The 60,948-nt window shown below is 36.8% G+C and overlaps 1 protein-coding gene and 1 long non-coding RNA gene across 2 annotated transcripts; one reads left to right on the plus strand and one right to left on the minus strand.

Moving 5' to 3' along the window:
* Positions 1-16,011: 16,011 nt before the first annotated feature.
* LOC121388241 lies at positions 16,012-16,603 on the plus strand. The gene is made up of 2 exons (XR_005959957.1): positions 16,012-16,081; positions 16,139-16,603. It is a non-coding gene; the product is annotated as an uncharacterized LOC121388241 (long non-coding RNA).
* Positions 16,604-22,168: 5,565 nt separating this feature from the next.
* Positions 22,169-60,206, minus strand: LOC121388829 (dTDP-glucose 4,6-dehydratase-like). The gene is made up of 2 exons (XM_041520343.1): positions 60,107-60,206; positions 22,169-24,317 (listed from the first exon to the last, which is right to left on the minus strand). The coding sequence occupies exon 2, from the start codon at positions 24,290-24,292 to the stop codon at positions 23,276-23,278; it is 1,017 nt and encodes a 338-aa protein (XP_041376277.1). The 5' UTR covers positions 24,293-24,317; positions 60,107-60,206; the 3' UTR covers positions 22,169-23,275.
* Positions 60,207-60,948: the final 742 nt, after the last annotated feature.

The following is a 60,948-nucleotide window of genomic DNA, read 5'->3' on the forward strand; positions in this document are numbered from 1 at the left end:
CTTGCGTGCACCTTACGCGCGAGTTTGTCGACAACCTTGCGGCGTCCTAAATTTCCGTTCCGCATGGAGGCAGGCGAATGAAGTATGAATCAACCTTTATATTTGATGAGCAAGTGTTCATTCGGAGAAACTCTATTTGTTGTACTATGATAGTAGTAAGAACTGTGTTTTAGTTGTAGAGTTACGTTTACGTGAAAAACTATGCTTACGATGTTTTGTGAAATTGGGCGCAGTAGCGTAACTGTCTTCAAAACCATTTTCCTCCTGCAGTTAAAATTAAAAGCTGGCTTATTTTCACACGCACGACAGTTTGTCACAGTTAGCCTTAACAAAATAACACAAATGGCTTTGCTCGGTGACACTTATTATTTGCATATAACAAAGTTCAAATTATGTTTTTCGTAATATTTCAAGAAATAGAACGAGCTATCTACAAAAATGAGTTTACGTGGTGACATCATTTGCATATGACGAAGTTCAAATTTTGTTTTCATATTTCAGTCAGTAGTGTGAGCCATCTAATTTACACATGCGCACTTACAGCAGTTCCCATGGAAGATTTACAGCAGGGCATGCATGTTAAAAATCATGCAAAGTGCGGATCTGTAGTTAGCATCATATCATGGAAGGGGTGTCGGCTACACCCCTCCAGTAAATTCCCAAACCTTTTTTTTCAAAATAATAATTAAATATTATTTTTATTTCAACACATTATGAAATGGTGTTTTAGGAGCATTAAACATAAAAAATGTTCCGGAAGATGGTATTTTATTTCTTAATTCCTCCATACTGTTCCCATCCCACGAAAATATAACAACGTCCCTGAGTTTTAATATATGCCGATACCAGTACAGCCCCCCCCCCCCCCCCCACACACACACACACACAAGATAAAACTGCATCAAATCACATGTGCACGTGCGACACAGAAATAGACCGTTTCAATACTTCATAACAAAATGTGAGGGTCACGACGTCTGGTCCACGTTATTTTCGTTTCATGTTTTATTACTTTCTAGTTATTGATCATATTTGCCATAGAACTGATATAATAATTTACTTGACCTTAAGTGCGATATAAGTCAGTTATACCCACACTTACTCGGTGTATCGGTGAATATCCCAACAGTTTGATCGTGAGAACCTCCTCTGCTTCGCCTCGGTGGCCCCCGACCAAAACTGTAGGAATATTAACCGATACACATCGTAAAGTGCAGGTATAACTATTACATATTATTGTGCGATTCATTCATTTTGACTTATTTGCGTGCTTATATCCAATTAAGGTTTAAGCAAGCTGTCCTGTGCACACACCTCAGCTATCTGGGCTGTCTGTCCAGGACTGTGGGTTAGTGGTTAGTTGGGTTAGTGGTTAGTGAGAGAGTCGGTGTGGTGGCCGTACACCTTCCCACGGAGTCGTTAAAACTCGCTCTGGGTGGGAGTCGGTATGCCTGGCTTCGAGATTAGTGTGGGTGGGAGTCGGTATGCCTGGCTTCGAGATTAGTGTGGCTATATTATAGCTATTGCATACATTGTGGGGAATTTTCGGTGTTTTTAGTGTGATCATTAAAGAAACTGTTTTGTGTTGTCGCCATTGTTAAGTGTTTTAAAATATTCCTTTTTACAACTAATATTACGTATTAAATTATCTTCTTACACACCCGTTGGTGAGAACACCATGTGTTATTTATGATTACATATAGTATTATACATGTACTTGTTAACACATGTACGCGTGTTAACAATTTCAAGACATACGACTAGCTGCTCCTAGGTGATGACCAGGGTCCCGTTCCACGAAGCGATCTTAGCGCTAAGATCGCCTTAAGTGTATAAGGTAGCTATGCACTTAAGGTGATCTTAGGGCTAAGGTCCTTTCGTGGAACGGGGCCCAGGTCACCAATGTCATACGTCCAATAAAAAAAACAGTTCTATGGAAATCGATTAGACTGTTACGTATAGTTGACCTGACAATCAGGGCCAGGCTGTTCGAAGCATAGTTAAATTAACCCTGGGTTAGTGTAATATTTGCCTTTTAATTATTATTGCACAAATACAAAATAAACTTTAGAATTGATTATGTATACATACCTTTGATTGTTCTAAATCAAGTTTTAACATTATGTCTTCAGTTATTATTTATATTCATTCAGTCCTTGGTTTTTAAACTGTTAACCAGTGGTTATTTTAACTGACGTTTGACCCACTGGGCCCATGGGTCTGTGACGCGTACGTCAACTACAAGTGCAACGGTTGTAAATAACTTTTAGTTGAAAAAGATGTTAGAATGTGCTTAAGACCTGGTTTTTGAGTATATGTAAGAAATAGAATAATACGTTTGTGTCCGTTAGATACCATTTATCTCACAACTTGTTGTTTAAAAACGTATCAAACTCGCTTTCGCTCGTTAGATACATTTTAAAACAACTCGTTGTGAGATAAATGGTATCTAACGGCCACTCATGTATTATCCTCTATATATAGATTGTCTTTGATATTCAGAATATCAGGGATGAATTTACAAAGCCTGTCCTTGTATTACATGCGTGTAACTATATGTATTTACAATGCTTAAACACAAACAATTTAGACTTTGTTTTGTTTAACGACACCACAAGAGCACCTTGATTAATTGATCATCGGCTATTGGGTGTCAAACATTTGGTAATTTTGATATATAGTCATCAGAGGAAACCCGATGCATTTTTCCAATTATAGGCAGGCGGATAACGACATAAAAAAGACGGGATAGTGCATTTTATGATAGAATTGTGACACTTTGCGTGCACATACTGCTTGGGTAACTGGTTGCGATTGCGGATAATTTTAACATGCTCATATACCACGAACGTCCCTGAATAGCCGGGGGCATGATCCGGGACAGAAATTATTACAGGGTCAATTTAGATTATTACGGCCTAAATATTAATTGTGGACTTTATATAATTTATGTGCGCATTTCATATATAATAATAAAAAATACTCAAAAATATTTGTCGCATTTTTGATCGGGCTATCTAAACTAAATATGTTCAGTAAAATCAAATCTACTTGATCCCTTATGGAGGGGGGAAAGAAGGTTGGTGAGGAAAGTTGGGCCCCAGCCACAGGAAGTTTATTATTGTTTGGGTATGGAGGAGTATCCAATGTATCGGGAACATTGGTGTGACCCGCCGGGGGGAGGAGGGGGAGGGAGGCATGTCCCCGGATAAACCCTAACACTTCTTACGGACGAAACCGCCTACGCCTAAGCGCCCTACCCCTAATTTTCGGTGGAATATTGCTCGTATTGGTCTCTACCGTTTTAAAGGATTACTGTCCAGGGCCCCCTTCCACAAAGCGATCTGAGTCCTAAGATTACCTATGCACTAAAGTTGATCTTAGGGCTAAGATCGCTTCGTGGGTAATATTTTTATATGTGTTTGATTGAGCAGGCGCTTGCACATTGTAGGTTTTTTCCTGTTTAATCTAAAGTTTTGCATCGAAATGGGAAACTCTTTGAGATTTAAAATAATGGCAGCTGAACAGGTTCGAGTGACTTATATTGACACAATTCGAGGCGGCAGGCATCTATATTATAAGATGTCACCTTCGGTTGCTTTCCTTCTTCATTTTTCATCATGTATAATTCTTTATTTATTTACTATTTTGGTTGTTTATTTATTTATTTATTTATTCTGTGTTTTGTTGTTCTCTCATGTTCTCTTTGAATATTTAATTTATTGTATATCTTGTAATAGTTGTAGTCGCCGTTATTGTCATATTGTCATTATTGCATGTTATTAGGAGAGGGCCTTGTAAGTTGGATAACTTGTGCCCAATCCACTTGTACATTATATGCAATAAGATATGTTTCAATTAATCAACGGAAAAATGTGTTGCGTTCAAAATGAATCGTGGAACTGAATTATGGAAACAATTAATGTATTACTGAAGTTTGAATAAAAATGTTATGCTACTTTTAAATTGGATAGTTTGTTGTATTAACATATAAAAATTAACAGACAGACATAGATACAGAGAGACAGACACACAGACAGAAGACTGACGGACAGACCGATTTACACCAGAGCTGTTAAAACTTAGGTATTGTTGTATGATCATTTTAAAATTTTATTTTATTTATTTGTAATACCAACAACATAACCACTGAAACGAATTCTTAGTGCTAATAACTTCACTGTGGTACAATATTAGTTCGTTGTTACCTTTTGACTGTACACACCGTCAACCAGGTAAAAGGGCAATTAACGAGTACCGGGACGTAGATAGATCCTAATTAGTACACATCAACAAGTCTCGCGACGTAGAATTCATTTTAGAACCATTTATACAAGTGTATCTACTTCCCGAGCCAATCTGTCCCGGGACAAGCCCCTGGCTATCCAGAGACAGGACCCGGGACGGACATGCTCGAAACTCTAGTGGTATATGAGCATGTAAAAAGTATTCGCACTCGCACACTCACGCGCAAGTAGTCTGCTGTTTGACTGTGATTATTTCATGGCAGACAGCTTTAAAGTGGCAACTATTTCACTGAAGTTGACAGGGAAGAGCATGTAGTTTGTAAACGTATAACTTGTTGACATTGAAGACTTGTTTGTGGTAATTCCGGCCCATGCAAAAGCAGTGCTTTTTGTGTAAAATGGGTGTACTTCGGCCAGGTTTTGTGGGTGTGTTTATTTAAACCAATATCCTGGGAGAAAGAGCTGGACAACAGGGGTTGTCCTTTTCAGGTTATATACAAAAATCCATGGGCATTAATCCATGATATTAATAAAAATGTTATAGCCACTAAGGCTATATAGAAATATATATAGCGAAATTAATTGTGGTCTGTGGCCTTCTGCAGAACGCCACCGTTGTCCGCGTTTGCTCTCTACTTTCCCTCAGCCTGTCCTAGCAGCATTGTACAATTGACTTCCCCACTCTAAGATGAAATATGAAGGTAGGTCGGTTGCTGCTACTCTTTTTAAGACTTCGTACCATCTCGTACCTTTTGGAGTTAAGTCCGTCCGCATTATACCCACCACGACGACTAGGTTATACCCTAGTCTGTTTCTCTCATGTTCAGATGGATCCAGCTTCTCCGCATAGCACTTCACCTTTCACATCAATGTCACTCTAGGCGCTTTCTTGACAGAATGCAACCCATCCGGTCTCTAACAGCTGTACATCTTAATGGCCTTAACAAGGCAACACACGTGAAAATGTAGACCAGACTATAAACCTTTAGACCTTCGTTTAAAATTTTATGTCAAACTTCTATCCCCCTCGGGACCTTGTTAAATAGTAGTTTCTCCCTTCTTTCTCTCTTTTTAAGTTTGGATTGTTCTTAAATACTTCAAATTACAGATATGTTCGGCGGAACAAGTCAGTTGTTTTTGGCTTGTTAATATTTTATTCAGGCATTCTTTTTCACTAAATGTCATTCCAAATTGTTCATAGTTCGCCATTAATGTCCCTTCCTAACCATTCTGGCTTTGTCAACCTTAATTGGATGTAAGCATCTAAAAGCAGTTCTATCTGCCTACCTACCTTAATAACTGGCCAAAGATAGGTACAAATGCAGGGTGACTATTAAATAAATGACTATTAAATATGTTATCGGTTTAGTAAAATAGTATTGTGCTTTTCTGTTCATCGATTAAATTTACATCTAGGTACATGTATAGGCTTTCACCCAGACTTTGTTTACCTTGATCATTTGAACTTATTGATTGCAAACATATTTTATTGTACAAAGACGAAAATGATTGGGCACAAGTTTGACAACTTATGAACACGTACATCAGACCTAAACGTAGATACCCACAAACATATCTTTATTTTCTACTAGTTCTGCTTCATGTATGTATCGTGTTTAAAACTTACCTTTGAATATAGGCTTCTTATAATATTATAAATCACACAGTATATCTGTTTCGATTTTAGGTTGTGGATTTGGTGAAACACACTGAATATTAAAAACTTGCGCTTTGTGGAATGTTAAGTTGTAGATTTTCAATTTGTGCAACATACTGAATATTAAAAAACCTGACAAATGGTTGAATGTATATATATATGTCCTAGTACATCTGTTATAATGTTAGGATGCAGATTTTGTGAAACTGCAGATATTAGAAACTGGAGATTGGTTAAATTGCAGCATACTTGTATATGTAGGATAAATGTGTACATGAATCTCACTATCTGTCGACACATGCATACAAACAACAAATCAGGGCCGTCTGATCCTGGAAGGTGGCCAAAGAGTATCCACGTTTGTCTACCTAAAATGGCAGCCACCAGATATTGGTGTCCTGCGCAGTAACGCTGACTGCGCATTGGTAAATAATTTTCAGTGTTACATTGAATCTAAGTCAACTGACGACACATACACATACAGACTGTACTAGACTGCACTGATGCCTCTACCTATTGACATGACAATAAAAACCATGCACATTCATGAGGATCCCATCAAGTCTGATTTCGAGAAAGGTCTTCATGGGTCTGATGAAACAGACTCTGTTTGCTTTAATTGATCCAGAAGTGCTGACCATCCAGGTGTGCACCAGCTGACCCTTTTATATACACGTGTACTTCAAAGTGTTCATGTCTTGACATGGGACAACCTTGCACAGCAGCATGCAAATGTATGGCAATTTATCCAAGTGATGCATCATTTGATTTTGTTACATGTGTAGATCCACCAACACAGGTTATGTTAGTGAAAGTGAATCTGAAGACAGTAATATGTACAACACACACACACACACACACAGAGAGAGAAAGAGAGAGAGAGAGAGAGAGAGAGAGAGAGAGAGAGAGAGAGAGAGAGAGAGGGGGGGGGGGGCACATTAATTAGAGAGATTTGTCAGAAATTGTCTACGCGTTTGCTTGCAAATATAAAGTGTTGAATAATTTTGAACATCTTAACATAGTTTTGATCGTCGAAATTTGAGTTTCTAAGTAAAAGATTTTTATAGTTTACATTGTAATAGGCAGATAGAAATTGTGTACATTGTTTGTCATAAGATCAAGAAATGTTCAGAATTGTAAAGAAGATGGCACAGACTAAACTGTCCGAGATAAACGTGTAAATTTATGTCCGTTTAGGTCGCTAATAGACGAAGACGACAGTGTAATATTATTTTCGAATCGCCTTTCACACGTGTAGAAATATGGAGGAATGTTATTTGTATTTGCATTTAAATGTTGTTGTTTTTTAAACCAACGTATTGATTGGTACTTTGTTCCATGATTTAACTCGTTAATGGAGTGGACTACCATCTTATCTTATCATCGGCTATTGGACGTCAAACATATGGTTATTTTGACACTGTTTTTAGAGGAAACCCGCTGTCGCCACATAGGCTACTCTTTTACGACAGGCAGCAAGGGATCTTTTATTTGCGCTTCTCACAGGCAGGATAGCACAAACCATGGCCTTTGTTGAACCAGTTATGGATCACTGGTCGGTGCAAGTGGTTTACACCTACCCATTGAGCCTTGCGGAGCACTCACTTAGGGTTTGGAGTCGGTATCTGGATTAAAAATCCCATGCCTCGACTGGGATCTGAACCCAGTACCTACCAGCCTGTAGACCGATGGCCTAACCACGATGCCAACGAGGCCGGTAGACCTATTACATGGCTTAACAAAGTATTACTTAAATATATATATATTTGATTTGTCTCTAAATGTACTTTATTCAACATCTACGTAACCACCATACTCCACTTATTAATGATATTTTGTAAAAATAATTGAATAGACTTCTTTCACATTCCACTGCGCATGTGCCCGTTGCGGAGTTACTCGAGGACGCAAATCGCGAGATTTCGCGAGATCTCGCCAAAATAGACCTATCTGCAAATTGGGGGGCAAAAGCAATGGGAGGCCACGACCATTGTTCAATTATTAACTGTTCCAACCGCATATGTCCGGGAAATTCGTTATCCTTCCATCGATATCCAGCCAATGGATATCGGAAACGATTGTGGGTAATCGTTTCACGTAGAAAACGATTTTAATGTTACTCTAAGTACGAGGGTTTGTTCGGCACATTTTGTAGGAGGGAAGCCAGTGAACGCACAAGGGACCAAAACCTTACCGGTTCTGTACAGGACGTTCCTACACAGGGCGGTCTAGTATACTTAGATATGGTGGAAAACACATTAACAGTAAAGAAAATAAATATATATTTTGTATATAAAGAAAATATATGTATATTTCGGATTATACTCAATAAAATATATAACGTGTGCGTGTGCGTCAGGACAGCTCTGTACAGAACGTTCCTATACAGGGCGGTTTAGTATTCTCTACTTCGATATGGTAGTAAACAGTAAATAAAATAAAATAAATATCTTATTTGTATATACAGAAAATATATGTATATTTCGGACAATACTCAACAGAATATATATATATATATATATATATATATATATATATATATATATATGAACTTTTAATGTTATTATTACTCAGTATGTTTCAAATTTAATTATAAGTATTGTCTGTTATTACTTTACGTTCATCTAGGTATGAACAAAAAAATCATCCGCAAACTTATGTGAGAACGGCTTCGCCGATTCACAAAATTTACGGATGATTTATTTTGTTCATACCCCGATGAACGTAAAAGAAATAACAGACACTCCTTAAATAATAATAATAATAATAATGATATATAAATATATATAGAGTGATGACGGCTCTGTACAGGACGTTCCTACACAGGTCCGTCTAGTATTTTATATACTTAGATATGGTGGAAAACACATTAACAGTAAAGAAAATAAATATATTTTGTATAATACTCAATGCGTTCATGTTGACACTGTATAAAAACGTGTGTATGGGTAAACAGAACGGCACCTACCTTCAACCCCCCCCCATCCCCCTTTTTTAAATTCCCACTTTATGGATATACATGTAACAGCATAAAAATCTTCTTTTTTTTTAATTTTTCCCAATTAGATAGACACTAAGAAAAATGCAACAAAACACCTTCTGATATATATATATATATATATATATATATATATACACACAGTCAAACCTGTCCTAGCGGCCACCTGTACTCAGCGGTCACCTGCCTTAAGCGGCCACTTTTTTCCTCCCAAACGATTTATAATGTAAATGCACCTGTAATAAGCGGTCACCTGACTTACGCGGCCAGCGGCCATCTAAATCTGATCCCAAATCGCTAAAATACCTGCATTAAGCGGCCACAGTAAAGTTTTACTCTTATATAAAAGGGATATTTTAACAACAGCGATAGGTGCAGCAAATAACCGATCTTCACACCTTCAGGAATAATAGTACCCATTCAGTCCCGACATCTCCACTGTGTATCAATTAAGGAAGTATGAATCTGACATGCATCTAATTGCCTCTGGGCAGGCTACGCTTGACATTTGTAGATTCACTTACTATAACAATACATCGCATAGCTAAATATTCACACGCAAACACATTTACATAACCAGATACACATACAGACACGCATGAACACACAAACATACACGCTTGCATCCATCCATCCGAGACAGGACGTAGCCCAGTGGTAAATAGTTCGCCTGATACGCGGTCTGTCTAGGATCGATCCCCGTCGGTGGACCCATTGGACTATTTATCGTTCCAGCCAGTGCGTCACGAGTTGTATATCAAAGACCGTGGTATGTGCTATCCAGTCTATGGGATAGTGCATACAAAAGATCCCTTGCTACTAATGTGGGGAAAATGTAGCTGGTTTCCTCTCTAAAACTCTAGCTAGCCGATGATTAATAAATCAATTAATATGTTCTTGTGGTGTCGTTAAACAAAACAAACTTTAAACCATCCATCGATCCATCCATACGTACGCACGTAACTACGTACCAACCACCCACCTACCTGTTTACATCCATTCTTTCATACATACATGCATATACATAGATAGTAGATACACGCACACACATACATGCACATACAAAGTATATACATATATACACAGCATATTTCATACTATTTCCTATGATATGCCATTCATGAATCACTGGTTGGAATAGGAAAACTCAATAGCTTCACCCAAATAATCGACCCTTCATTGTATACCATTTCAAACGAACAGATTGCAACTGAGCAAAAATCCCACTCGTTTGGGCAGGCACAGCGATCTGTTATGAACTGAAAAATGCGAAATAAAACACACGCGCGCGCGTGTATCAGTGTGTGTGTATGTGTGTGTGCGCGCGCGCAGTTTGTTTCTGTGTGTATGCATGTATGTATGTTTTTGTATGCATATATATGCGTGTATATATGCAATATATGGAGTTCCAGGGGCATGCCTATAACAAATTGTGATCGACATGACGTGTCAATTTCATTTACTTTAAACAAACTTTTAATTTAAAACTGCAAGTTAAGCAAGTATTTTGAATTGCAGTATAAATTATTAATTATGATCAGCATAGTTAGTCAATATAAATTCAATATAAGTACATTAAAAATTTACACAATCTTGCAAGCACTTAAAAGTGCTATATCATAGTTATATGTGAGCACCTATAGTTCCCCTCTGCTTGGAATGGTAGGGGACTAATAATGATTATTAAGGCAAACTAAAAAGAAAAACGTTCACAAATATTTAAGTGATACCTCTTTAATTCAAATTGACATTAAACCAATTCTGACCTTGCAATTGAAACTCTTAACACATTTCACATTAATAGCATCTTGTAGTGAGTTCAAGGTCTGGCCGTGGTTTCAGTTAATGGTGTTTATAGATATATATATAGTTAATCATTAAGAAAATCAACAAAATCATATAGAGATCTTTAAAAATGCAACAGCAGAGAATACAAAAATACATAGAAAACATATCAATTATCAAAAATAAAAGGAAACATTATTTGTAAACAGAAAATACAAAATAACAACTTGAATGTGCTTTATTCTCACAAAAAAGACAATATTATGGCTTGGAAAATTGAACTGTATAAATGTACATGTGTACCATTTAATATATATATAAAATAAGAATATTTTTACATGTTAAATCATACCAAATATGAAAAACAAATATAGTTAAAAAACTTGTTTTTTTTTTTTTTAAATACCCAGGTATGTGTGCTGTCTAGACTGGTGGGCAGTTTGTTGGGGGTTTGGGTCAGCCTCCCCAGATTTTTTTTTTTTTTTTTTTTTTTTTTTTTTAAAGAAATCTGCCTTGAGCAGGGTGGGTTGACCCCCAAACCTCTCTCTGCATACTGGTATCACACTCATCCCCCACACACCCCCCAAAAAAAAAACCTACAACAAAAAAAGCACCCAACCCCACCACCAAGTTAATTTATTATTTAACTTATATACCAGTCTTTACATTAAAGATGTAAGTTAAAAATTGGTTAGGTAATAACATTCATTCCAAAACTGTAAAATGAACCTTCAATTAAATCATACTAGGATGACATGTCCGTCTACAGAATTATGCCCTTCTAGTGTTGAAAAACCCCAAACCTAGACAACACCCAACCCACTCTAAACATAAATAAAACCATATGCTGGAACAATAAATATGATCACCTTATTATTAATTACTAATTAATTACTTAATAAACATTAAAATATCTTAATGATTATTTTCCACTGACATGGATTTGACTGACAAAATAAATAATTCATATGATATTCCACCACAAATTATATATTTGAATGTAGCACCTAGAAATATATGACAATGTAATGTAACCCGTCAAACTATTTTTAAAGGGCCCTGTAGCAGCACCACAGATAACAAAATTAAATTAAATTAAATTAAATTAAATTAAATATTGTAATGCATTGCATTACGTTATAGAATTTAATATAATAATTAATTTCTGATATAGCTTTTACAAAATTTGTCTACCAATAGTGAGGTAATTATGGATAAACAGTACTTGGTGACAAAATATAAATATTAATTTATCTTGTACATTTTTTCATTAATAAAAGTCTAAAAGCAGAAATATATATAATTAATTAAGTCAATATGTCATACACTAGTATTATGCAAGTATTAAAAAGCACACACAAAACTTAACAATTAAATATTAAATACTACATGTTGTTTATATAAAAAATATAATGTAAAACAAAGTAAATTTAAGCATCGTATCACTACAAAATGATTTTTCAATACCAGGCATATACAGTTATTAATTACATTTTCATGTTATTTCTGATTAAATAAATGCTTTACAAAAACAGGTGGTAAAGGACAGAAGACGGATTAAAGATGGGACAACATTTAATCAAAACAAAACCAATGCCAATCATTTGGGACCGGCTTCAGTGGTGTCGTGGTTAAGCCAATGGACATAAGGCTGGTAGGTACACGGTTCGCAGCCCGGTACCGGATCCAACCCAGAGCGAGTTTTAATGACTCAATGGGTAGGTGTAAGACCAATACACTTCTTTATGCTTTATTCGTATATATGTCTCACTAACCACTAACAACTAACCCACTATCCTGGACCGACAGCCCAGCTAACTGAGGTATGTGCCCAGGACAGTGTGCTTGAACCTCAATTGAACATAAGCATGAAGATAAGTTGAAATGAAATGAATGTATCATTTGGCTCAGTTTAAACATTCCACAGATTAGACTGACCAACGTTTACTGAAACTGACCCGTTTCCATTTTCTTTGTTCATGTGAAATATTTAATCAGGTTAATTGGTGAACTTTAACTGAAACATCTAATTATATTTCCTTTTGTTCAGGTGAAACCATTTCCTTCATTGTGTGATTGGACAGTTGTTAATGCATTGATTATTTTCAGTGCAAACAAAACCAAAGCAATAATATAACACACTGTTAAAAATAAACAGATTACAACAGATTATATTATACACATAAATATAGAGATTTCTAATTATAGCGTAGATTAGACAAACAATAGTTAAATTAATAAAACTATATAAAAGTATTTGTAAATATATTTTAGTTAATAACAGCTATTGACCTGGGACTCGTTTTACGAAGCGATCTTAGCACACTAAGATTGTCTGAAGTGCGTAACTACTTGAAGCACTTAAGATCATCTCAGCACTAAAACTGCTTCATGGAATGGAACCCTGGCTCATAAACAGAAAATAAATTTTAAAACTGTAAATAGCAACACACCAAAATGTAAATCTACATGTATTTACTGTAAATTTATGGTCTGTGCTTTATTGGTATACATGACATGAAAATATAACCTTGATTTATAATACGTTACCCCTTGCACCCTGCCATCAGAAGGCAAAATATTACAATACTGGCAACTCTAGTCACTAACATCTTTTGACATCTATACCCTGATATAAATAAATATACAGTCAAACCTGTCCTAGCAGCCACCTGTAATAAGCTGTCACCTGCCTTAAGCAGCCACTTTTTTCCCTCCCAAATGATTTATAATGTAAATGCACCTATAATAAGCAGTCACCTGTCTAAAACAGCTAGTGGCCACCTAAATTGGATCCCAAATCGCTAAAATACCTGTATTAAACGTCAACAGTAATGTTTTCTGTTATATAGAAGGGATATTTTAACAACAGTAATAAGGTGCAACAAATAACCGATCATCACATCTTCAGGAATACTAGTACCCAATCAGTTCCAACATCTGAACTGTGTATCAGTTAAAGTATGACATTGGAATGCATCTAATTGCCTCTGGGCAGGCTACGCTTGACATATGACTTACTATGACAATACATCGCATGAAGTAGGAATTAAATAATTAAATGAAAAAAGAAAACAAACTTGCTGAGAACGGTTAATTTAATACATTCCAGTTGCTTTTTTTCTGAAGGAGGTGGTATGTTCAAAGTTGATTTATAGTCAACTGTGAAGCACACATCCGTTAATTAGCAGTACAGATGGTAAAACAAGAAACAACAAATGTTTTAAAGACTATATGTGGCAACCTGTAATCAGTGGCCACCTGTCTAAGCGGCCACTTTTATCTACTACCTTGTGTGACTGCTTAAGACAGGTTTGACTGTATATATATTTGTTTTTTGTTTGTTTTGTTTGGGTTTTTTTTGTGGGGGTTGCAAATGTAGGTTTTTAAAATTCCATGAAAAGAAAATCCTGTGAAGTTAGGCTGTAATGGTAATTCATTTAAACAAAATGTCCCAAACATCAGCATTTTTATTACACTCTGGACAGTAGTGAAACGCAATGCTAGACCTGTTAGCCAGCACATTTATCGTAATCGATTTCTCAAATGTAAACACAAAACGGAACAGAATTTTAATACACTGGCCATTCTATAGGGGATATTTCACTAATGTTTACATAGAGTTTGGGATGGATGTTGGAATTAACTGAATTATTACATTATTGGTGGTGCATCAAGATGGATTCTCATAATGCCAATAATAATACATTATTTTATTTTATAAGTAATAGCTTCTCTTCTGGAAAAAACATTATGGTCTTCCCCTTACCCCCAGGGTTTTTCTACAACACCCCTAAAAGGAATTATAGGGTATTAAACAAGCTTCCATTTCATTTCATATCATGTTTATGTCCCAGGTGAAATAATTTTCATTTGTCATGAGCTTTAACATGAGTGACAATGAAAATGATTCCATGTAGGACATAAACATGATACAAAATTGTAGCAAGTTAAATATCTTATACTTGATTTTAATTTATATGACAACTCGTTTGCCTGACGTTCCAGTAAGGTCATATGATGCCATCATTCCAGTAAGGTCATATGATGTCATCGTTTGACGTTGAGGTGTTATGTCCCACTTGACATTCTGGTGGGGCGTAACACTTTGATAATATGAACCAAGACATTTTGAACCATATCGGTAATAAAATGAATAGCAGAATGAACATGTAATTATTCCTTCTTGAATTACTTCCATTTCATTTCTATAAAAATACTTTTAAACCCTTTGCAGACACATAAACTTATTTGGTTCAAACAATATTTATTGCCATTCAAAAACAGTAGTGGTCTGGGTATTGGCCAACAGGTGTTAGCCCAGGGTTCGAACTTAACGATCGCCCGATCGCCCCTGGCGACTGAAAATGACAATGGGCGACTGAAAACCCACAGTAAGGTTGCACACCTGCAGACCGATTTAAAAAAAAAAAAATTAACATCAATAATTAATAAATAAATAAAAGTACAGCTATGTAGCCTACTTTGCACCATGAAAAAGTGAAGGTCTGCTTTTACATATAAACATATGCCCAATATAAGAATAGGTGTAAGGAAAGTTAAGTGGCATGTAAAACTGGGCACAAATTCATGTCTTTTTTTTTTTTTTTTTTTTATTGTCGATAAGATTCAGCCATTGTTATGTGTACACGTCATAGATCATATCAACTGAACATTATATTTTAGGTGGGGTTTTTAATTATTATTATTTCATTGAGATGGGGTGGGGGGAGGAAGGGGTTGTGTCGGTTATCAGGCGCGGATCCACGATTTTTAAATAGGGGGGGCCCCGAGGGCATGCTCCCCGACGAAATTTTGAAATAAGTGCATTTTTGTGTAATTCCACTCTAGTGTATGCTATAGTTAAAAAATAATAATAACTTGACTCCAAAAATAGGGGGGGCCACTAAATCCGCGCCTGGTTATACTAGTGCTCAACGTTTGGTGAACGCAAGCATCTTTATTTGCTGGAAATTATATAATCAGGAATTATATAATCCTATTATCTAATTTAATATGAAACGCTAAGCGATTTCGCAAACGTAACACGTGCGTATATGTAGCTCGTGTCCTAACATGTGCGTAGCTCGTGTTCTAACTTCTAACACGTGCATAGTTCAAAATAAATGTTTTCTCTTATAATCTGTTGCAATATTGTTGTTTTTTTTAGAAAATATTATTCGGGCAAGTGAAAATAGATCCAGGCAAGTGAAAGTGCTGTCACCACTTGCCCAGAAGGCAAAAAAAAAAAAAAGTTAAGCGCAGACACTGTTAGCCTATATTAATGCCTCTCCCAACATTTTACAATATGAATATATTACAAGCAATAAAATAAAACATGATTATAACGTGTTCCAAATTTACTAACAAAAAGAGGAATAGAAAGAAGAAGAGGTAAAGGAAGAAAGGATAACGAGGATGAAGAGGTTTATTACCTTTAAAGAAGAAGAGGTAAAGGAAGAAAGGATAACGAGGATGAAGAGGTTTATTACCTTTAAAGAAGAAGAGGTAAAGGAAGAAAGGATAACGAGGATGAAGAGGTTTATTACCTTTAAAGATTTTACATCATTTACAATTAGATGTCAGAAGAGAGAGAACATATGTGACTGGTTAATTAATTTCAAAATGTTTTCTAAACTTATTTCATTGTAGATAGAATATACAACACAACTTTAGTACTCGTATACACACTAAACTTTATGGGCAACATTTACAGTCTTTTTTGTCTTACATGCATGTAACTACATACATAACTTTACAATGCTTAAACACCTGCTTATAAACACCTGCCTTTAAAAACATGCTTATAAACACCTGCCTTTAAACACCTGCTTATAAACACCTGCTTATAAACACCTGCCTTTAAACACATGCTTATAAACACCTGCCTTTAAACACCTGCTTATAAACACCTGCCTTTAAACACCTGCTTATAAAGACCTGCCTTTAAACACATGCTTATAAACACCTGCCTTTAAACACCTGCTTATAAACACCTGCCTTTAAACACCTGCTTATAAACACCTGCCTTTAAGAACTAACATAGGCTTCCTAAATTTGGCTCTATTGGTTTATTTCATTCAAACTATAGACAGGTTTTTCCGATTGTCGCCCAGCAGTTTATGACGTTGTCGATAGATGGCGTAACCATATGGCCGCCATTAAGGGAGTGAAATTCACGCAACAATAACATGTGATGGCATTGCAGCTGGGTGCAATTTCAGGTTTTATGACATTTTTGGAACGTTTTGCAAAAGCAAAACCAGTCTCTTGGATAATTCAACCTCATTTAAAGATTGTATATTCATATGAATATCGGTGGAAATCTGTGAATGATTAAAAACATATATAATAAAGCACCTATACACGCCAATACAAAAGCATAGCGAATAAATTAAACACACGCAAGTGTGAATAATTTTGATGGTTATGAAGTGAAACTTTCCTGAATGCATCCTAAAATATAGAAAAGTATTTCAATTATGTACGTTTGTAGAAAATGTGGTGTACCATTTTGAAAAAAGATAGACTGACCTTAGATCTAGAGTAGATGTCAACGTTTAGCTGTTACTATTATTAGCTCTGGGATATTCCAGATGTGATCACATGGGGTTGAAGTGGGGCGCAGTTTACACTGCCAAATATTTATCTCTTATTTATTTTTATTTTTTATATATATATTTTTATATATATATACATATGAGTTATTATGGTGTTAAATGTGTGCGATAACATGATAAATAATTTACTGACGTAACACGCATGCATGCCACACCGAAAATCGCACCCCACGCATTTCGTCGATTTTTTTTAATAATTATTTTTTATTTTATTTATTTATTTTATTATTTTTATTATTAATTAATTAATAAATAATAGTAAATAAAATAAAAAATTAATTAATTCATTTATTTATTATTTTATAATTATAATATATATTTTTAAAATTATCTTTTGTTTCTTGGAATTTAAAAAAAAAAAATAATCATACACAATATACAACACTAAATTACCCTGAAAACGCACTTCTGGTTAGTCATAAAATTTTCTATATACTAGTTAATTACAAAACAAACCCCTTTGACACTTACTGGTGATGACCAAGGCAAGTACAAACAAAACAGGAGCTTAGGCTGGTGGGGGGGGGGGGGGGGTATCTTATACCCTCGTCCGCTGAGGCTAAAATATTGTTTTAATGTTCAATACATTTGGCTATACAAGTGTCCAGGGAAATATATTTGCTAGCATAAGTTTAAATTATTCGTTATGCTTTCATATTCGCATGTATGGGCTATATACATGCTTTATTATTTACGTTTTTAATGATTAATACACTTCCACCAACTTTGATGTGAATCTACAATCTTTAAATGAGGTTGTATTATTCGACATACTGGTTTTGCTTTCACAAAAAGTACTAAAATGGTAATAAATACTGAAAATGCACCCAGATGCAATGCCTTCACATGTTATTATTGTGCGAATTTCACTCCCTTAATGGCGGACCGATCACGTGATTCTAAACATGGCCGCGCACAGTACTTTGACGTCACTGGCCAATAAACCCGTCTATAGAATAATTGCACCATTATACATTATTGTGTGATTCACATGGAATGAACTTCTGGACTTCCCTGTTACAAGCTGGTAATACTTTCACTTTAAACCAGTTTAAATCGAAGTGTGAACACAAACTGTTTTAGTTACACTAGTATAGGGAGGGTGTGACAGTGAAGTTAGCAATAGCTGAACAGCTGAACAGACTCATAGTCCATTGTTGTTTTGATGACTTAAGCAAAATGTGGATAACTACACTTCATTTTCAACCAAAAGTGTTTTAGCTCAACCAGTATAGTTAAATCAGTTTAAGTTGTGTGAGTGTTAACACCGCTATAGACAAGGAAATGAATATTTGTTTAACAACACCTAAATACATGTCTAAACTACAATTGTTTGGTGTCCAACCCAACGGACGGTTGTTTTAATGCCTGGTCTTCTAAAGTGTCTAATTATCTGTGGTTATTACCTAAGGGCTGAATTTAAAAAGCCTGTTTATGTCTTAAATGTGTGTAACTACATGCATCTACAATTGTTAAACACCTGTTTATGTCTTAAATGTGTGTAACTACATGCATCTACAATTGATAAACACCAGCATTTAAAAGAACCAGGCTTCGTAAACTCAGCCCCACATGTCTAATGCCATATAACGTAATTAAAATGAGGCTGAGTGCATTGTTAAATAAAGTATTGCTTTGATTTCTTGTAATAAAGTGAGAAAGGAAACACTATTTAGTGTCTAACTCATGCTTACTTCGATATTTGGGGCCTAATTCTCGAAACTCTCGTAACTTGATGGTCCAGCAGTGTAGTGCAAAAAGACTTGCAAGGACGATATTCATTAAAGGAGCTTAAGAGAGCCTTGTGAATTAGGCCCCTGGTTGACAGATAGAAAGAGATGAAACCCGCTTCCACCACATAATGTACTTGCAATTGTAAAGTTGCAAGGGATCTTTTATGTTCATTTTCCCCATAACCAGACTTTTAATAGGGCCTTGGTGCCTGGGTATTTAACAATTATGTTGGCCATACATTCATTATGGGGGTTTTCTGGAAATTGCCGAGAATTGTAACTGAACAAGTATATCTCATGGTTTGAGCAAAATGATGATTAATAATTTAACATGTAAACAAATAATTCATTGAACAAAACATGATTGGTAAAGAAACAAGAGCCATGGATTATTGGATTTAATGCTATGTTAATGTGAAAGTTTCCATGGTAATCAATAACTGGGACACTAGATATTTCACTGTTGAATAGGCCTATTATGCTAAACTGCATACCATAGCTTTAAAAAATTTCCAGTGTAGCAGTGTAAACATTTTGAAAATAATAATACATGTATTACTTCTTTTAAAAAAAAATAACATACAGATCAGGAAAGAAACAAAAGTACAAGTTAACAGGTACATGTATATACAAATTACAATGTAAATATATTAAAAACTAAACACTTACCAAACAAAATTGTTTTATCATTGTTAAATACTAACAATATATGGTAGTTGCTGTGCTTATTAACTGGTGTGGATTTGACAGTGTGACATCAGGGGTTAACTAAATCATTGAGGTCATTCATCACTGTGGTTTACGAGGGAACATTTCCTAATTAATATAATTATATACATGTGTGTTTTTGTGTGGTGTGTGTGAATTGGGGGGGGGGGGTGCATGTGTACATGCGTGCGTACATAGATGTGCGTGTGCATGTGTGTGTGGTGTATATGTTTAATAGCTTCATATAGCCAAGCTGATGGGGGTTTTGTGGGTTTTTCCACAAATATTAAGCAAAACAAGCATTTTGAGAGTACTGCTAAAGCAATACATGTCCCCTACCTGACCCAACAATATTTCGTATCTCCTAAATTCAAGAGCCAAACATCTGTGAAAAGTGGGTAAATCACCATGAAAGTTAAACTTTATCAGTAACAGTACATGATAAAGCTATATACAAAATTTCATCTCAATATTTTCAGGTATTGCAAAACAAAAGTTCTGAATTATTTTTATATCTCCTAAGTTAAAGGGACATAACTCTATCAAAAATGGATAAATTGCCATATAAGTTGAAGTTAATTGCCATATAAGTTAAACTTGATCTGTAACAGTACATGATAAAGCTACATACAAAATTTCAGTTCAATATCTCAAGGCCTTGTAAAAATGAAGTCCCGAAAACCAATTTTCACATTGTCTAAGTTTAAGGGCCATAACTCCATCAAAAATGGGTAAATTACCATGAAAGTCAAACTTAATCTGTAACAGTACATGATAAAGCTATACACAAAATTTCGGGTTAATATCTCAAGGCCTGGAAAAAAGTCCAGAAAACATGTGGGACAGACGGAAGGACGGAGATGAAAACCTATAGTCCCCTCCGGTTGGACCGGTAGGGGACTAGTAAATGACACAAAATAACATGGTAGGGTATATGATACATAATGGAACTCTTAAAAACTGTTAATATGCACCAATAAATTTCTGACAAACTTAAGATAAGTTAATATAGCTTGCATTCAGTATATCTAGTATAATTAAACATGCCCTAATGTATTTTGTTTTCATTGTTAATGATAGTCTTCAATAATACCATGAATATTAGTCTCATTTTTTAACATAACACAGTGTGTCTATTATAAAAACAATGTAAATAGTTTTATGTATATTTTTAATTAATATTAGATACCCGTATTCATTACATTATTAATTTTAAATTACATTTATTTATTCAGTCTTCTGATTTTGGATAGAGACAAAATAGTAAAAGTAAATGGCATTTTTAAATTTTATTTATATTATTATTATTTTAATTATATTTTTTTAATTATTATTTTATTTTTATTTTATTATTATTATTATTTTTATTTTGTTTTGGAGGGGAGCAATACAGTCAAAAGACTGGACAACAAAGAAAACTGTGCCTTAATATAACACAACAGCACATAGTCAAGATAAAGAATTGTGAGCGGCTTCATGTTTTCATAATAAAACAACTTTCAGCAGTCGCATTCGAATATGATGACCAATTACTAACATGCAAAATAAGGCATGGCCAGTTTGGCTGCGAGACTGGTTAATTTTCAGGGCAGTGGAGCCTATGACCAGGATATTGCAGAAGTACTAAATGCATGGCAAATATTTATCAGAAGATGTGATGGAATAATTTTGAGCAGTTTAAAAATATTCTCTGCTTATACACCAGTTAAAGACAGAGTATTCCACATTTCACTCACACTAATGGCTACAGAATCGTGCAAGGCCTCTAACACAAAAACAAATCGAGGTAACCCATTTCTTTTTTGCATAACCTGTTATGACCATATAAATGATGTCTTAAATTTAATATATGCAAACAAGAAATGGGGTTCCCGAACCTAGACTTGTATGAGTGAGGCACAAATTAAAAAAAATGTTTAACAATTTTCAGAGACCTGTCATGTGACTGTTAAGTAATTTGGCAAACATTATAAAGAACTAGGATTAACTAAATATTAACTAATCGACTTTTAATGATTTAAAGTTAAAGTTTGTTTTGTTTAACAAAAGTTTGTTTGTTTTCTTTAACGACACCACTAGAGCACATTGATTAATTAATCATCGGCTATTGGATGTCAAACATTTGATAATTCTAACACGTAGTCATCAGAGGAAACCAGCTACATTTTTCCTAATACAGCAAGGGATCTTTTATATGCACTTTCCCAGACAGGAAAGCACATACCACGGTCTTCGACCAGTAGTGGTGCACTGGTTGGAACAAGAAAAAACCCAATCAGTTGAATGGATCCACCGAGGTGGTTTGATCCTGCAACGCAAGCACCTCAAGCGAGTACTCAACCGACTGGGCTAACTCCCACCCGGGCCTTGTTTAACAACACCATTAGAACAGTGATTTTTTAATCATCGGCTATTGGATGTCAAACATTTGCTCATTGTAACATAGTCAGAGGAAACCTAGCTGCTATGTTTTTCCATTAGCACCAAGGAATGTTTTATATGCACTTTTGAAGAAACAGGAAAGCACATACACCCTTGATACAGCAGTCGTGGGCCACTGGTTGGGATGGGGGGGGGGGGGGGGGGGCCAATCAGAGCATAGGTTCACTGAGGGGGTTTGATCCTTTGACCCAAGCACCTCAGGAGAGTGTTCTAGTAATACAACTATTATGCCACTTTGCCTTCAACAAAACATTGTATGACCTGTTTATCACACAAACCTTACCATACACTTGGATCAACATGGATTAGTCTGCCAATTACAAAAAACAAACAGCAATGATCACACACACATATTAAGCTCTGGTTACTAAATAACTAAGGCCACATGTAAAGAATACTCCCTGTCATGGACAGAACTTTCTGGCAAAGTCAGAGGTTGTGCCCACGACAGGCATGCTTGAACAGTTCTCTGATGGAAGCATGCCAAAAATTACCCACACCCATAAAGAATAGTTGATTTCCTGTAATACAGACATCGTTCAAAGCATAAATCGTATAAAAATGGGCTATCTGTCCCACAAGCCCGTGGTTTTGTTGACTTCAAATTGTTCAAGTCGTTAACTGTGGTTTTCACGTGGTTGTCATAACTACATACATAAATAGGTGTTTTCTGCAGGTGGATATATGCAGGCCTTGCAAGTCAGAAAATTTGCTTCAGCAAAGACAAAGGTTGAGGCAAAAGTAGTTTGTTTCGGCTGAAATACACGTTTACTTAGCTTTGTATTTTTAATATCTATCCTGGTTTATCTTCATTGAAGATACACTAACAAAAAACAACACTATTTTACTTCAGCTGGTATTAATTTTGCTGAAGGCTGATATGAATTGCAAGGACTACATATATTTCTATACTTCATTTTGCACTATGGCCAAATACTACAAAGTGCTAAAATTAATGCTCTGTTATAACCTAACCTACCATTTGAAGTAGTCAATTGGTGGGTTTTTCTAAGAACATTAAAAAAATAAAATCAACAAAAACTGTCAGTACGACCTTTTCGTAAAATTAGACCAAACAGTTTCGGTTAAATGTTCTTGCATCTGGCCACCTCAGAGTCTAGAAGATTGGGCAGAACTTTAAGCAGATCACAGATACCTTGTTTCACACTTATAGTTGAGCGAAAGCCTAGCTTGCGGATCTTTTCGTATGAGACCTCGTAGTCTCTTTTGTCGAGGTCTTTTCCAGTCAGGTTCTCCTCTATCTTGCAGTCTTCCACCTGCAGCTGTATCTCCTGGGCGACCTCCATCTTTGTCAGGTTCATCCGCTCATCGCCCACATTGTACGCCTGGCCCTGCATCGTTTTGTAGTTCTCTAGCGCAAAGATGAAGGCGCGTGCTGCGTCTTTTATATGAAGGAATGTGCGGCGAAAGTGACCCTCGTACAGGTCGAAATGTTTCAACGTTAAGGCCTTGTAGGTTAGGTCGTTGATGAGCAGATCGAGGCGGAGTCTTGGTGCGATGCCAAACACGGTGGCCAATCGTAGAGCAATGCCTCCAGCAGACAGCACAATTTTTTCACCGCCCGCTTTCGTGCTGCCATACAGGGAGAGTGGACTGATGCTGGTCTCCTCCGTACAGACGCCGTCCACAGCTCCGTAACACGATCCCGTGCTGGCGTAAATCAGCGCCTGACCCGGCGCCAGTGAATCGGCAATGTTCTGGGTTCCACCGATATTCACTGTTGCTGCCAAGTCCGGTTCTTTGCTGCAGGCCGGGTAGCCTACTATAGCAGCAAGGTGGATGATTCCGATTTTCCCGCGAATCACCTTTTCCAGTGCCTGTTTGTCACAGATATCTCCATTGACAATGTGCAGCAAGGGGTGCTCTGCGACTGGAAGTAGAGGGGACACCCCCCACCGGAAGCTGTCGTAGACTGTGACTTCGTACCCGCTTTCGAGCAGGAGCGGCACGAGCGTGCTCCCCACATAGCCTGCGCCGCCGGTGACCAGCACGTGACCCTTGTTGGGTTTAATGCCATGGCCATTGTCAAAGCCGTTGATGAGATCACCGTTGGTGGAGTTCATGCTGGAAATTTGTTCCATCGTCAGGGAGTTGTCGTACCAAATTCTGAAAGATATAACAATCATGAATGAATAAGTAATGACAAACAGCAATCATTGAGGGTATTTATTGTCGGAGTTGTTGTACCAAATTCTAAAAGATACAACAATCATGAATGAATAAGTAATGACAAACAGCAATCGTCGAGGGTATTTATTGTCGGAGTTGTTGTATCAAATTCTGAAAGATACAACAATCATGAATGAATAAGTAATGACAAACAGCAATCGTTGAGGGTATTTATTGTCAGGGAGTTGTCGTATCAAATTCTGAAAGATACAACAATCATGAATGAATAAGTAATGGCAAAAAGCAATCGTCGAGGGTATTTATTGTAAGGGAGTTGTCGTACCAAATTCTGAAAGATACAACAATCATGAATGAATAAGTAATGACAAACAGCAATCGTCGAGGGTATTTATTGTCAGGGAGTTGTCGTATCAAATTCTGAAAGATACAACAATCATGAATGAATAAGTAATGACAAAAAGCAATCGTCGAGGGTATTTATTGTAAGGGAGTTGTCGTACTAAATTCTGAAAGATACAACAATCATGAATGAATAAATGAATAAGTAATGACAAAAGCAATCGTCAACAACCGGTTTGATCTTGACAACATAATATTGACAATCGTACCTTCCTAGGGGCGGGACATAGCCCAGTGATACAACGCTCGCTCGATGCATGGTCGGTCTGGGATCGATCCCCATCAGTGGACCCATTGGGCTATTTCTCATTCCAGCCAGTGCACCACGACTGGTATATCAAAGGCCGTGGTATGTGCTACCCTGTCTGTGGAATGGAAGGGGATCTAACAGGCACCCTATTGGTCGAAACCGCCTTCACCCTATCGCCCCCTACCATGGCATCCCTCCCCCATTCCGCCCGCCCTCAAGTTATCCATACCAGTTGTTATGGGGGCACGTAAAATTTAGGATCATGAAGAAGGATGGTACGGTGACTGGGTATGATAGGGAAGGATATGATATGAGTATGATAAGGCCACCATTGGCCGTGTGTTATGACGAGGTTGAGGAGTGAAGATCAAGGAGTGAAGGTCATTGCTATATAAAACTCAGACGGCACCCCAAGAACCACTGATTCGTTCAACAGGTGCCACTGGGTACTAGCCAGGCTCTCCGTAGTTTTTATTGTTGGGTGGCTAGTTTAATTAACTGCCTGCTAAAATGTTTTAAAATCAGGATGAAAAGAGGTATTATAAAATAAAACACACACATATATATACATATATATACATATATATATCTATATACAGTTGAATCTCGTTGGCTAGAACCCCGTCGGTGCTCGAGAAACTGTTCGACCCATCAGTTAGTTCGACCGAACCATTCGGTCAACATCGGATATTTCCGTAACATAAGATAGAAAGTTGAATTAGATAGGTGTCAGGACGTTTCGGCCCCAGTACATGTTCGGCCCCTAATACAATATACAGCGATCTAGTGTTCGTGTATACAGATATATGCTGTAATTGGTATAGTAACACCGGTAATAATATAAATAAAATACAAATTTGTAACATTAATTTGTTGAATAACATTCATTGCGCGCGCACACACACGCGCGCGCATACATACAACAGGCCTACATACATATTATACACCGTGACACGCATACACATAAACCATGTACGTCATCGCGTTCATGTAGAATATCACTGATAAATGATATGGTGATAAAATAAGGAAGCGAAACTTACGTTTAGTATGTTCAGACTTTCATGTTTGTATATTATGTTTTAACATTGTTTCACCAACGATTCAAGTGGTAGAGAGTGATACAAGACAGAACTTACCTGACAACTCGGTTAGAGTTACGAATCAACCCTGTTCAAAATGACTCGGGTGAACTAGTAATAAGGGCGAAACGACTTGTTACCATATTATTTTAGTAACTGCAAACTTACAAAATTCATCAATATGTTATATAACAAAATATCAGAGTGAAAGGATTTATTAGAAATTACTCCAGTGATGCAAAAGCCCTTGCCGAAGTGATGATAGCGGAGTACCTTGACCATGGTTTCATTGAAAACTGGTTTGGTAGACATGTTCAGAGATTATAGCTTCCCGCCGAGGCCAATTGTTTCACTGGTATCACACTTCATTGAAAAGGCACCGTGACACTAGCTGTACTTGAAAGACTTTTACCGATAGCTGCTGGCTGAACATACAACATGACAGGTCGAGCCAACAAGATTCTACTGTATATATATATATATATATATATATATATATACACACACACACACACACATACATTAAAATACATTAATAGCATGGATCCACTGACAAGGTTCAGTGATATGGCCCAAAGTACTTCAGGTGAGCAGTCTAGTGAGGATTCAATGAGAATTGTATTGTTCATAAGATACACAAAAGTATTGTTTTTCCAAGCATGAAGTTGGCAATATTTGATTTTTTACAGTGAGCGACTATTGATTGTTATTCTCTCTTGTTAAAATACCAACGTCTGCTCCCTTGTTGCCATGGCTAAGATGAGGTTCACTGATTACAGTGATCACAGGGAATACGGGTCGTTTCACCCTTATTCCTATTCGACCCCAAGTCGTTTTGCCTTTATTCCCGTTCGCCCCGAGTCATTTCGCCCTTAGAATGAGTCGTTTTGTCCTCCATTATGAGTCGTTTCACCCCTATGTATTGGGGTGGTACTAGTATGCAAAATTTGGTATATAAAAATAATTTTACCCATAATTTTGTCATAATAGTCACCTAACAAGGTTGTAGACTTAAATGTAAAGTCTGAAACAAAATGTTGACAACTACAATAAATTGCTTCTACCTTTATTTTTCGTTACATTTTACCCACATTTTGTCCAGATAGAAATCTTAAAAAAACTATTACAATGACACGGATTCCACATACTAGATGATAACCATGTCACCTGTATCGACTTCGCTGAGATCGCATAGAGCAAAAAGCATGTAATAATTTTGTGCCGGCTGCCATTTTGACTTTTTATGGAATTACAAGAGGGGTGAAAGGATATGTATGTGAAAAATAAATTAAACAATTACAGCACAAGAAACCTGGATCATTTTTAATGAGATTAATTAATTTATTTATTTATTAATAAACAATCAATTTCATTAGAAACAAAGGCCGTCAACCAAACAATGTGGTAGTATTCATAACTTTCTTAATAGATGAACTATTTTGGCTAGATTTGCAGTGGAGATAGCTCATACCCAAAACGAGTATATTCTCACAAAATCTTTTTTAAACCCCCCCACAAAACACGCATTATTTTAAAACATTTTAATAACAAAATACGCATAAAATGCCATATATAGCATACAACAGACATTTTTTTAAATGACTTTTTTAATGTAAACTGAAGCAAATGGACCTAATTAGAAGAAAAACACACAAAATGTAATAATATTTCAGACTCGCTCTATGATTACATCTGTATGTGATTTTTTAACAGGAACTCTTAGTTAAAATCTGTTTTAAAAAGCACAAAACAGGGGTCAATTTTGCAAATTTGCAAAAAAGTGTCGCGCCCCCCCCCCCCCCCCCCCCCACACACACACACACCAAAGCACTTTATAACTAATGTCCTATCGACAATATCATTGTGTAGACTAGTCTTTGTACTTATGAATATAAAATACATTAGGCCCGTAGGAACTGGGATGGTGTGAGGGGAGGGGTTCTTTAAAATATTGCACATAATAACCTATACATATAAATGGTGTTTATGGTTGATAAAGGGTTACAAATTGATAATCTATATCTGATTTGCAACTAGAGTCATGTAAACAAATTTATTCATCATTCACAAACATAAACATGAGGGCAAAACGACCCGGTTATGGGGGAGAAACGACACGGGGCGATCGGGAATAAGGGGCGAAACAACCTGATACCATCACAGGAGATCTGATACGTTGTATAGCCTGGTTTTGGGCAAAAGGGAACTAATGAATTGGCCTGCAGCTCTGTAATGAATAAAGCTAAAATTCAAATAAAAACATATTATTAAGTTTTAAACACATACCAGGGGGGCAGGACGTAACTCAGTGGTACAGCGTTCGCCTGATGTGCGATCGATCCCTAAATCAATTCCCATCGGTGGGCCCATTGTGCTATTTCTCGTTCAGCCAGTGCTCCACAACTAGTGTAACAAAGACCGTGGTATGTACTACCATGTCTGTGGGATGGTGCATATAAAAGATCCCTTGCTGCTAATTGAAAAAAAGTAGTCCATGAAATGGCGACAGCAGGTGTCCTTTCTCAACACCTGTATGGTCCTTAACCATATGTCCGACGGCATATAACCATAAATAAAATGTGTTGAGTGAGTCGTCAAATAAAAGGAAAAAAAAAAAACCCCAAAAAACCCATGCCAACTCAAATAACATTTTTATTTTTATACAAATTACCATCAAATTGCATAAGTTAAATTTTCGCTTTTTTTTTAAACTGGTATGATGGCAACCACTGGAATTCCAAGATAAACCATGCACAGTTCTACCTTTAGTTTCTGGTTACTGCATTATTTGCAGGTGAAGCTGCATACCTTAGCTGTTCTAATTATTTTGCCTCCACCCCTGTATTAAAAATGAGATTTAATCTATTTAATTTGATGGTAATTTGTTAAAAAAAAACCTTTTCATTTATACTTAACTTTTTTCAAAAGATATTATTTAAGTTGGTATGCATGGGTCTGAAACTTAATAATGTTTTCATATGAATTTTATATCTTTATTCATTATAGAGCTATTATAGAGCTATTATATGTGACAATTAATCGGTTTCTTTTTGACGCAAACAGATTATAGGAATGATTTTCCTCTGTGGACCCATTAGGCAATTTTGTAACCAGTGCTTTCTGATTGATATGCATGTACCAAAGGCCACGGGATATGCTTTATGGACAAAGGGAAAGTAGACAGAAAGGGCATACTATATGTAATTCCACAGGTAGGTAGAGTGGTGTAGCGAGGGGAGGGGTGCCACGGCCACCCCCAATCAAACCTCTTTTTTTACAGTATTAAAGTTTATAAAATCATACATACATACATATGTACGTACCTACCTACCTACCTACCTACCTACATACATACAACAGCACGGGACAATTTGTGAGGCCAGAAAGGATTTAATTATCCCCTGCACCAGTGCGTTAATATCTATGTATGTAACAGTCAACCTTGACATACATACAATATATAGATATTCATACATCAATACATAGATACATACATACATACACACATAGTGTTGGTTGCCTCCCCTCCCCTGCCAGTGAGTAGGTATAATTAAAAAGGCTGGAATAAATAAGCCATACAAGAGTATTAATATAATAATAATAATAATAATAATAATAATAATAATAAATAAATAACATAAATTAAAATACTCCATGCCCCCCCCCCCCCCCCCACCAAACAAACCCATCACTTTCTATGATGTATACAGTATGTGCCTCTGTATATATATATATACCTATTCATAACTGCACATTAAAAAACAAGCATTCTGACTACTGCTAAAATTAATAGCCCAATCAGGCCCAACACATTTTGTATCTCTTACATTCATGAGCCATAACTCTGTGAATCACCATAAATGTCAAACTTAAAATGTAACAGTATATGGTAAAGTTATATACACAAAACTTCACCTCAATATCTAGAGTCACTGCGAACAAAAACGTCCGGCCTTCTTACTAATTATAACAATAATAATAATACTAATAATACTACTACTACTACTACTACTGCTAATAATAATAATTTTTTAAAAACCTAACAAAATCATACATGTATGTACAATATATACAAGTTGACTAATCATGTTTTTTAGAAGTGTGTGAAACATTTTTTTTTAAATATATTTAAACTAGTAAATTTTTAAACATCATTCTTGGAATGCTTTGCTTTTATTAAATTTGTCAAGATCCCGATACCAGTACTGTTATTATAGTTACATGTATTCATCTTTTATTAAATTTGTCAAGATCCCGATACCAGTACTGTTATTATAGTTACATGTATTCATCTTTTATGTAGGCTGAAAGTGTTTCTCTTTATGGTTCCAGTCCCTTTATTTACAGATCAAATAGTAACCACAGTAACTATATACCTCTCAGAGAAAAGGACTTTCCACCCTGGCTGTAAATTTAGCTCAGAACTACTGAGAGAAAGGGCAATAGTGGTGTGTTGACATTCAATTAGATTTCTTCCATTGACTATATACACGCGGATACACCTCAAGGCCACTGGTTTACAACATTTATTAATAGAATATAGTCTAGGCCATCTTACCAGTTTACATCAGTGTATTACAAGGGATAACAGGATGTACTGGTAACAAAATTAAAAGTTTCTTTTTGTTCAATGACACCACTAGAGCACACTGATTTATTAATCATATTTACTGGATGTCAAACATTTGGTAATTTTGAGATATAGTCTTAGAGAGGAAACCTGCTACATGTTTTCATTATTAGCAAGGGATTTTTATATGCACTTTCCCAGACAGGACAGCACATACCACAGCCTTGCTCATACTAGTTACGGTGCACTGTCTAGAACGAAAAATAGCCCAAATGTGGATCAATCGTAGTCCAACATAAACCACAAAAGGATTGGGCACAAGTTTGCCAACTTACTAGGTACTCTCCTAGTTACTGTTTATCAAAGACAAAACATTTGAATTTTCTTTCATTACTGTTAAACATATGCGTGCACCTTGTGTAGATGAAGCTTTTCCCATGAGTATATAATTATCAATAACTTCATTTTTACCTGATAACATGGTGCATTCAGGGCTCGAACGTAAGAGTTTGACTACCACAGCAATTTTAAAAATAATATTAGCATGGGTGAAACAGCCCACTAACATCAATTTTGAGCCTATGGCAATTTTTTTAAAGCGACATTTGCAGCAAATAAACATGACTGAAAGGTTAATTTGCTGTATGGAGACATATTTCAAATGTGCAATGTTAAATATTGGTAGATAATGTACACCAGGTGTATATATTTTGTCATTGTTGAGGAGCTTTACCAATGGCACAAAAAAGAAAGAAAGAAATGTTTTATTTAACGACGCACTCAACACATTTTATTTACAGTTATATGGCGTCAGACATATGGTTAAGGACCACACAGATTTTGAGAGGAAACCCGCTGTCGCCACTACATGGGCTACTCTTTCAGATTAGTAGCAAGGGATCTATTATTTGTGCTTCCCACAGGCAGGATAGCACAAACCATGGCCTTTGATGAACCAGTTATGGATCACTGGTTGGTGCAATGGCACAAAAGTGCGGCAATTTATATCTCAGAGATCGAAACCACTCAAACAAATTTTAATTTTTCTTGATATATTATCCGTGGGAGCATGACTCGGCCATCTGAAAACCTTGTTTGCTAATGTCTAGACCAGAAATAGTGTCTACAAAATTGCCAAGCAATTGCGATAATATGGGACATGGTTGAGATAGCAAAAAGTAAAGATACTCCACCCAGCTTCAAATCATGGTTGAGATAGCAAGAAGTAAAGATACTCCACCCAGCTTCAAATCATGTCTCATACTGCAGTGACACAGCAGTTTCATCTAATGGTACAAACATACTGGGCACATATGCTTAGTTAGTTTGTTTTGTTTAATGACACCAGTAGAGCACATTGATTTTATTAATCATCAACTATTGGATGTCAAACATTTGGTAATATAGTCTTAGAGAGGAACCCTGCTACATTGTTGTATTAGTAATAGCAAGGGATCTTTTATATGCACCATCCCACTGGCAGGATAGCACATACCACGGTCTCCGATATGAGAGTTGTGGTGCACTGGCTGAAATGAGAAATAGCCCATGGGAAAGAAAAAAGAAAGAAAGAAATGTTTTATTTAATGACACACTCAACACATTTTATTTACGGTTATATGGCATCAGACATATGGTTAAGGACCACACAGATTTTGAGAGGAAACCCGCTGTCGCCACCACATGGGCTACTCTTTCCGATTAGCAGCAAGGGATCTTTTATTTGCGCTTCCCACAGGCAGGATAGCACAAACCATCGTCTTTGTTGAACCAGTTATGGATCACTGGTCGGTGCAAGTGGTTTACAAATGTACACCTACCCATTGAGCCTTGCGGAGCACTCACTCAGGGTTTGGAGTCGGTATCTGGATTAAAAATCCAGTGCCTTGACTGGGATCTGAACCCATTACCTACCAGCCTGTAGAGTGATGGCCTAACCATGATGCCACCGAGGCTGGTTAGCCCAAGGGGCCCACTGATGTTGAGCGATCACAGACTGACCGAGTATCAGGCGAACACTTAGTACTGTGATAGCATTATTAAAATTTAACATAAATTTGTTTAAAATGTTACAGCTTTCATGTACATGCATAAAAATATCGAAACTTTCTGAACTTAATAGTCACCCCAATGTAAAAAGTCCAGTTCAAGAGGTGACTGGTTTACTATGGTTTAAGCATTTGCACTTAAGGGTTTTTGTTTAACAGCACTACTAGAGTACATTTATTAATCATTGGTTATCAGGGGCGGAGAAAGGTGCCACAAAGTGGGGGGAGGCACACATACATACATACACACACACACACATATATTATATATTATATATATGTATATACATACATACACACACACACACACACAAACCATCGCTGCTGCTACTGGTCAAGAAATTTTTTGGGGGAGACATAGTGGGGGGAGGCACACACACACACACATAAACCATCGCTGCTGCTACTGGTCAAGAAAAATGTTGGGGGAGACATAGTGGGGGGAGGCACACACACACATACACAAACCATCACTGCTGCTACTGGTCAAGAAATTTTTTGTGGGAGACATGTCCCCCTTGTCTCCCCGGTTCCTAAACCAGTGGTTATTGGATGTCAAACATAAACAGTGACACATTCCCATGGATAGGCCAGCACCTACCATGGTAAAAACCCAGTCAGAGTATCAACTGAGCTAGATCCTGCCCCCATTTATATGTCATTGAGATTAATGTATCGAAGAATGGTGCGACATGGTACGACAACTGACAACCATCATCTATTCTAAATGGACAGATAACAAAAATATGCTTGAGACTATAGCTTTAAAAGTCATGTGATACTCACAGTATAAACTCGTCTCAGTGCTGTAGTGGTTAAGCCATCAGAATTAAGGCTGGTAGGTACTGGGTTCGCAAACCGATACCGGCTCCCACACAAAGTGAGTTTAGACAATGTTTCTAATTTTCATTATTATTCATACTTAACAAGTGCTAGCACAACAACTATACTATGCTGTACAACCTAAGTCATCTCCTCCATTGTAGAATTGTAAGGGAAGAAAATTCTGTAGTGGATGAGATGACTCTGGTTGTACACCAAAGTACTTGTTGTGCTAGCACAGTAAATTGAATAATATTATTAAGGATTCAATGGGTTTGTGTAAGGCCACTATAATGACTTCTCTCTCACTAACAACTAACCCACTATCCTGGACAGTAAGTTCAGATAATGGAGGTGTGTGCCCAGGACAGCGTTCCTGAAGCTTAATTGGATATAAGCATGAAAATAACTATGAATGAATGAATGAATAATCACAGCACTCCCAAATCAAGGAACTCCTTTGATAATCAAAATAAATACAGAGCAGTGTTCATCTAAGGTGTTAATTAAATTAGGCATGTTTGCACTTGCTATCTTGGTCCTTGCAAATTGCAAATCTGCTTAACACTTGCTGCCAGACATGCACACTTTGATCATTGTTGTAAAGTACATCATACGATACTCCACAAAATTAATTAAGGCGCAGCAGATATTTTTATTTAAATATGTTTAAAAAAAAAAAAAAAAAAAGTCGCTTTTTTTAATCCCAAATTCTTCCAATATACATGTAGGGAGAGACGTAGCCCAGTAGTAAAGTGTTAGCTGATACGTGGTCAGTCTGGGATCGATGTCCATCAGTGGGCCCATTTCTCACTCTAGCCAGTGCACCATGACTGGTATATCAAAGGCCGTGGTATCCTGTCTGTGGGATGGTGCATATAAAAGATTCCTTGCAGTTAATTGAAAAAAGAGAGTAGCCCATGAAGTGGTGACAGCGGGTTTCTTCTCTCAATATTTGTGTGGTCCTTAACCATTTGTCCGACACCATATAACCGTAAATAAAATGTGATGAGTGTCATAAATAAAACATTTCCTTCCTTCCTTCGTCCATTATAAGATGTCAACCTTGTGGCATATTCTTAAAATTAATGATTTCATAACGAAATGACAATTATCATTACAAACAAATGTGTAACAAAGTTAAAATTTGTTTTTGTTTAACAACACCACTAGAGCACATTGATTTATTAATCATCGGCTATTGGATGTCAAACATTTTGTAATTTCGACATATAGTCTTAGAGAGGAAACCCGCTACATTTTTCCATTAGTAGCAAGGGGTCTTTTATATGCACCATCCCACAGACAGGATAGCACATGCCACAGCCTTTGAGATACCAGTCGTGGTGCACTGGACCAGTCTAACAAAGTACTAAAATAGTCAAAAACCAAGTCTACCAAGGTGCTAAAATCCATTATCAGCCTACTAAAATATTCAAGCCTGCATTAGTTCATACTGCTGCCAGTCCTGAGTGTCCATACCATACAGCAAGCACTGAACAGTTAATCCGCTGGGATTACGTGGTGCATTATCCACAATCAAAATTAATCACGATGCAACAACATTCAATCCAGCTACAACATGGCCATGCACTTTATTCATCAAACATACTACCAATCCATTCTGATAGAGATCGGGTGTTGCACTATAGCCATTATCAATGTTTACTGTATTACACTTTCTTTTTTTATTATTTAACATGCCTTAATCAATGTCTACCACAATACAAAAATAGTTCCATAAAATCCTGTTTGTATGAATACTGCTCTGCTAAGCTGGTTTTTGTGTGCAGTCATTTCCTTTGTTTAATTATGGATGCCTCGTCTGTTCGCTGGTGAGCCTAGTCTGTATTCATATCTAACAGCATTAAAGGCATAATCCTGACTTTGTAATCATTCAAAATGGTTTTCGGCAAATAGAATATTGTTACATTATTAAAATTAAAATTTACTTACATTTTCTTGCTTGGAATATGCATATCTCTATATTCACTGCCTTTCTGGACATTGTAATATATTATAGTATTTCAATAGTCATAGTTTTGTCTAAAAAAATTCTATATATAGGCCTAAGCAAATTGATTATTTCTTCCAATACAAAATAAAATTTGAAATAATTTGGCCAAATGTCATTCTAAATGTATTTATTTGTATAATGCTTAATATTTAAAACATGTTGAGGTGAAACAGGAAATAGATGTATATCTATTTAGCTGGAGGGAACAAATGGAAGTCTTGCTAGGGCTGGAATCTCAGGATATATAGTCCCTTTAATGATGTGAAGAAATCTTGTACAAACAGCATTAAGAGTGTCTGGCAAAATATTGCTATCACTCCGACACGACAAATTCACAGCCTGTATGCAATCGAAATTGAAACGTGCACGGCTATAACTGAATTATCATAATAGCCATGAACACTGGGCCCTAAGTGCCACAACGTTTATATACTGATGATGCTCAGTCCCAACAGAATTGTTAATGTCAGTCGGACAGACTCGCAGCAATTTACTTCCGATTGAAAAACCATGTCAACTGGAGATCACTTGTATTAGTTCAAAGTAATCACAGTTCCCCAACTCAGAACACAAGCAGGCCTCAGAGAGCACGAACAAAGGGAAATAACCAAGTTGAAACTGCATCGTCTGCTTTCTAGGTGTTAAGTATCAAATGATGGATGAATAAATGCATGCATTTGGGTCTACACGTACCGGGATTGTATCAGTTAAATCAGCAATAAAGTGGTGGAGGATTTTATATCCAGCTTATTGCCTTATCAGGTTCAAGCACTTGCCATCCCCATCATGATAATGAACAGATTTGGGTTTTTTTTTAAAGAACTAATACTAAACAGTATGTTAAAGTTGAAAGCTTGACTCATCATACTTTAACATTTAAAAATGAAAAAAAAAAGATAAGGTTTTATTTAATCATTTATTCATGCTAAAAAAGTTTAAAGTTTGTGTAACAATGCAAATTGATTTATTAATCATCAGCTATTGGATGTCAAACATTGTGTAATTTTGTTACTTGTAGTCTTAAAGAAAACACACTACATTAGTAGCAAGAGATCTTTTATATGCAGTATCCCACAGACACGATTGCACATACAACGGCCTTTAATATACCAATGCTAGTTTTAACCAGCCTCGGTGGTGTCGTGGTTAGGCCATTGGTCTACAGGCTGGTAGGTATACTGGGTTCGGATCCCAGTCAAGGCATGGGATTTTTAATCCAGATACCGACTCCAAACCCTGAGTGAGTGCTCCGCAAGGTTCAATGGGTAGGTGTAAACCACTTGCACCGACTAGTGATCCATAACTGGTTCAACAAAGGCCATGGTTTGTGCTATCCTGCCTGTGGGAAGCGCAAATAAAAGATCCCTTGCTGCTAATCGGAAAGAGTAGCCCATGTAGTGGCGACAGCAGGTTTCCTCTCAAAATCTGTGTGGTCCTTAACCATATGTCTGACGCCATATAACCGTAAATAAAATGTGTTGAGTGCGTCGTTAAATAAAACATTTCTTTCTGTTTTTTCTTTTTAATATACCAGTTGTGGTGCACCAACAGGGATCGATTCTACAGACCAACCGTTCATCAGGTGAGCTCTTTACCACTGAAGTAATGAACTACACTGTACCTGTAGCAAATAAGAGCTAACGTAGCAAATAATAGCTAATGTAGCAAATAAGAGCTAATGTAGCAAATAAGAGCTAACATAGCAAATAAGAGCTAACGTAGCAAATAAGGGCTAACGTAGCAAATAAGGGCTAACGTAGCAAATAATAGCTAATGTAGCAAATAAGAGCTAATGTAGTAAATAAGAGCTAACGTAGCAAATAAGAGCTAACGTAGCAAATAAGAGCTAACGTAGCAAACAATAGCTAACGTAGCAAATAATAGCTAACGCAGCAAATAATAGCTAACGCAGCAAATAATAGCTAATGTAGTAAATAATAGCTAATGTAGCAAATAAGAGCTAATGTTTGCTAACGTAGCAAATAATAGCTAATGTAGCAAATAAGAGCTAATGTTTGCTAACGTAGCAAATAATAGCTAATGTAGCAAATTAAGAGCTAATGTAGTAAATAATAGCTAATGTAACAAATAAGAGCTAATGAAGCAAATAAGAGCTAATGTAGCAAATTAAGAGCTAATGTAGTAAATAATAGCTAATGTAACAAATAAGAGCTAATGAAGCAAATAAGAGCTAATGTAGCAAATAAGAGCTAACGTAGCAAATAAGAGCTAACGTAGCAAATAAGAGCTAACATAGCAAATAAGGGCTAACGTAGTAAATAATAGCTAATGTAGCAAATAAGAGCTAACGTAGCAAATAAGAGCTAACGTAGCAAATAAGGGCTAACGTAGCAAATAAGAGCTAACGTAGCAAATAAGAGCTAACGTAGCAAATAAGAGCTAACGTAGCAAATAAGGGCTAACGTAGCAAATAATAGCTAATGTAGTAAATAAGAGCTAATGTAGCAAATAAGAGCTAATGTAGTAAATAATAGCTAATGTAACAAATAATAGCTAATGTAACAAATTAAGAGCTAATGTAGCAAATAATAGCTAATGTAGCAAATAATAGCTAATGTAGCAAATAATAGCTAATGTAGCAAATAAGAGCTAACGTAGCAAATAAGAGCTAATGTAGTAAATAAGAGCTAACGTACAGTAAAGATCAAATATGACCTACCCCGGTAATGTACTAAAGATCAAATAATAGCTCATATAGTAGTAAATAGCTACATGTAATATAGTAAAGACCAAATATGGTAAGAACCTGCATAGTAAATAAGAGCTAATGCAGCAAAGATTAAAAAAATAGTTGATGTAATAAACTAAATAGGAGCTAATATACAGTAGTACTAAAGACTAATTGCTGCCAAATAGGAGCTAATATACAGTAGTACTAAAGACTAATTGCTGCCAAATAGGAGCTAATATACAGTAGTACTAAAGACTCGTTGCTGCCAAATAGGAGCTAATATACAGTAGTACTAAAGACTCGTTGCTGCCAAATAGGAGCTAATATACAGTAGTACTAAAGACTAATTGCTGCCAAATAGGAGCTAATATACAGTAGTACTAAAGACTAATTGCTGCCAAATAGGAGCTAATATACAGTAGTACTAAAGACTAATTGCTGCCAAATAGGAGCTAATATACAGTAGTACTAAAGACTCGTTGCTGCCAAATAGGAGCTAATATACAGTAGTACTAAAGACTCGTTGCTGCCAAATAGGAACTAATGTAGCAAATAAGAGTTAATGTTGTAATGACTAAATAATTAAGAGTTAATCTTGTAATGACCCATTGCTTCCAAATAGTTAATGTCATGATGACTAAATAAGAGTTAGAGTTAATGTCGTAATGACCCATTGCCTCCAAATAAGAGTTAATGTCGTAATGACCCATTGCATCCAAATAAGAGTTAATGTTGTAATGTTGTAATGACCTATTGCTTCCAAATATGAGATAATGTATCAACAGGTTTCTTCTTTGAACTATCCAGACCATGTTTCATAATTAGGCCTACCATAGCTGCTGATACACAATGTCATTAAAGCTATAACCTACCTTTCCTTTCCTCAGCCACAAAATTAAAGAATTCTGGCTATGGAAAATCAATACTTCTGTAACGACAATCATTAATTTTACTAGTACTAACAATATGTGACATACTGGCGCACTTTGAAACCGCGATGCTGATCAAAGGAGGAAGCCACTTATAGTATTTACAGACTCAATATATGGAAGTGGAGAAAACCAGTCTATTTATGGTTTCAAGATGTTAGGTATATAATATGTACATTTCAAATACATTTAAACAGTGAGGCCATACTTTAAATTTGTTTATGCCATGACAGTGTTTTTCCCTTTGACATCCAATAGCTATAATTGTGATATCTCCATCAGATACCAGGTACCAGGTGATGTACATGATACATCCATCAAAAGTAGGTCACAGTGACCTAGTTATGGTGCACATCACACTGCCATTCTAAGGTTTGATGATCCTATATGAACTGATAAGGAAGATATGGCCCAGACAAGAATTTCCTTTAATGTGCAGTGATGCATGATGTGTAGGTCATGGTGACCTAGATATGGTATGCGACACACCACCGTCATCTCAATTGGTACGGTACTTGCATCAAAGGTTTGATGACCGTACATGAATTGATAAGAAAGATATACTCCAGAAATGAAGTGTTCATGGATGGACATACATGGTACTGACAATGCCATACCATAATACGACCTGTAAAAGACAGGCATTTAATTAAAAAATATTTTCACCTGCAAGCACTAAAACAACGTAACAGAGCAATGTGGCTATATTCTGCTGTTATCTATGTATTATGTGAGTTTTTTTAAATCTTGAAGTTGTGTGTATATCGGTGTCCATCTGTGTGTGTGTGTGTGTATGTGTTTGTGCATGTGTTTGCATGTGTATTTGTGCATGTGTGTTTGTGCCTGTGTCAGTGTCTATGATGTTTGTGTCTGTGTGTTTGTGTGTGTGTTCATGTGTATGTGTGTCTGTGTGTGTGTACATGCATGTGTATGTGTGTCTGTGTGTGTGTACATGCATGTGTATGTGTGTCTGTGTGTGTGTGTACATGCATGTGTATGTGTGTCTGTGTGTGTGTGTGTGTACATGCATGTGTATGTGTCTGTGTGCGTGTGTACATGCATGTGTATGTGTTTACATGTGTGCGTGTGTGTTCAAATATGACTTTTTGGTTAATGCAGGGCAGGACATAGCCCAGTGGTAAAGCAATAGATTGATGCATGGTTGGTCTAGGATCCATCCCATCAGTTGGCCCAATGGGCTATTTCTCATTCCAGCCAGTGCACCATGACTGGTAGCCTATATCAAAGGCTGTGGTATGTGCTATCCCGTCTTTGGGATGGTACATATAAGATCTATGTGTCCAAAATTACCAAATATTTGACATCCAATAGCTGATGATTAATAAATCAGTGTGTTCTAAACAAAAAATAAAATACTTTGGTGGATCCTATTAAATTTATCCACCACCCAAATACCACGGTAATATTTTACTCCAATAATAGATGGTTTTATTAAACTCTTTTTTTTATCATAATTTATATTCTGAGTTTGTCCAAAATGAATAAAATTCTCATTTTTATCATTAAAAAAAAAAAAAAAAAATCAATATGCTCTAGTGATGTAAAACAAAAACAAATTTTAAATTTAGGTTAAAGCAAAAAATGTTTTGCACACTTTTTCATACCCCAAATATGTATGTACAAAACATTCTTTTTCAGTTCATCCTTGCATCACCTAAAATAATCTAGGTGGTCATTAAATTATTCACTTAATCACTTCCTAGGTTACACCATCAACAAAGAAAATGGGAGTTAACTAGAGCATGGAATATTGGCTTGTCAAAACTTGCAGAATACCAGAATATTTTAATGAAATTATTGTGTTCACTGGTCCAACTACTAATTGCAGTATGGACTGATTTCTAGCAGAATAAGTGTTAATGTAATGTTTGTGTCTGTGGTCTCAGGATGAATGTATTCATACAGGTAATAATGGCAATAAGGCAGGGATTATTGTTTTCAAAATGTTGATTACCAACAATGATCCAACCATCAAATTGCTAATCACAGTGAGCTCCATGGTTTAGTGGATAAGCTGCTGGACAACCAAATTGCTAATCACAGTGAGCTCCGTGGTCTAGTGGATAAGCTGCTGGACAATCAAGCTGACGACAGTGGTTCAAATCCTGTCAAAACTGGCTCACACTTTCATTCATCTTTCTCATCTATCACCCTCTGCCTACCATTCTTATTATTTTAATATAAGAAAACTTTCCAATTTCTCCCATAATTTCAATCTGTTTCGACCCTTTCTGTCGGTTTCCTCCAACTCTTGTCTTCTGAGCTGCCCACACCATCGCCTATCTGTTTTAACTTCCTCCACGGGTGCAGTCTCCGTGTACTTCCCTGCACCCACCTGGTCTGACCCACGGCACTAACTAATGACTGCAGGTAGAGGGGAGTACATTAGGTGGTTACAAATGCCTTTAACAATTGTTTTGTTTTGTTTAACGACACCACTACAGCACATTGATTTATTAATCATTTGCTATTGGATGTCAAACATTTGGTGATTTTGACATAGAAATAGCCCAATAATAGACGGATGGAGATCGATCCTAGACCGACAACACATCAGGAGAGCACTTTTCCACTGGGCTATGTCCCCCTGCTTTTAACAATGTCAGAATAACTACTGAACACTCTCTGAAGTGGTCAGACTAAGTCCACAGCTAAAAGCTGATGCGAAATGACGTGTGTGGCATGGATAGTCACAAGAGACAAGCACCTGTCACAGTTAAAGACAAGGATCAGGATGTGGAGATGGACAGTGAAAGAAGTTGAAAGATAAGGAGAACTGCCAGATCGGGAAGAAATGAGATGGAATTCAAAAGAGTAAAAGGAAAGGGAACAGTGGGATAAAAAAAATAATAAAAAAATAAATAAAAAAAATATCATTATTTTGGAAGTCCATGTTAAACCCTGCCATACAAGTTAAACAGGAAATAAGCAGTCTTAAATGATGTGATTGAAGGGTCTTGTTAAAGGTTAAAGGTTAACTGCATAATACAATTATCAACTCTGACCTATATGGTTTAAATCTATTTTACTGCAGGGCTAGCTCTGGGTCAGCAGAAAATTTTGCCAAATTATCTGTTCAACTTGCACATTGTCTAGACACCCAGTTATTTTGTAAAACAATATCAATACATGAAATTCTTTCGCCAAATTATCTTTTCAACTTGCACATTGTCTAGACACCCAGTTATTTTGTAAAACAATATCAATACATGAAATTCTTTCGCCAAATTATCTGTTCAACTTGCACATTGTCTAGACACCCAGTTATTTTGTAAAACAATATCAATACATGAAATTCTTTCGCCAAATTATCTGTTCAACTTGCACATTGTCTAGACACCCAGTTATTTTGTAAAACAATATCAATACATGAAATTCTTTCGCCAAATTATCTGTTCAACTTGCACATTGTCTAGACACCCAGTTATTTTGTAAAACAATATCAATACATGAAATTCTTTCGCTAAATTATCTGTTCAACTTGCACATTGTCTTGACACCCAGTTATTTTGTAAAACAATATCAATACATGAAATTCTTTCGCCAAATTATCTGTTCAACTTGCACATTGTCTAGACACCCAGTTATTTTGTAAAACAATATCAATACATGAAATTCTTTCGCCAAATTATCTGTTCAACTTGCACATTGTCTAGACACCCAGTTATTTTGTAAAACAATATCAATACATGAAATTCTTTCGCCAAATTATCTGTTCAACTTGCACATTGTCTAGACACCCAGTTATTTTGTAAAACAATATCAATACATGAAATTCTTTTGCCAAAGCGTGTTATTCATACTGAGCAAAGCGTGTTATTCATACTGAGCAAAGCGTGTTATTCATACTGAGCAAAGCGTGTTATTCATACTTTTGCTGTCACATAAGTGCTGCAAATTCGAACACAATATGATCAGAATGTTTTGACATTCAACAGTCCATAATTAATTAATCATTGTGCTCAATGGTGGTGTTGTCATTTGAACATAACAAACCAATCACAATTTTAGAAACCAACTACTCCCTGCGAAACTATGACTAAAAACAATGATGTCCATCAAGATAATTGACTACGGTATGTTACTTACCTGAACTAGTGGCTCACCTGTGAGGTAGGTACAATGATTAATATCAACAGAAATAGTATGAACAATCAATACTGCCAAGCGATGTCCATATGACAACACTTACAGTTGCATGGAGCCATAGCAAACGCTCCTAACACATATAAACAAGCACTGATTAAACCTGGTCAATAGTCTCTTTCCAAACATCACAAACACTAAATGAGTTACAGGCAACAATTTATTCCGTATTGCATCGCGATTCGCAATACTAATTTCAGTTTAAAGTCTTATTTGTTTAATGACACCACTAGAGCACATTGATTGGATGTTAAACATTTGGTCATTTTGAGGAAACTCACTATGTTTTTTCATTAGTAGCAAGGGATCTTTTATATGCATCATCCCCTGGGCTAGCTCTGGGTGAACAAAACATTTCACCAAATTGTTTATTAAACTTAAAAAATGGCAGAAATTGTCAGTTATTTTCTAAAAAATTTCAATTATTACATGAAATTATTTTGCCAAACTAAACTAAAATTTGCCAACTGTTTTCAAAATTAGCAATTGGCGAATTTGGCGAGTGCCAGAGCTAGCTCTGCATCCCAGACAGGATAGCACATACCACAGCCTTTGGTATACCAGTTGTGATGCACTGCCTGGAATGAGAAATAGCCCAATGGGCCCACCAACAGGGAATGATCCTAGACCGACTGCGCATCGAACTTAAAGTTTGCTTTGTTTAACACCACCACTAGAGCACATTGATTTATTAATCATCGACTATTGGATGTCAAACATATGGTCATTTTAACAGTCTTAGAGAGGAAACCTGCTACCTCTTTTCCATTTGTAGCAAGGGATCTTTTATATGCACCATCCCAGACAGGGTAGCACATACCACTGTCTTTGGTATACCAGTCATGGTGCACCGTCTTGAACAAGAAATAACCCAAAGGACCCACCGACAGGGATCGATCCTAGACCGACCATGCATCAAGCGAGTGCTACATCCCAACCCTCTTCAACGTACACTGACAGCACAAGTTTCGCCAGTGCTTATACCTGTACAGGCACTGAATGTCGAGAGTGGTCATTCAGGTTAACCACCACATGCCAAAGAAACTGAAGAACAGTACTTCGTATTCTACTAAATCCTGTTGAAGTAAAAGCACCACCACCCAAAGTTTGCAAGCTGAGTTATTTAAACAGAAGACATTTATACAATTAGTGTCAGCACAACGTGAATAGTTACATGTAAGAATAACAAAGCATAAGAAAGTACCTGTGAAGGGATTTCATATAATTTATATGGATGGATGAATGGATGAATGGATGAATGAATGAATGAATGAATGAATGAATGAACAACGAACAAACGAATGAATGAACTAAAGAATGAATGAATGAAAAACAAATTGCTTTGTTTAACGACACCACTAGAGCACATTGACTTATTAATCATCAGCTATCGGATGTCAAACATTTAGTAATTTTGACATATAGTCTTAGAGAGAGGAAACCCGCTACATTATTAGTAGCAAGGGATTTTTTGTATGCACCACCCCACAGACACTGTCATAGGATAGCACATACCATGGCCTTTGATATACCAGTCATGATGTAATTGCTGGAACGAGAAATAGCCTAATGGGCCCACCAATGGGGATCGATCCCAAACTGACCATGCATCAAGTGAGTGCTTTATCACTGGGCTACGTCAAGCCCCGAATGAATGATAATGGCAATATGTGTCATTACCAGCCCAATATTTTATTTATTTCAATGCCTGCTTTTATATAGAATGAATGAATGATAATGGCAATGTGTGTCATTATCAGCCCCATATTTTATTTATTTCAATGCCTGCTTTTATATAGAATGAATGAATGATAATGGCAATGTGTGTCATTACCAGCCCCATATTTTATTTATTTCAATGCCTGCTTTTATATAGAAAACAATCTTTTGTTGCACGTTTCAACAGAAAACTAGTAGGGTACGTAAGTGATTTTTGCCGATCATGACATTCTCTAAAACCTACTGAACCAATTGACAAAACATAACACAGCAATGTGTGTAAGGAAACATAGTGTTGTTTAACAGTCAACATTGCTTTAAAGAACTGTGAATAATAACAAAAACCTTTGTAAAGATAACCATTGACAAGATGTGAATTTAGTACAGATTTAGCACATGCATTTCACTGAAGAGCTGGCACCTAGCTCAGTGGGGGTGCACTCACATGAGGCACTTGGGCTATAGGATTCAAGTCCATTAGGTTTGCCACCCCATCCCCTGTCCCAACCAGTGGCACATGAGGTACTTGGGCTATAGGATTCAAGTCCATTAGGTTTGCCACCCCATCCCCCGTCCCAACCAGTGGCACATGAGGTACTTGGGCTATAGGATTCAAGTCCATTAGGTTTGCCACCCCATCCCCCGTCCCAACCAGTGGCACATGAGGTACTTGGGCTATAGGATTCAAGTCCATTAGGTTTGCCACCCCATCCCCTGTCCCAACCAGTGGCACATGAGGTACTTGGGCTATAGGATTCAAGTCCATTAGGTTTGCCACCCCATCCCCCGTCCCAACCAGTGGCACATGAGGTACTTGGGCTATAGGATTCAAGTCCATTAGGTTTGCCACCCCATCCCCTGTCCCAACCAGTGGCACATGAGGTACTTGGGCTATAGGATTCAAGTCCATTAGGTTTGCCACCCCATCCCCCGTCCCAACCAGTGGCACATGAGGTACTTGGGCTATAGGATTCAAGTCCATTAGGTTTGCCACCCCATCCCCCGTCCCAACCAGTGGCACATGAGGTACTTGGGCTATAGGATTCAAGTCCATTAGGTTTGCCACCCCATCCCCCGTCCCAACCAGTGGCACATGATTGGTCTATCAAATTTTACTATGTGCTCTCCTATCTGAGCATAGACATGATCTCTGCAGTGGCTAGTTTCCACTAAGGACTGTGTCAGACTTATAAAACGTACGGGTGGGAATATGGCTAGTTTCCACTAAGGACTGTATCAGACTTATAAAATATACAGGTGGGAATATGGCTAGTTTCCACTAACGACTATGTGTCAGACTTATAAAATGTACGGGTGGGAATATGGCTAGATTCCTCTAAGGACTATGTCAGACTTATAAAATGTACAGGTGGGAATATGGCTAGTTTCCACTAAGGACTATGTGTCAGACTTATAAAATGTACAGGTGGGAATATGGCTAGTTTCCACTATGGACTGTGTCAGACTTATAAAACATACTGGTGGGAATATGGCTAGTTTCCACTAAGGACTATGTGTCAGACTTATAAAATGGACAGGTGGGAACAACCGGCCTCGGTGGCGTAGTGGTTAAGCCATCGGACTACAGGCTGGTAGGTACAGGTTCGCAGCCCGGTACCGGCTCCAACCCAGAGCGAGTGTAGGTGTAAGGCCACTACACCCTCTTCTCTCTCACTAACTACTAACCAACTAACAATTAACCTACTGTCCTGGACAGACAGCCCAGATAGCTGAGGTGTGTGCCCAGGACAGCGTGCTTGAACCTTAATTGGATATAAGCACGAAAATAAGTTGAAATGAAATGAAAGGTGGGAACATGGCTAGTTTCCACTAACGACTATGTGTCAGACTTATAAAACATACTGGTGGGAATATGGCTAGTTTCCACTAAGGACTATGTGTCAGACTTATAAAATGTACAGGTGGGAATATGGCTAGTTTCCACTATGGACTGTGTCAGACTTATAAAACATACTGGTGGGAATATGGCTAGTTTCCACTAAGGACTATGTGTCAGACTTATAAAACGTATGGGTGGGAATATGGCTAATTTCCACTATGGACTGTGTCAGACTTATAAAACATACAGGTGGGAATATGGCTAATTTCCACTAACGACTATGTCAGACTTATAAAATGTATGGGTGGGAATATGGCTAGTTTCCACTAAGGACTATGTCAGACTTATAAAATGTACAGGTGGGAATATGGCTAGTTTCCACTAAGGACTACGTGTCAGACTTATAAAATGTACAGGTGGGAATATGGCTAGTTTCCACTAAGGACTATGTGTCAGACTTATAAAATGTACAGGTGGGAATATGGCTAGTTTCCACTAAGGACTATGTGTCAGACTTATAATATGTACAGGTGGGAATATGGCTAGTTTCCACTAAGGACTATGTCAGACTTATAAAACGTGTGGGTGGGAATATGGCTAGTTTTCACTAACGACTATGTCAGACTTATAAAACGTGTGGGTGGGACACAGCCCCGTGGTAAAGAGCTCACGTCATCGGTCAGTCTTGGATCAATCCCCATCAGTGGGCCCTTTCGATTATTTCTTGTTCCAGCCAAAGCAATGGTATATCAAAGGCCATGATATGTGCTGTTCTGTCAGTGTGATGGTGCATATAAAAGATCCCTTGCTACTAAACAGAAAATGTACCTGGCTTCTTCTTTAAGACTATCCAAAAATTTCCAAATGTTTGACATGCAATAGTTGATTAATAAATCAGTGTGCTCTAGTGTTGTTAAATGAAACAAACTTTAACTTGATAAAATGTATGAAATAAATTAGCTGATGCTTAATTAAGCAATATGCCATTAATGGTGTTAAACAAAACTAAATTTACCCCCCCCCCCAAAAATATAATTTACATTTCTCAGTTTCTTTTTGTTGCAAAACCAATACTAATAACTAATATTATGTTAGCCACTCGGCCAGCTAAATCGTTCTAGACATTATACAGAAATGAAGGAAATGTTTTTATTTAATGATTCACTCAACACATTTTATTTACAGTTATATGGCATCAAACATATGGTTATGGACCACAGATATTGAGAGAGGAAATCCATTGTCACCACTTCATGGGCTACTCTTTTCAATTAGCAGCTAGGGATCGTTTACATGCACCATCCCACAGACAGGAAACACATATTACAGCCTTTGATATACCAGTCGTGGTGCACTGGTTGGAACAAGAAATAGCCCAATGGGCCCACCAACGGGGATCAATCCTAGACCGACCGCATATCAAGCGAGTGCTTTACCACTGGGCTATGTCCTGCCCCCTAGATACTGTAAACCGTATTAATATTGCGACGTGTTTTTTTCGCGAAATTTACACGTCGCGAACGACCGTTGACAATTCAAAAAAAAAAGTGGATAAAGACAGCTCACTGAAATTGTTATAAAGTTACTGTCTGTAAATCAATATTCTGTTATTCTACATCAAGCAATTGTGCCTGGTACAGAGTCTATAGAGGGGATTAGGCCCTACCCACCTCACCTGTATTAGAATCACAACTCACAGCTTCAGTTGTTAACTGTTAACACCCTTTGGTAGATAAAACAATAAACGATTAGTCGCCATCGATTGAAGTTACATAAAACAATTAACGATTAGTCGCCATCAAAAAGAGCTCATGTATAGGCTGTGCCTGTTGAGTGAATCTTTTTGTGAATTTTATTCTCAATAAAATATTTCAAAACAAAACAAATTACTTTAAGCACACTTCAAACTGGAAAATAGTGCGTGTGTATTAATTTCGCGACATAAGGTTGGACGCGAACGACACGGAATTTATACGCACGCATTTTTTTCACGGTTTACAGTATACAATACAGAGTCTACAGTTCGGGCATGGGATTTATCTAAGCCTATATACAGACCTGTCAACCCTCCCGGATTCCATGGGAGTCTCCCGGTATTTGATCAAATCTCCTTTCACCTGTGCGGGAGACAGTTTCTCCTGTTAAATGACATTTTTGTAAGCATAAAAAAAAAATCGATCCTCTTTTGTCAAAATAACAGAAGGGAAGTAACTGCCTTTTTTTTTTCATTCGGAAAATGTCGACTACTTTCGGTTTCTGAGAATGTAACAGGCCGAATTGTCCCGACTGTTTAACCTTTGCCGAAGTGAGAATTGTGGGATAGCCTATTTATATTGTTAAAAAAGCACATGGAGTTTATAAAATGACGTGTTATTATAATGTTTGTTGTCATCGTAATGGCTACGAAGCGTGTTGCCGCTAATTCAACAGGTTGTGTATTGACATTCAGTGTTGCCATATAAAAAAAAAAAAACTATCCAATTTAGTTCTAATAACACCTCTGAATTGTAAAATGTCTTCCCACTGGATTACATAATGCAACTATGACGAATCTGAACTGCCAGACTCCCGAGTTGACAGCGATACACATGCATGTTAAAATCACATGTCACAGCAAGACAACGAAAAGACCAATTAGCTGTATAAACATACTTGTGTCAGTTAATTTTGTATTTTTGTGCGGTAAAATGTTCGTTATAACGGTACACTTCAAGAAATTATTTTTGTACAATTAAAAAATGTTGTGTTTGACATTGACATAAAGTTACTCACGGAAATGGGTATAATTCCGGTATATTTCAGACGATGTCCGTAATGAGGTTTTACTTATGATTAATGAAAATACAATGTTTATTGCATCATTATAATGATTTTAAATAAGTACCACGCCACCGTTCCTCATTATAGTAAAAACTGAATATTAATTTATAAGATTTATATAAATTTGTCTTTGGTACTTAGGTACACTAACCACAAATGATAATGTAACGTAACCTGTAAGGCTGTAAGTGTAATACCGTAAATGTACTAATTAAATTTTTTATTTCTTGTTCATGTTCTTAACATTTTTGGATAAAATAATTTATTTATTTTAAATATGTATTAAATCATAATAATATTTAAACTTAAATTATTTTTTTTAAAATGCCAAGATCTAAGGTTAAGAAGTATATATGACATTATAAAGTATTCATATAACTTATTGTAATAATGTTTTTTTTAAATCTTGCGATTTTGGGTTAAATTGTGTGAATTTAAAAAATCTCCTGCTTTTTCAACACACACCTCCTGCTTTCTCTTGACTAAAGGTTGACAGGTCTGTATATAGACAGTTGGTTGTGCTGTATGAAACAAAAAACAATGGGTCTATTCACATGCAATAAAAGCAGGTTTGTTTATTATCAGTTACATCTGAACTTCTCCTCTCAGCCCCCACTGTAAATATGAACCAGATGCTACAAGAGAGACTCAGCTTATCAATCATAAGCTATTAATAATACGCATTCTAGCTTACCGAACATCTGCTACTAAATTAATTGCCATTGCTAATAATGTTAATACTTATCAATTATTGTCGATCAATGAGGGCAAAGTTCAAGTTTGGTTTGTTTAACGACACCACCAGAGCACTCTGATTTATTAATCTGGATGTCAAAATTTGGCAATGTTGACATATTATAGTCTTAAAGAGGAAACCTGCTACATTTTTCCATTAGAAGCAATTGGAAGGCACATACTATAGCCTGTGATATACCAGTCATGGTGAATTGGTTGGAACGAGAAGTAGCCCAATCGACCCATCGATGGGGATTGATTCTAGACTGATGGCACATCAAGCAAGCCCTTGAATGAATGAATGTTTAACAACACCCCAGCACACGCAAGTACTTTACCACTGGGCTATTACTCCAACCAGTGCACCATGACTGGTATATCAAGCAAGCCCTTGAATGAATGAATGTTTAACAACACCCCAGCACACGCAAGTACTTTACCACTGGGCTATTACTCCAACCAGTGCACCATGACTGGTATATCAAGCAAGCCCTTGAATGAATGAATGTTTAACAACACCCCAGCACACGCAAGTACTTTACCACTGGGCTATTACTCCAACCAGTGCACCATGACTGGTATATCAAGCAAGCCCTTGAATGAATGAATGTTTAACAACACCCCAGCACACACAAGTACTTTACCACTGGGCTATTACTCCAACCAGTGCACCATCACTGGTATATCAAAGGTCATGATATGTGCTAACTTATCTGTGGGATGGGGCATATAAAAGATCTCTTGCTACTAATGGAAAAATGTGGCGGGTTTCCTCTCCAAGACTATGTCAAAATGATCAAAAGTTTCACATCCAATAAGCTGATGAATAATAAATCAATGTGCTCTAGTAGTGTTGTTAAACAAAACTTTAAAATACCTATTGATTGAACGGAAGTTTATCATCAGACCAGAAAAACAGAGGGCACCAGCAATATTACTATCTACAGAAGGTCATGTGACTAGTTTTTGACCAATGCAAATACAGATATATTCTTATTACTTAAGAAAACATAATAATTTCTAATAAAAGATATGTGGTATCTTCGAGTTATTATACCGGTATCTGGAAAACACTGTCAAAATGGGTGGACGATATTACTGGTTTACTGCAATATTAATACTCATATGATACATCACATTACATTTTTCAAGAGCTGGCTTACATGATACTCTAAGGAGTTTTCGTCACTCTAATCGGAAATGTTCCTAAAAGGCTTTTCTGTGCATAATTTCATTATATATATATATATATATTAACTAGCCATTTCTTTGATATGGGTAATATCTGAATGATCAGAATAGAACAGTAATTACAAATCATTCGAATAGGAATTACAAATCATTCAAATAGTAATTACAAATCATTTGGGGTGACAGTTCACAAAGGGATCTATTTGCATGCCCATCTAATGCCACATTCACTCAGACTCTTGTAACCATACTTAACCAATTCACTGCAGGCTTTGGAAGCCAAAGTTACGTAGAACTGGCTGTCTTTATCAAAGATAATTCCCATCTCTCTGGAATGGGTGCGTTTTTTTCACTGGTGGAACATAGTGTTAGCTTGATAGGTAAACTGTTTTGAGTGATGCAGTTTCTAGGCAGTGATGTTCCAATAATTGATTACATAAAGTCTATATTCGACTGTGTGGGAAAATGTTAACTGTAATTATTCCTCTAGTCTAGATGATGTAACTGATGTAAATATGTTGAGGTTGGGGTTCATTTTCATGGCTACATACAAAACAATTATTAATTAGTTGTTAAAGGTAGGTTGGTGAGCTGTACGGTGTATTGCAGTGAACATGGCGACAGGTGCATTGTTCTTATAATTCAAATTATATATCATGTTCATATAATTTGAATTGATTGTGTAATTTAAAGTTGATTGGTTGGTGACAACCAACAGTGGGTGGAATGGTATCCATTGTCATCCTATTCTGGTAGTACAACAATTTTCTTGCTTCGTCAATATGTTCCACGTCGCTGGTCATATTATACAAGATATCTGTGAAATCAGGGTAGTAGTTTTAAGCTGTTATTTTACCCTTTCAAGTGAAAGCTGAATGTGACATAATGTCTGCTTTCTTTGGAAAAATAAAAGGTACAAGGACATCTTGGGCGTGCATGAAACAGCTACGCTGATGTGACTTGTGCCTTTATCTACATGGCACTCAACTCTTACACTAGTAACTCTCATGATAAGACCAGTGATCTGGAAAACGTTGACGAAAAAAGGAATGTGTTGTACTGCCAGAATAGGAAGACAATGGAAACCATTCCACCCACCCAGTATGCCCCATTGCAGCACTCAAAATGGTCTGCTTACCAAGCTAATAATATGAGTCACCAGTGAACAGTATAAACAACATGTACCCACTCCCGAGGGATGGGGAAGGACTTTGAGATCAAAGGCCAGTGCAGGGTTCTTGTGTAGAATACCCTTAAGCTAACTTTAGCTTCCAAAACCTACAGCAAAATGATGGTAAATTAAGACTCCTAAAAGACATTGCAGCTTTTTACCTCAATACTTTGTCTGTATATTTCGTTCCTTTTATAAAACACCCATCTAGTGATATTTGGCATGATATAACTGCAATCATCACCATTAAGTTAAGACCAAAGGAAAACTGTGAGCCTGGGTGGTAAGAGTGCAGTGAATTGGGTAAGTATGGTTACAAGAGTTTGAGTGGATGTGGCATTAGATGGGCATGCAAATAGATCCCTTCAAAGTAAATTGTTCAGTATAAACCACTTGTATGAAGAGTAAAAACAGATACCAAAGTAAAAAGATAGAAGGATTCACTGCATTAATTACTTCAAAACTCAATGTTAGACCCCAAAAATGCAAGTGTAGGTGGCAAAGATTCTGAGATATTGGTACTAATTATATGGTGGCCATCTTGGAAATCCATGATTGCCACCATAATGTATCTTGGACAAGTGGTCCCTATTGAAAGTTCAAAACTAAGGGAATGGACACACATTTTCCATTTTTAAATGAGAACAGAATGATACAAAAGCAATAATGTGGTAGTACTCACAATAGTCATCGCAGCATTGTTCCTATTGTTGTCTATATATTTCTTTTTTTTTATAAAAATAAAATCCATCAGGTAATATTATGAATGATATAACTACATGCATCACCCTCAAAACTCTAAGCTAGATGAAAAGAAAAGCTACAAGCCTAGGTAGTAGGTGGTATGGGTTCTGAGTTATTGGTATCAATAGGTTTTTACATGGTGGCCATCTTGGAAATCCATGATGGTGACCCTAACGTAACATTTTACATAACATTATCTAAATTTGTGGACCTTTGGTAATTTGGGTGGGGTGTGCATATGCACACGTGTCTCAGGCCCCAACCCCATCCCCACCGCGTACAGGGCTGGACAATACCACCACTTATTCTGATGACTTTTGTGTAAATCATAGGCGAGATGTAGCCCAGTGGTAAAGCACTCGCTTGATGCACAATCAGTCTGGGATCGGTGGGCTATTTCTCACTCCATCCAGTGCACCATGACTGGTATATCAAAGGCTGTGGTATGTGCTATCCTGTCTGTGGGACGGTGCATATAAAAGATCCCATGTAGTGGGGTCATATTTGGCTGCCCCGTGACTATTTTTCAGGGTTTGAGGGTGGATTTTAAATCTTTTGGACCTTTGAAAAAATTTAGCTCCCATGTACCTCACAAAAGTTCTGGCTAACTTCACCAGGGGGCCAAATACATGATGGCTGCCGGTGGCCATATTGGAAATAAAAAATCGCCATATCTCTTACTATGTGAGTAAGAATCATGAATTGGTGGGGTTATTTTTACCATTTGAAGGCATATTGACACTAAAATCCAAAATGTCTACCACATTGATAATAAGAAAACGTCAAAGATCTTGAAATATTTTTGGTTATGACAATATGTCATAAGTGAATAGTGTTTTTATACTGAAAAGTGGATGCAACATCTATTGGTGAGGTTATTTTTGTAATTTGAGATCACCATGGTCTTTAAATCCAAGATAGCCGTTATACGTGGTATTTAAAATGTGAACATGCTGCATGCAGTCCTTAAAGCATACCCTAGTTTCAACCCGTGAAAATTAACACTAAGTTTACTTAATCTACAAACCTGTAACACATTTGGGTAAAGTTACAACTGAGTGAAACACGAGTCTGTGACTTTGAAAAGGTGAAATACCCTCTAAAAATAGACTAAAACTTGACTCCATAACTGTTACTTCTCAGACGCATGTGCCTTTTTATAAACAATAAAATCAAAGTAAAGTATGATTTAAGTTATCAAAAACTGTTATAATAGTCAAAAATATGTGTTAGTGTTTAAAAACTAGGGTATGTCCCTTTAGTGTAATTGAGACAGAATAATAAACGGGCATTCACAATCGTTTTGTGGGTAGTTTTTACAATAATGACATTTTGACCTTGAAATCTGATTGGATGGTGTGGCAGCTATAATTAAACAATGGAATATGCAATATATTTCGAAATATGTTTATGTCCACTGGAACTGTAAATTCAATAAACAAAGGCAATGTATGATAGGTTATTACTGATCTCTAGTCTATCTGACAAAACTGATACTGATTCTCAACTGTCAACATCTGTTGCCGTTTGCATGGGTACTGGATGATCATCAGAGTGCTAGGCAGGTGTTGCGAATGGCGCAACATTTAAATATTGAGGGCATTGATGGTTTCATTAGAAATACGACAGTTAATATCAGATCCATTATAGCGTGATTATGATAACTGGGGTCATTATTTTGTTACAAAGTGTTTGGACTTTTTCTCTAGATACAGAACATGCAGTAATGGCATGAGGTGTCTGTTTATGCATTGACATATGAGTATCCTTAGTGTTGATGACTATTGACATATGAGTATCCTTAGTGTTGATGACTATTGACATATGAGTATCCTTAGTGTTGATGACTATTGACATAAGTGGTGCGGAGCTGTAAGTATGTAGTGATAAGGATGTATTTACTATGACACGTTGCAGTGATGGAATATCCTCTACTGTCAAAAAGTGTACACCAAGAGCTGATAGAACATAAGATGAGTAGTCCATTATTCAGGGCAAGTTTGATGAGTAAATACCTTCAACAGCTGCTCCAGTTTGTTATTAAACAAGAATACAAGAGTTTTGAACTCCTTGGCCAAGAGACAGGTGACCATCCTATTCATTAAAACACAGCATGACTGAATGCAATAGTAACTCTGGTTTAGATATCAGGTCATGATAAGAGGTCTACATTTGAAAAGTGCAGCTCGAGTATATGGAAGGTCGAGCTCAATTGTGCCACCTTGGATCATCACTTCCTATCTCCACTAAATTAATGAATGCTCTTAAAACTGTTGTGTATTGTGACTTGAATTCTCAAATCTTGCAGAAGCCCAGGCTAAAATGTGGCATCAACAGAAGAGCAAAGGAACAATGGAGCTCCCATTAGTCAGCGACTCTCTTTCGGATAACATTGCCAGTTACCTCACCATCATTCAACCCTGCCTTTCCTTTGTCACACAACCCTTTTCATTGAATGTGATGGTCCTTTTCATTACACACGGGTTCCGTTTAAGAACTGCTTCCATGCAAACCCTGTGATTGTCGGTTTGTGTAAAGTTCGGAAAAACTGCAGCTTTGATACATCCAAACACTAAACAATGATTCACCATATTTTAATATGAAACCTATCTCCCAAAGAATATTCCATCCATACAATTCAATTCAATAGAATAACATTTTCATGTTTTAAAAATACATGTGTTCCACCTTCCCAGTAAAATGTCTGAAAGGCTGCGAATCACGCTTTCATGTTATGCCGGTTAGCACATCACGGGGCCACGTGACTTAGCTCTTGGAGTCGACGGGCGTTTTGGCAGGCGATGGACAAAATGCGACTTTTTATTGCGAATATATTAAAAACGGGTCAATTTTTTTTAAATTTGTGTTTTATTGATACTTCATATATATTGTAAAAGGTATTCGTAGATATCAAACAATAGTGAATTAAGTTTTCTGGCCTGGACCTTTAATTATGACCAATCATATATTACATTTGTGCATTTAATTTTCACTTCCGGCATACATAAAATTATTTTTAAATACATTGCGCAATTTAATTGACCTCAAATTGCAAAAATTACCACACAAAAACGATTGTGAATGATCTGTTTGTGTAAATATATTCCTCATTTATTAGTCTAACACTATTAATTTAAGGGCTCCAACATGTTATTTTAAATACGATGAACAACAGCCATCTTGAATTTGAACATCAAGATGACATGAAATATATTGCAAAAATCAACTCACCTAAATATTGTACATCCTGCTTTTTATGGAAATAGATACTTCATCTACGATTCAACCCAAATATTTCAAGAGGTTTTTTTAATTATTAATATGGTGAATAATGGCCATCATGGATTTGAATGTCAATATGACCTCAAATTGCAAAATAACCCCACCAGAAGAATAGGCATCCTCTGTCAAGGTCAAGGTCAAAGGGTTTTACGTGCACGTTCAGAGCAAGCTGTTGTAGCGCACGCCTGTCGTGGGCACAGTTGCCGGCCTTGGCCGGCCTCTCTGTCCAAGACAGGAAAGGTGGGGGGGGAGGAGAAGGGACCGTCTGCACTGGCAGGTGCAAGGGAGCACCAGCAGTCCGATTGAATCGGTAGCAGGCGGATGGTAATCCTCTGTGTAATGGCAATAGGTGTCCTTTGACAGTTAAGGTTGTGACAGCTGACTTTCAACACTGCTAGTGCATATGTCAGTATGAATCTCAGATTCAACTTCACAAGGCCCCTTTTTAAAAACGGGCACTTGAAGACAAAAAAACACACCAAAATAACCTTTAAAACAATTCAAGTTATGATCCAAAACATTGCTATTTAGTTCTTTAAATGCTTGAAAATAACAATGAACTCTCCCAAAAATAAAAACTTTTCTTGTGATTCCCCACCACCTACCTACCCCAGTGGCGTAGGAAAGGTGCCAAAAAGTGGGACACACACACATTTATATATATATATATATATATAAATATAAATCATCCATTGCCTTGTTTCGGTGAGGTTCCTATTTTGGTGGTTGCGTCATTTGTGTGCAATAGTACATACATTTGAATATTTTTTACGAATTTGACTTTTGCATGGGGAAAGTAATCAAATGTTTGTCATATACAGAAATTCATGATTCTTACTCACATATTAAGAAAGATATGGCAATTTTTTATTTCCAATATGGCCACCGGCAGCCATCATGGATTTGGCCCCCTGGTGGAGTTAGCCGGAACTTTCATGATATACATGCATGGGGACTAAAATTTGTCTAAAGGTCCAAAAGATTTAAAATCCACCCTCAAACTTTGGTCTCCAAAAATGGTCATGGGGCAGTCAAATATGACCCCACTATTGCTACTAATAGACTGTTTGCTCTCTAAGACTGTACGTCAAAATTACCAAATGTTTAACATCCATTAGCCGATGATTACTACATCAATTTGTAGGTGTCCTTTGACAGTTAAGGTTGTGACAGCTGACTTTCAACACTGCTAGTGCATATGTCAGTATGAATCTCAGATTCAACTTCACAAGGCCCCTTTTTAAAAACGGGCACTTGAAGACAAAAAAACACACCAAAATAACCTTTAAAACAATTCAAGTTATGATCCAAAACATTGCTATTTAGTTCTTTAAATGCTTGAAAATAACAATGAACTCTCCCAAAAATAAAAACTTTTCTTGTGATTCCCCACCACCTACCTACCCCAGTGGCGTAGGAAAGGTGCCAAAAAGTGGGACACACACACATTTATATATATATATATATATATATATATATATAATATAAATCATCCATTGCCTTGTTTCGGTGAGGTTCCTATTTTGGTGGTTGTGTCATTTGTGTGCAATAGTACATACATTTGAATATTTTTTACGAATTTGACTTTTGCATGGGGAAAGTAATCAAATGTTTGTCATATACAGAAATGTTTGTAAAATAAAGTTAAAATGAGCAAAGCAAGCAAGATTGAACTTTACCCACTCATAAACACAGCACATTTCTTAATACCATTTTCTATGATTTTCAAAGACTGTAATTTGAAAAAAACCTTAATTTTAAAAACTATTCCGTTCTCAGCTGTACTGGTATCTGGTTATTGCAGTCACATGATTGTCACGGTATCTGCTGCTAAAACTCTTTACAAATACGGTACTTGTCAAGAATATATGGTCCTTATAGGTTTTAACATAAATATCTTTCTGGATATCCATTTATATATTGATTAAAACTCAAAATGCAGCTTATATTTGCTCAACTTATAATATGATTACAAGACATCCTAATTGTTACATTCATTTTCCTAAAATGTTCTCTGTTAACATTGGTTCTTGAGGACTCCCATTTTGTAATTTGCCGTAAATATTTAAAATATTTTTTTATAAATTATTATAAGTGCATGTTTTGTGAACAACATACCCGGTACATGTTTTGATAAAACACTAAAAAAAATTGTGTTGGGAAGTTTTTGCTGTAAGCTATACCACTAAATGTATCACTTACCGAAACATAGTTACATAGTTAACAATATTTATTGCTGATGCATGCTACAGTTTATGACGCATGTGCGCTAAACTTAGCTACTTACTGGCCAGTTTAGGGCTCAAATGAAACATAGAAATACTAGTAATAAGGTAGGTATTTGATTAACAACTGTCTCTTTATAAATATTGATATGCTTTAGAACTGAATGCTTATGCTCACCGAAACTGGTTCACTCATGATAAGTATATATATATATAAACCATTGCTGCTACTGGATCAAGAAAAGTGGGAAGGACCCCTCCTTACTCCCCAGCTTCCTACCAGTCCTAAAGGGTTATGGGGGGGGGGGGGGGGTCTCTCTAGTGGGTGAGGGGCACAAGCTATATTGTATCTATATTTATAACAAAGGTAAGAAAAAAACCTCATACATTTTCATCCTCAAATGGGGGAGAGAACAGATCCCCTTCAGTCCCCACCCCTACACCCACCGGCCACTGTGTACACCTCCTAATGGATAGCTTTGCTACTGGTCTGCATCCCAGACCTCATCATTAAAAAAAGAAAGAAATGAAAATATAAAATTCATGTTAGTGGATTATTCTGAATCGCTCTCACTTTCATCTGTTACTATGACAACTACATTAAATCAAAGTGAGTTTTATTCCCGGCTTTCCTTAAATAATGAAATGACTAACAGCAATGCGTCACCTCAATACCTGATTGTACCGGTGAACAGCAAAGATCTATTTTTCAATATATATGGGCCAAGTTCCTCAATTCACGTGATATGCGTTACTTTGTTACCAAGCACATACTACAAAGGGCCGGTTAATTGTAACTGTAGCCAGCATCTAACAGGTCATTTGACATTGTGTGACCAATAGAAGCGTAAGAGTCACGCGATTTATTGCGACACATTTGTACATCACATTTGTACATCACATTACCAAATACATATTACCATAGGCAAAGAACACCGGTGGTGTGTTGCTTATAATTTACAACCCAACCCCCTTTTAAAAAATGCACCAGACCCTCTTACCTCTTATATATACGTCATGAAACTACACGCCAATATTTCCGTATGATATAGAATATTTTACCTGCTGCGTTGTGTTAAGTGCTAAACTGCTGTCAAATGTAAGCACGATCGATCCAAAGTACGATCAACGATAAACATTCAACAGTAACACCGGCTTCCCTAGTAATAGCACTCACTAAGGTAAAAAATATCATGCTTGCCTCGCAGCGATTGGCTGCAAGATCTCGGGCATGTTCAGACAGCCGTTTGTAGCTAACGCTTGCTGAACTGCTTTTGACGGTTACACGTTAAACTGAATGGGCATTCGGGAGCCAGTCAAAATAGTTTGCAAAGGTTTAGTACTGGGTGAACGTAGTTTTTTAGGGGTGGGAATTTTAGCTCAGACGGTTAAGTGCTTGCACCCAAAAAACACTCAACAAGACCGTTCATTAGTATTGATCTTTAATTATTCTCTCTCTCCCTCCCTCTTCGCCTCTCTCGGCGTGTGTGTGTGTGTGTGGGGGGGGGGGGGGGGGGGGGGGGGAGTGGCGAGACGTAGTCCAGTGGTAAAGTGCACGTTTGATGCGTGATCAGTCCGATTTACCCCATCAGTGGGGCCCATTGGGCTATTTGTCGTTCCAACCAGTGAACCACGACTGGTATATCAAAGGCAGTGGTATAATTAAACAAAACAAACTTTAAAAAAACTATGTCTCTCTCAACTAAGAGGAATGATATATATAACTCAGTTGGTAGAGCGTTCACCAGTGGTGCTTTGGTAGCAAGATTTAACTTCCGCAGTGGACCTTGATAGAATTTTTTTTATTATCCCCAAACAGTGCCACAATGTTGGCGGGGTCTCCATGAGTACTCTGGCACGGGCCGAGTCTAGTAAGGTTCGAGTCCGTTGACAGGACTCGAGTA

Source organism: Gigantopelta aegis, chromosome 14 (assembly GCF_016097555.1).
Source record: "Gigantopelta aegis isolate Gae_Host chromosome 14, Gae_host_genome, whole genome shotgun sequence".
Taxonomy (NCBI): domain Eukaryota; kingdom Metazoa; phylum Mollusca; class Gastropoda; order Neomphalida; family Peltospiridae; genus Gigantopelta; species Gigantopelta aegis.

What these genes read in the sequence shown, in the direction of transcription:
- LOC121388829 (XM_041520343.1), bottom strand. Translation starts at nt 24,292, where the DNA reads ATGGAACAAATTTCCAGCATGAACTCCACCAACGGTGATCTCATCAAC.